The sequence below is a fragment of the Leptosomus discolor genome, chromosome 22, assembly GCF_034619465.1.
Source record: "Leptosomus discolor isolate bLepDis1 chromosome 22, bLepDis1.hap2, whole genome shotgun sequence".
NCBI classification, from domain to species: Eukaryota; Metazoa; Chordata; class Aves; order Leptosomiformes; family Leptosomidae; genus Leptosomus; species Leptosomus discolor.
This window is the reverse complement of record NC_141412.1, coordinates 1,843,702-1,915,790: the sequence shown is the minus strand read 5'-3', so window position 1 is coordinate 1,915,790 and position 72,089 is coordinate 1,843,702.

Here is a 72,089-nt window from a genome sequence, read left to right as displayed (position 1 = left end):
GATGTGCGAAAGTGGACTGGTGAGAATATCTTCCAAACTTAAAGGGGGAAAAAAAGTTCCTTTCCTATGTAAAGGAATTTGGAGAGTTAAGTGTTTGGCAGATGCCTCTCCTGGCAAAGTGAATAAATGAGGATCCAAAGGAGAAGTCCACAGTAAAAACCCAGAGCTAGGCACCTCTTGAAACCTGTGGTGTATTCTGCTCATTGGAACACCTCTGCTTTGATCTCTGACCAGATATATGTTTGTGCTGTATAGTAGCAGTGCTCAGTAATAAATATCAACACATATAAATGCTTTAATCAGATCGGAATAAGAAGTTAAGCTGTTTGGGAGAAATAACAGCAGCCAGGAACTTCCAAACCTGTGGGCCTTCTTCCTTTAAGACTTAAGCTAAAAGCTGTATTTTAAAATTGTGCTCACTATTTGGTACCTGTTTAGAGTTTTTTTTCCCCTTGGCAAGTTTAGCAGCTTATTAGGTCTCTTGCTTTTATTTTGATTTGGGTGATGAACACTGTAAAGAATTGTGAGTCTATATTGATGCTAATAAAAATTATAGTGCAAGTGCCAGAGCAGATAAACCCTAGCCTTTGACTGAGGTGAGAATTATGCTACAAAACATACCCTCAGCTGAGGATTTAGCTCCAAGCTCAATCACGTAGCGCGCAGCTTTGTAATGATGCTTTGTCACTGGTCCAGTGTAACAGGATATGAAGTTGATCACATCATACTTGTTCATTGATATTCAGCATATTTGGTAATCTCTCTCCAGTAGCGTACAGGGGCTGAAGCATTAGGGAAAGCACCCTCCCACTTACTCTCCCTCTCTACCTTGCTTTGCTGCTTGTGAGCAGCAAGTGGGGGTGAATTCTGTCCCCAGACTAAGCAGATGGCATGGGTATTCTCATATTTGAGTCTTTTACCTTGACTCAGTACTTTTTCAGGGTGAATTAGGGATGAGGAAGATAATCCCTCCTCTGGCTGTTCTTTTTGGTCTCTACTCTCTCTGTTAAGCTACTGCAGTACTCTATACCACCTGCACACTTCTCTAGCACACTGCAGCAGCATTTCTCTTGTCTTATCCAAGCAGCGGTGGATTTCACTGTGTTTATATAGCAGAGATTGCAAGCACACATTTAAACTCTCTGATGTCACCTGCTCTCCCTACATGGCACTTGAGCATGTGTGGCTTCTTTTCCTGCAGGCCGTGCACATGAATATTTAATAACCACAATGAAGCAGCAGTAAGAATCCATTTAATGAATCCAACTGCCATCATTCTTTCAGCATGTTAGGTGGATTTGCAGGACTAAATGAGGCTTTGTATGCTGATAGCTGTATTAAGTGGGACCTGTGATCATGTCCAGGCCTCACTTCCTTGTTACACAGCAAGGAGAACCTTCTGGGTTCAGTGGCTACAGTACATACTGTCACTCTGGTGTGGGGTGTCGTTGCCCCAGATCACTCTGCAATGCAAATGCTCTTCCTTCTACCAAGGGACAAAGCAAATTCCTGAAGGTAGTCTTGAAAATACAAAGTCTCACAAGATACTGTTCACAGGAGCTCTGCAGAATAATCTCAGCCAGACACTGAATTTCAAAAGCAGGTAGGATCACTTAACTGCAAATGAAACCACTTTTTTTTCCCCTAAATCTTAGACCCAAGCTGGTTCAAACGAGGTCACAAAGATGCACAGTAACCGAGCTCTGCATTTCCAAACACATTTTACTTCATCAAGAGATGTTTGCAAAAAGGAGAGATGTTGCCTGTGCTCCCTTGCAAAGCCCAAGATACTGTGTTTTGCTGAGTTGCCCATTGCTATTTAAGCATCTGCTAGCTTTGATGCATATTTTAAAGCCCTGTGGGAAACAGTGGCATGTTGTTATAAAGGGCAGAGTGGCTTCTGCAGGGTGGTGCTTTTCTCATCAACTCCATTCTGTTTTCAAAATGTGCTCTTGCCCCTCAGGGAAATGTTAGGCCACCTGCAAATGTGCTAGTTTGCTATACTTTTTTCCTAATGTTTTAAGTCTAGTCTGTCTCCAGCAAGGTCTGGAGTGTACTCTCATCCTTCAGTTATATAAACATAGTTGGATGCAAGCAGGTTCCCCTGCATCTGCTGAACACAGTGATGATGTGCTGGGTTTATTCAAAGGCAAAATGGACAAAACACTTGGAAATGTCTGGAAGAGGTCCTCTAAGGATGCGTTAACATAGCTACATGACATACTGTAATATGCATATGCATTTGTTCTTTAGGCTTCTGCTAGCTTTGGCTCATGTTATTAAAGCTTTCATCTACAACTCCTTTGAAACACCACTTGTCATAACACAGAAGACACTATCTGAATCAGGCTGAGTAACCTTCTGTAGTTCCTATGGTAACTGGATGCATTCTCCATTATCAATGGGACTTGCTTCTGTTTTAACCACACGGCAGAATCAGGTGTCCTGTTAAGGACACAGGCTTGTTTCAGTTAGCAGAAAATAGATAATCAAAGTAGAAATGCTAAAGATGATGCCAAGTGCAGGCATAGTTAAGAGGACTCCGTTTTGTGTGTCTTACCTCTGCCCTAAGCTGATCAATGAGAAGGCAATCCCATTTTCTGCCAGCCTGAGACACTTGCAGGACACAGTAGGACAGCTGGATATCATGCAAGGTGCCAGTGATATGTCACTAGCTTTAGAGCATAAAACTGGGCTGAACAGAAATAATCGTTATTTGTCTGTCCTCTTTCACATTGTTTCTTGTAATAAAGTAGTAAACAAGCACTGTCTGTGTTCAGGCCCAGCCCTGGAAGAAGAATAAAGGCAGATCAGTCCTTGGAGAGACAGACAACTTTGTAATGTAAGATTGTTTTGCTGTTCAGGATTTCTGTGTAATTAGGAGGAAGTACTATAGGTAAATACTGTGTCTGTCACTTTTATGAGTGACTCAGAACCTATGAGACTAGTCCAAATTGTGTCTGGCTTAGTGCATCCTATGAAAGTATGAACAACAGGATCTGGCAAAAGGCAACAGTCTTCCTTCCCTCTGTTGTAGTCACACTTGCAATGGCTAAATCACAGAATAATGGGATTCAGGAACGCCAACAGGACAAATGAGTATTACTGCAATCTGAATCGCATCAAGTAAATGAATTGAAATCTGAGTGGGATGTTACCCTATTGCTGTCATACTGAGATCCGAACCACTCACTCACTGTAGCTGAAATCATGCAAAGTTACAGTTCAACAACATATTCAGAAAGTGAGAACTATTTTCATCATTCAAGTAGGCCTAGCAATGGATTAAACAAGTGTGTTTCTGCTGTGATGGTGTAGCCCAATAATGCTGCCTTTGCAATCAGAGTATCCGTGGGCTGTGTTAATGGCCATCACATATTCTCTAATTATTCAGAAATTCAGAATAAAAGAAGAAACCTGCTGAAGACAAGTAGTAAAAAGGGCACCACCTCTGAAGACATTCGTATCTATTGGTGTATCATGGCATGGCCCATGCTATGACAGTCTGACAGCCTCAAGAAAAAAACCTATCTTGATCCCCGGAGCTCAACCAGATGGCTTTCTGAGGCTAGGAAGGATAATGCTGTGGCTCTAGCATGGCTCCAGTAGAAGAGATCTGAATCAGATTTTTTTTTTTTAAAAAAGTAACCTAGTCTGTGCCAGATATGCAGTCACTGGAATGATTGGCATGTTCTCCCCATGAACACTGTATTTTTTCTTTTCTGTATTTAGGTGAAACTGAGGATGCAAAGTAAAGGATAACTTCAAGGCACAGGGAGTTTTGTTTCCTTTATAGCACATAGCCTGAGTCTCTTGGAACAGAAGATCTGAACAACCTGTTTTCAACTGTCCAGAGGGGTTATCAGAACTTCCTGTATTTCACCTTGTTTTGAGGGGAAAAAATGATTTTTATGAGAAAATAGCTAACCGTATAAACTCAGTTCATTCTCATTGAGATACTCAATGAAATGTCAAAGTACTGTAAATGACTATAATACTACAGCCTTTAGTAGATCTGGGTCACTGTACCTCTTCAGTATCTGGCCCATGAAATTTCATTATAAGTGACACTTTTTAATCACCTCCAGGTGTGCTGTCAAAGTAAACATCTGTATAGAGTTCTGTTCAAATGAGGCTTCACACCATCCAACTTGATATTCATGGAGACCAACTGGCTTTTATCTCCTGTTATATTTATATTCAATCATTTTTAAAGTATTAATACCGTGGGTAAATAACTGGTTATGATTCCTCTAAAAAGCATTAAACCCAACTGTGTAAACGTGCTCAGCTCCCTTGTCCTGGGAAAATGTTTGAGCTGCGGTGTAAATTCAGAGGTCTTCCTGGCTGTTTAACTCTTTACCTCCTGATCAACGTTCTCCATAGTTTGGATTGGTAATACTCTGCTGTTGCCAGGAAAGGCAAGATAAAAGGAGAAAGGTCCAGCAGTCAAAGATCCCCAAGGGAAGTCTGTTGGCTCTTAGTTTAACGGTATCAGAGTATTGTTCTGAGCGCTTACCCTGGCTCCTTGTGTGCCAAGAATATATGTGTTATTTTGGTTATCAGGCATAAGTCTGTGCAGCTCAGTCTGTAATTCCTAGAGTGCTTTTCTCTGATGCAATTGTGAGTCTGCAAAGAACTCTTCCTATTTGTGTTAACCCACTAGTTGCTGGTACTTAGTAAGGAATGCATGGCTTTGAGATTCCAGTAGATGTGCTAAACACAAGGGTAGCTCTAGATAATGCTTTCTTCTGTAGCATATTTACTAGAGAAGACAAATCACAAAGACTTGGGGTAGCTGTCAGCTTTTCAGCTGTTTTCAGTCATTTCATGTGGAAAAAACTGTGTTGAGGGGAAAAAGTGACGAGGTGGAAGAAACAGGGGAGAACTAGGACATGGTGTGTATGTAGGGCACTCAGCTGAAATATGGGATGATTGGATTCAAGACCCTATTCTGGCTGACATAAATGTTGTACCTAACTGTGTAATTGCACAGTCTGTTTAAAAACAAACAAACAAACAAAAAACCCCCACAAAAAAACCCCAAAAAACCACACCAAAACTGGTGTTTCTCTATGGATTAGTTACTGTCACAATAAATAGGTGACCAAGCCAAAATCTCATAGTAGAAGTACGCAAGAGGATAAAAGCTGGGAGAGAGGTAGGATTCTATATCCCAACGTTATATACAGCAGCCTACTTCTCTGTGTTCATGTGTGAAGTCTATGGCTGAAGTATTGTCATGGTTTAATCCCTGTAGGGAGCTAAGCCCCACGCAACTGCTCACTTGCCCCCAGTGGGATGGAGGAGAGAATCGGAAGGATAAAAGTATGAAAACTCATGGTTGTGATCCTATCTGAGTGCCATATGAGGTATCTGGCTGTCTGATGGCAGAAGGGGCAGGACACAAAGATGGTCTGGGTGCCATTGGAGATAGAGGTCCTTTTTTTTGGAGTTGTTTTTCTTACCCTTCAAATGAATGTGGTGGATTGAATAACCAGAAGGCCTAGGTAGTTCAAAAAAATAGAGAAGGTTGTTATTCGCTTGGCTTTGAGCCTTATTTGCCCACCCTCTGTAGTCCTTACAGGCCTATATTTGTCATGTCATTCTTTTCTCCATGTTTGGCACTGACCTCGATACCAGGCATCTGTTCAATCTCCAGTACATGAGACACGTTTGTGTGGCTTTTGCCAAGCTAGAGTTTGAGCTGGATCTCCAAAGTCATCACTATACCTGCTCTGCTTCAAGCTTCTGCTGTTTTTCTGTCATTTGGTCCCCTCACCCATGTGATGTTCTGAACTGCACATATTGCAGTATTCATTGTATTAGTAACTCACTTTCTGCCTTCTGTTGTACCTGTCTCTTTTTTTTTTTTTAGGAGATGATTTCTGAAGGAGATCTCCTAAAGGATTTCTTCTTTAGAATGCAGCTGCACATCTGGACAGGCCCCAATACACTGTGACCCCAGGGGCTGAAGGTCAGCCTATTTGGGGAAGTGATGGGAGAAGGAAGAAGTGGTCCACAAGCATGTGTGGGAAGAGATTTCTGATAGCAGAGGAGTATTTTATGTTCACAAAGGAAAAATGGGGTGAAGGGGCTATAATGTGAGCTAGACAAACTCCAAACTCATGCTGCATGAGGATGACTTGTAACTATGTGAAATCATTATGTGGAAACCTAGTGACTGAAAAATGTGTTTTCCTTCCATCAGGAATTATGGCTGGAAGTGCACGATGGACTTAAGTATCCTGAATTATGCAGCAGATCAGAACATGTGGTCTGAATGATCCTTTGTGACCTTAAACATCTATGAAATTACAGCAGCACAGAAAAATAGAGGCGCTCAGGATCTTTCCTGATTTTTCGGGAGGGCTGCTTTATCATGGGCAGTCTTTTTTTTTTTTTTTTTCCCCCCCGATGCTGTTTTCTGCTTTACTCTGTCTACCCATCTGACTTTCCCTCTTGGAATTACTTAAGGCACAGCAATATTTTCTGTCATTGTTCAAAGCCAGGGCTTCTTCATACCTTCCCAGGAGTTTATATGACATTATCTTTGCAGTGTCAGAGATATTTTTACAATGGCTGCACACGCTTTTCTCCCAATCAGTTGATCTAATCTGTCAAAAGGGTTTTTTTAATCTTTTGTTAGAAAAAATTACTAATTTTCTCTGCATTTTCTGTCATCTTTAAAGACAGAGGATGGACTACTGTCACAGAATTGTAATAACTAATCTCTTCTTGTTCCCTTTATGTTAGGTATTATTATTAATACTTATCAGTCTATTGTGCCTAGGAAATTAAAAGGCCTGAAGTAGCCTGATGGGACTGAATGTCTTATGTACGTTAGAAACCTAGCTTAGGGAAATTTGCATCTTGGTGACAAGCATAAGAAACTGGAAGTGATTATGCATAAGTTTGAGAACTGTATTTCATGGAAATAAGTACTACGGAGATTAAAAAAAAAAAAGAAATGCAACTCTACTTGCACAGAAAGGGCAGGAAGCCTGAGGAGAACCATATCGTAAGCAGTGATCACTTGTATGCCATTTTTCCTGTGCGATTTCCTATGTACAGAAAGAAACTATGGACTCAAAATCAATTTCAGCACGTACCTCTAACAGTAACACAGGGACTCTGCTTGGCCTTCCATAAGGGAGCAATGCATCATGTTTGTGCAATATTGAGCCCTTTCTGTTTCAGTCAGAATCACTTACCACTTTTAACAAGGCAAGTTCTCTGAATGTTTCTGTGTCATTAGAAGTTCTGACTTTTTCCTTTGTTTGCTCTCCACAATAATTTACTCTAAGCATTGTGCCTAGTACTTGATATACAACATCCTAGAATCATAGAACTGTTTGGGTTGGAAGGGACTTCAAAGATCCTCCAGTTCCAACCCCCTGCCATGGGCAGGGACACCTTCCACTAGACCAGGTTGCTTCAAGCCCCATCTAGCCTGGCCTTGGACCCTGCCAGGGAGGGGGCAGCCACAGCTCCTCTGGGCAACCTCTTCCAGTGTCTCACCACCCTCACAGTGAAGAATTTCCTGCTAATATCTAATCTAAATCTTCCCTCTTTCAAGTTTGAAACTGTGACCCCTCATCCTGCCGCTATACTCCTTGGTGAAGAGTCTCTCCCCATCTTTCCTGTAGGTGCCCTTTAAGGCTGCTATAAGGTCTCCCAGAAAGACAGAGCAATTCAATACAGAAGACATTAAATGTGTGTTTAACTGGAGATCAGCTGTACAGAAATAATTTATTTGAAGTTACTGTGATTAAATAATGTATTTCAGTCTTCATCAACAACTAATTTTCCTTCACAGAAAATACCCAGAGCAAATGTTACTCTAAAATTGTTTAATTACTATTTTTTGTGCAGAGTTATTTGTTCTGAACTTCCTGTATTTCCGCATCTTCTTCTGTTAGATTAAGTCTCATTTTCCCACTCAAATGATGTGCTGTGAATGGAATCAGCACTTTCTGTATTTAAAACAAATCTGGGTATTTTCATTATTAAAGTGTGATAAAATAGGAAAAATGTTTCACAGGAACCCTAGAGCATGTCTGATTTTTCTGGGGTTTTTTTGTTTACAAAGGCTATAAATGATTCTCAGTTTAGAACTGTGCAAACACAAGTGGAGTACAATTATTCTCCAGCTGCAAAAGGAAAAGGAACAGTACCATGTCTAAGCAGGTCCTCTGTAACCTTGTTCAACTGGCCCAAGGCTAGAGCTGCTCGTATGAAATATTCAGTCAATGATTTTCTGGGCTTTGACCTAAAAGGTTAATATTAGCAAAACTGACGATTACCTTTAGGTGAAATCTATTGGGACACAAATAGAAATACAGATGAAATATTCATTACTATTTTGTGGATGTATAAATATAAATTAGTAGAAATAGGAGAGTGAAGAAGTAACAAGCCCAGAGCTATGTCCAGAGCTATATTCAGTTAATTCTTTGGCGTTTGGGTTTCAGTAGCTTGCAGCATTTGATATATTTTTGGTGACTGAATTCCTTTTCTGTAGTTCTTAATAACAAACTTCTTAACAGAATCTCTTCAAGGGAGTTGAGGGGGATCTGGTCTCTGGATGGAGGAAGCTATGGCTTACTTCCAAAATTGAGTCTGGATTCTCTGCCTTTCTATCTTGCAAGCTGAGAGTCAGAGATGCTGATTGCAAGTCTAGCACTTATTTCATACTTGTAATGAAAGAGAAATCCCATCTCCAAAAGACTAAGTTTAAAGATGGGAAGGATGGTTGTAATAGCCTGTCATGATGATGACTCAGTTCTCATTCCTGATGCTGTCAGAAACTCACTGGATTATTGTAGGAAACTCATCTAATCTCTGAACAAGACTACTCTCTTAGTTAGGACTTCTGGATATTACTTGTATATAAACAGCCATTGTTGTCTGGAAAACCGGTAGTAAAAAGTAAGTAAATGAATAAAAAGTCTTCTACAAGAATGAGTTAAAAGCTCTTTTTTTTATGAGAAAAGATAGCTTTTAGCTGTCCTGAAATAAGTGAATGGCTTCCAGATATGGCTTCATTCCAGATACCAAACAGAAGTGGAAAATTTCCTACCCTTTCAAATAAGAGCCAAGTCTTGGCAGTTTGACGCAAAGCTGGGACAGGATCTATTAGCTTATATCAGCTGAAGATCTTGTCTCTTAACATGGTACAGAAACCTAGGACTGCAGCTTTTGGTGTTTAGTTAAAGGACCTTAGCTGAAAGGGGTTTATTTTTTCAGTGGTGAAACAAGCTGTCTCCCAGACGTGCTGTCTGACATTGATTAGACAATAGTTGTGCTGAAGCCATACAGTCTATCAAAGGTTTTGTGCCTTCCAGTAGAGCAGGAAATGTAAAGCACTTTATGTGAAAAAAATTAAATTAATATTTAAGCTAAAAGTCACAGTGGAGAAAAAAATCTAACAACCAGAAACAGCTTTAGGTGTGTATTCTTTTTTCCTGAAATTGCAAAAAGTTTAGGGGCTCTGTGTATCTTGCTGTTATTGAAAGAAAAACACTTAAAGCTCTCTAATGTAGCACAGACTCTGTTGTGTTTGAAAACAAGAAATGTTTGATCACTGCTGTGGGAAAGTCTTTGTCTTGGCTGCCTTATGCCAGTCTGGTATCAAAGCTGGACTTGATTGCTTTGCTTGTACACAGTGCTTGGGAGTCTATTAGTGAATCAGTAAGAGATTCATTGAACAGTTTTTCTTTGTAAGAGATTCTCTGAACAGCTACATTTTATGGTCAACTTTGTTCACTGTTAGATGCTACACACAGTAGATTAATGATTTAGGCATTTACATCTTGACTTCAGTGAGATCTCAGTGGGATTTCTCTTTGGATGATTCAAATGTTTGAAAACCCCAGATCTGTCACAATAACAATAGTGTTCATTTCTGGTGTCTTCATCTCGAAAGTATCTCAAACGCTCTAGCAAAATTTCAAAATGCACCTGGGATTAAGAAAAGGTTCTTGGATCTGCTCCTTGTGTAATCGTCAAAGGCTGTCTTGATCCTGTCTATGCCACTACCTTTGGGCAAGAAGTCCAGATTTGTGTCACTGCAAATTTGGCTCCTGATCCTACCATGTTCAGTATTGGATGAAAAAAGCGTTCTTGAGATGTTTCTTGCTATTCCAAATGATCTTGAATTTCCAAAAGGTATTTACACACGTGCATGCGCACACACACAAACTGCTGTGCTTTTTTGCAGCCCTTATTGCAGTCAATAGGCTTAGCAGAGAGGAGAGATCCATGTGAATTTGCGTATTTAAAAACACGGTGAAACTTTTGATTTGCATGTTACTTTACAGTAAGGTAGCAAATGACTTTTAGTGGGGCTTGAATCCTAAAATCAGCACAAGCTTTCCTATTTACCTCATTAATTTTTCAGGTGTATCTAGCAGAGTACAGTGACGAAAAATTCATTTTCCTAAAGGTAGTTGGTACTGTTCTGAGCAATTTGCAAGGGTAAAAGGTTAGACAACATCCATCAAATTTGATCGCTGCATCAGGAGAACCAGCAGAGCGTGAGTATTTTATATTCTTCCTCATTTTATTAAGTGTCTTCCTGAGGAGACAGAAATTCCCTTAGCAAGAATAGAGGTGGGGGGTATATCCAGGAAAAAAACCTTCAATTGCAGAGCAAAGGACTTCATAAAAACATCTTGCTGGTTTCTACACCAGTCCTGGAGGTCTGCTGTTATTGCCATTGTGCTGTACTGTTAAATTATAGCTGTGATACCAACCAGTCATGGGTATACAAGGAGTCTGTGATAAAGCAGAAATCAATATGTGGCCATCAAATTATAGAGACACCATGAAAAAGACAGAAATTTAGCTGAGAAAACAGTTAAACTGATATCTAACTTCAAGCAGGGACTCGGAGACATGGAAGAGAGAAGAGACAAATGCAGAGGAAGTCTAGAGCAAAGCAGAAGAAAAAATCTATCTGGATGAGACCAGTTTGAGCTAACCACTCAAAACTATGTCTTTTGCAAGAAGGCATATGACCAAGCATGGGAGGCTACCTTCATGGCTAGTATTATTTAGATGTACTTGTTTTACCTTCACCGTTTGTACCTTCAGGAGTTACAGAAAAGGGGCTGTATTCACAGAAAAGGCTATTTCAATGTGTTGCCAGAGGGATCGGTTTGTAAGTGGCTTGTGCTGGAGGCAGAGGGAGCTGAGGGGCAGGGAGAAAATTTCCAACCCCTGAAGCTGTGCAAGATTCCAGCATGTGGGAAGGGAGGGCATGAGTGCATCCAGCATTTTGATCTGGAGATCAAGTCTGCAGTGGCCTTGTGGATTGCCAGACAGCCCCCCTGGTAGACCATGGGAAGAGGACTTGCATGCCAACTTGCAGGCTCATTTTTGCATTCTGTGAAGCACAAAGAGCAATGCAAGGAAGATGCCACTGCTTCACCTGCTGAAAATACGTATTTTTTTCCTCTGAAGTTTGGTTATCCTATCTCCTCCCCTTTCTCTGTCACTACTGACATTCTTCACACACTGTTTTCAATATTAGATACTAATTACCTGGTAGCAAATCATCTTTGACCGTGCTGTTAAACATTTCTATTAACATAAATTCAACCTGATAAACAGATTAAAGTAGCGTAAAAAGCTGTATCAAGTAGATAGTAAAAAGAGAAGATAAGGGGATGAGTCAGCTAGTCCCTGAAAACAGGTGTTTGATCATTGCTTATTTGTTGTCAGAACAAACAAACCTTTAAAAATAAGTAAATGGACAATCTGTCCCTTTTCATCAGCTTTATCTTGCAGCGCTGTCTGCTCTATGCTTGAGGATTCATAACTCACCATCATTGTGTCTCGCAAATTGTTCCTATTATTCATGATTAAGGTCCAGAGCAGAAGGCTCTTGCATATATAAGGAGTCAATTGTTAAGAGACATACTGATGTTAAGACATAGATTCAGTCAAAGGTCATTATGATAACATCCGAATGCAGATCACATGGGAGATAAAGGAAGGCTGAAGAGAAAGGTAAGAGTGTGGAAGTCTAACTAGAAAGCACAGTTAGGACAAAGGGCGGGGAGGGGGCATGAGCCATGAGTGCAGGGAGGCACTGTGCTGTCATTAGTGGTGCAGTGCTCGCTGATATCTGTGGCCTGGCTCTGTGGTGGGTGCTGCAGAGCTGGCTGGGGCAGGAGATAGCATAGTGCTATTGCCTCATAGATGGAGTTTAAGAACGCTTAATAACCTGTGCAATTTGTTTCAAGCATCTTTAATATGGGCTCTAACTGGGCAAATTTTAAGTGCAAGGCCAAACTAGAGCTTATCTATGATATTTAATATAAACCCCTCCATGCCTAATAGACATATACAAGTGTTTTGAATTCTTACAGAGGCTGTGTATCTAATGCCAAACCTCAGAATCCAGCTGGAGACTTTGACAATGTGGGAATGTGCTGCTGACGGCCCAGATGAGCCCTCCAGGCAGGGTACGCAGAGATAAAATCTCATCCCTCTGAAAGGAAACCCCTTTTCAAATAGTCACACCCAGGTGGGGGGGAGTGTGTGTGTGTGTGGGGGGGGGGATGGTAGGAAAGGGCAAAGGAAAGGATGCTGCTGCTGAGGAAGGTTTAGTATTTTTCATTTTTAATATACCCATGTAATGTACTATTCTTTTGGCAATCAAGCCATTACAGCTCATATTCTTCTATTACCAGCTGTTTTTATTCTCAGCTGCACTTTCAATCTGCAGAGCTCAGAGCACTTTGTGTTGTGTTGGCCTGCGCTGTGCAGCCAGATAGGGCAGCTGAAGCACAGAGGGAGCAAGCCAGCATCAGGTGTGACTTGGAACTCTTGCCTTGCAGTGCTGTGCTCCACCCACAGCATCCCTGGATAGAGTATAGCTGACCTATACATGACAGATGATTTTTCTGGAGTGGTGGCAATGAGTGCAAGATAGGATTACGTTCCTAATCACTTTTAAGGAAGCAGAGGTTTTATTCTGATTGATCTTACTTGCTGTAAAACCTTAGGATATTTTCAGTGCACATAGCACCAGTCTTTTCTATTTCAAAAGACCTTCTTTCCCCTTCCCTTTACTGCAGAAGGTGATCATTCTGCTCTTTGCCCTGTCTGGAAAAACACTTTGTCCTCTATTACTTTTCCTTGATTTCTCTGGCTATGGATGTTCAGAGGGCAGGGCTGTGCAGCCTCAGAGGGCATTACAGCCACTCTGCAATGATGAAGCAAAGCCACCAAAATGCCACACACCCCCCGGAGAATAAAGTCCCCTTAGTCCTGCAGGCAGGGATGGGAAGTTTAGGAGGTACTCTTAGTGCATGAGAGAGACTCCACAGGACAAACTGTATCATAAAGTGTGACTCTCCCAGCCTCCTCTGGTTAAAAGCAATATGCTGTCTCTCCCCTAGTTGGCTCCACGCACCAATCACACTCAGAAGACTGCTTCCTAGCCAAGCTTGAGGAGTTGAGAAACGAAGTTATTGATTCGTTGATGCTTATTTAGTTGGAACATATCCACGGAACAAGAATAACTGCAGATAATAGAAGTCCCAGTGAATAGCCAGGCAGATGCATTTGTCATGGTGAGGAACACGCTTAGTTAATGTGGAAATCTATAGGAGAAATTTGAAGGGGAAATCAGGGTTATTTGGAGGTGAGCAATAATTTGTGCACACATGCCAATAGATTTCCTTCCCAATAAGCCCCTCGTTCTGTGTCTGTTACGTGACATTTGTTGGACAACAGCTTTCAGGGTTTGAGTATCAAGTATTGCATCTAAACATGCAGTGGCATATAATGGGTGATTGGCAAAGAATGGTCTGTGTTTCAAGAATAGAAATGTACTCCACGTGCCATGGATTAGGGATTTCCCAAGATCTGAAGCCAAAATAGATTCCGCTAAAATAAAATGTAATTAATGGTAGAGGCAGTATGGGGTGGGGTGGGGTGGTCCTGTGCCAGCCCCATGCTAAGCTGTGGGAACAGTGTATTTCTTGTTCCAGCTTTCTGTAGATAACTTACCAGACCCAAAAAATGTCCATCCCCAACCCCCCACCCTTCACTTTTGTTTCTGGATATTGATACCTGACAGCAAAGGAAAACACGTTGCACATGGTGAACTGCTGCCTTTATAAAGGTTAAGCAGTCATTTTCCCCACCTCTCTTGTGTAATGTAAGAGGGAGAGTTCACACACAGAAAGCCCGCCTTATTCTACCATGTCTTAGAGCAACAACAGGTTGAAGAAATGTACTTTCCAATGCCAGTCATGTCATTCAACTGATTGCCCTGATGTTAGCTCTGTTTTGAACATATGCTAATGACAGGTCAGGATTTTTAGTAAAACTAATTACCTTGTCCAGAAGCCCAGGAAGCCAAAAGCAGATCAGTTAGACTTTGAAAAAAATAAGAGTGGGAAACTACAGGAAAAGTTTTATTTTGCCCAGTGCTTTCTAACAGAGCAACCGCTGTATCTGTCCAGATGCATAAGTGCAGGACTATTTTGTGTTCATGCAGTAGTAAAAACTAAGTCATATTCTCAGTGAACAGACTTGGATTTTTTCCATGTATCCTTGCCTTTTCCTAGTTCCCATTCACTGAATGGAGTAGACTTCAGCATTCACTGGTGTAAGTTACCAAAACCTCAAAGTACAAGAGGGAGCTAATCAACGTGTCAGAACTAAAATCACTTGTCTTGGTCAAAGGCATCATATCCTGTTCCATGCTTCAGCATGCTTATAGTAGAGAAGGTGGCTTTGCTGAGTCTCAGAACTTCCTGTTTGATTCAAGAAGTTTCAAAGTATATAGTCATAGTGTGTGCACATAATTCCTTTTAGGTCATAGTCCAGGTTCTTTAAACTGCTATCTTTAAACTCTGAAGAGTAGTAAAGAGCACCACAAAATTGCATCTCGTTAGTTTTTCTGAGGCTTTGGGAATTCTGGAGCATCTGGTAACTCAAGTTTAAAGGCATTAGATCTGTCTAGACCAAATATATTGGCTGTTCAGAAAGTGAGATTAAAGCAAGATGAAATACAATCCAGGGAGAATCCTGAGAGATTTCCTCTAACTTGCATTTCAGTTTTTGTCTGGCATTGGTAGCCATGTGTTTTAGGGCGGAAAGGTGGCAGAGTGGCATGCTGCTGGAAAGCAACCCTTTCCTGCCTGCACAGCACAGTAGGTAGTGGTCTACCTCGGTCTGGGAAGGGGCTGAGATGATTCTAAGCAGAGACACCCAGCCTAGCGTTTGCCTTCAGTCAGCAGGAGGGTCCCAGTTCTTGCAATGTTTCATTGTCACCCAAGTGCAATGGGGCTGACATAGGCTAATGATTTGGGATCTTGAACAGCATTTTATAATTAAAAAAAAAAAAAAAGGCAAAGCATTCCCTATTAAAGAGGCAACATCAGCCTCCTTTATGAATGGATGCTTTCAAAGTGCTAGTGTTGTTGGCATAGGTATTGTGTTGAGACACCCCCATTGACAACAAGCCATTGTCTATGGCATCTTTATAATGAGCTTTAATGAAACTGCCAGCAAGTCAAAATTAATGCAAATGAGTGCAAATTCACATATTCCAAAAGGATTAGGATATCGTTAATGTGGGCATTAAATATTTAAACAATATCTCTATGAAAGAATTATGAGCCTTCAAAGCTTGTCTGTGTTTTATGACCACATTAAAGCAGTTGTAATGACATCATCTATGCTGAGACTAGGGATTATCTTTTTTTAAATATCAGAGGATGATCATGCCCAAAGCCCCATTCTAACCACAAGTTATGGTCTCCTTGTCTGTTTTTAGCCAGGCTTCAATGCAAGTGGATATATCAGGTTAGATGGGGCAAGGATGAACTATGCATTACTGTGAACATGCCCACACCTATTGAAACGGCAGCCAGAATAACCAGCCTGAGCTGTTGAAAGTCAATCTACTGCTGGCTTTGAGTCAGAGATCATCCATGCATGTCCTTTATGCATGCTGTAGGATTCAGTCTGCTGGAGAGTAGAAAAATTTTTCCTTGCTAAAATAGACCCTGTCCCTACAAACAGTTTGAAGACTTATCATGCCCAGTGTAAGCCTCAAACATTAGTTTCATTTGGCTTCCTCTGCTTTGCAAACAACTGCTCATCTTGTGCTTGATCTCCAAAGGATATCTTCAGCCAGAGCTTTGTACAGGCAGAGATGAATTTAGTGCCAGCTGCTGGTGCAGCCAGGCAGCGAGAACACTTGTTCAGTCTGGGGGTTCCTCACATAATTAGTCTCATCCATGCTCTATTTACATATCCTATACTCTGAGTTGTGTCTGATACTGTGCCTTCATGTCTAAGCCAAATATAAGCTAAGCATAATAAAAGACAGCGATAAATTCTATAACCAGTTAAGTGAAAAGTTTTGATTTTTTTAAATGCTTCAGAATAACTTGGAAACAGTGCCTTCCCCTCTTAGTCCCTCTGAATGTCTTCCCATATTCAGTTACAACTGTTAGGATCGTGAACATGAACAGAAGGATTTTGAGAATGTCTCAGCTAATAGAAGAGTTTGCAGAGAAAAGGTGACCCCATGATCAGTCCCCAAGGCAGATGGAGACCAAGCTAGCTATTTGAATGTTGTATGTAAAATTGATATGAACTTATGACAATGTTTCTAGGTTGAGAAGTTAACTTTCACTGCTTTGCTTAAGCACCATAGTTCAGGAAAATATATCTCCTGGTTATACATATTTGACTTTATTAAGTCTCAGTTATTTTGTTTGGTTGGAATGTTTTTATTTCAAATACTTCTGGCAAAGCCTTTTCAATTGGTTTAAATCTGCTCCTGAGTATTCTGACAGCATGAGGAAGGACTGAGCCACACTAGGGACTGTTCACGTAAAACACCGTTGTTGCAGTGAGTGATGAAGTCACAAAATGGATTTGAGTCTTGCTGAAGAATCAGCCTAATCGTGAGCAGCATGTCAGACCTTTCTCTGGCTCTTCACTAGAACATGTAAGAGCTCATCACGGTCTCAATTCTTTTTTAGGCATTGTGTGATCTAAAAGGATGGCTGCAGATAATTTTAAATATCTGGGATTGTCCTGTCACCTGCTATGGCATTTCTAAACCTAAGAGGGCTGTGACAAGGAAGTCTACAATGAGATCTCATCACAGCTTTCCACCCCTAGTGCAAAGCACACTTCTTTAAATGCATCACTGTCATTTCAAGCAGTGTGCCATGTGTTTAATACAGGAAATAAAATAATAATAAAAAAAATGGAAGTGAATCAAGACAGCAGTGAAAATAATGAACTGCATTATTCCTCTCAGGGAAAGAAGAGAGAAGTAAAGAACCTGCTTGTTAGCTTAATGCATTTTTTTTAGGAGGTCTGATACTACAGTGGGGAGGATTGTATGAGAGAGAGTCACTAGAAGACACAGATCTAAAGCCTGTTAAAGTCAGTGGTAAGATCTTTATTGATGCGAGTGAATTGTTATTGAGGCCCTTGAATCTTGGCTGGCAAGCCACTTAACTCTGTAAAATGCTGAGAGCTCTGCAAGTAGGAAGTGCAGAAAAACATGGTGGGCTGAAATGATTTCAAAAACAACTGAATACATTGTGCCTTCTGTGCTTCAAACCTTTGCGTTTTCCGACAACTTGTTTCAAATGTTTAAAATAAACTGATCCTGTAGCTGTGGTTCGGTTAAGTCAATTGCTACTGCAACAACGCAGGTGAGTCAGTAGTTCAAGTTGCCTTGAAATCTGCTCAATTCTGAGGACTTTGTCAACTGTTTGAATTTTCTCAGTTGTGTATGTTAACTGAAAAATCCAGTTCTGAACCTTGTTGGTTTGCCCTCGCATGGAAGGCACTGGGTGACACCCAGAGAAAAACAGTGTGAAAATCTACAGCCCTGATTTCTGTGGCAATAGCAATTTTAGGTGCCACAGAGCCAGGAGGCATATTTGGACAGGTGTGTTTTTGAGTTTTTTTGCTTTGCAAGGTCTGAGAATTGGATTGGGTTAGATTTTTTTTTATTGCTGTTGGTTGATCCTACTGCATAAAATCTTGCTGCAAAATCCTTGATGCTGATTCTTTGCATTCTGACACTTAGATTCCAGAATGTGAGGTTAGCTGCATTTTGTTGGTTCCGATGTGCTAGATAATGCAGCTGGGAAGCAAATACAAATGCAAGTCAGCAAAATGTCACTCCTTCATTTGAGAGAGGGGAAATTGTTCAGATGACTCCTCTCAATGAATCTATCTCAAGTTGTTCTGCGTGTCCCAGAGGGGAATTGCTGGTAGCTCTCTTTTCAGGTTTTCCCAGCTGAGATGAGAATGAACACAGATAATTAATTAGATCGATTTCCTCTGCCCGGATAGGCAGCCAAATTTCCATCGCAAAGGTTTTTTGGTGAGTGTGCAGGGGACTTGCTTAGACTAATCTTATGAACCTGATTTCCTGTGCTGCTAAATCTCAGGGAGCTCAGCCCCTGCCTCAGCATAGCTCACTGCACTGTCTCATCGTGCTCAGCTTCACCTACACAAGGAGGGGGGAAGGCACCCTGCACATTGCGAATCATCCCTACTGAAGAGTGGCTAAGCAAAAGTGTGCCTTGAATGCTCATGCGGTTTCTGCATAAGTGCAGCAGCACAGAGACCAGAGCAAAGTAGAAAGTCCAGGCCAAGAAGGAGTATGAACCCCTTGGGTGGTCACTCTGCATTAAGTGTGTGTAGCTGAAGAGTGTGTGGATACCTCTTACAAAAGTTGCACTCAGAAAAATGACTCGGGAGTGCTGGATGCTCAGTAGTCAGGTTTCTCATTTGCAGTCCTCTACAGTGCCCCGTCTGCCCAGCGGAGGATACGTCAGGTCTCTACTGGAATTGAGTAGCTTTGCTGACAAGTCAGAGAAGCAGCAACATGATTCTGGAGTTTCTTGGCTTACCCAAGCTATTTCTTGGCAGCACTTACCTGACCCTCACTTCCAGCCTCATGATCAGCACTTGCTTTTACCTTGCACGTCACCTTTTATGGAGACCTATTTACTGGAGGCTTTTCACTTGTGCGTTCGGTGATCTGCACTATTCCTTTGCAGGCTGCGCAACTGCATAACAAAACCAGGGTCTAAGGAGAGAATCTTTTCTGTTTCTTCCATTGCCTTTGCAAAAGTGGTACCACTCTGATGTCTCTTGCTCCCTTTGGGTTTTTTGTGCTACTATTTCTTAGCTGATCTTTACCACTAATGCCTCTCCCGACGAGCCTTCTTGTGCAACTGAGACCTTCAGTTGGATGTGATTAGGGAGGAATTCTGCAGCAGTTTCTTGATAAACAGCCCATATTACTGTTTCCCACTCATAACTAAGGTAATCAGGTGCTTGCACTCTGCCGTGGCGGGAGGCCTTTTCATTGCTGTTCTAAGGAACTCTTCTAATTGTTACTGATGTCCTATGGAAAAGCTGCCATGAGAGCTGCCTAGCAAATTTTTGCTTTCTTTATCTCTTTTGTAAAGACAGTTACTGTTGCTGAATCTAAGGATCTGAAACCTAAGTTCACTGTGAAACCATAATCAGGTCCTGACCCCAGACTTCTGCCTGAGAAAGGAATTGAATCTTAGTCCTACAACCATGCAAAGTCAGTTTACTTCTCTGTCCTCAGTAGATCTGAGAAAAATGTTCAAACCTTTGCGGTGAGTGAAGCTGGATCCCAGCTGAGTGAGGAATGGGCTGTGGTGCCAGAGGTGAGCAAAACTCAATGCTGTCTGCAGATGCCTCCTGGAAAGGAGATGCTTTCCCAGCAGCTGAGTTCTGGTTACCTCTTTCCTGTACAAAACAGGACTGTATACAGAGACAGTGTGGACTTGAGCACATTGTCAGCATTGAGTACTGTGCTGCTATTCTTATTTGTTTCTTTGCTTTCCTGTTGTTGATGCAAAGTTGTTTTGCTTTGCGCATATATACGCATAAAAACCCAAAATAAATTAGGACAGTACACTCTGCCTTTCTTCTGCTTTGATCGGGTTGTAGTTTCTCTAGAGCTGTCCTGATTAAATCAGAATGACAATAAATTGAAAGGGCTCGTGTCTGATTTGTAAGACTTCTTCAGGTGTTAAAGGGGAGAGAAAAACATCCAAAGAACCAGGAAAAGGTGGTTTATTGCTTCGTCAAATAATATTGTCTCTTGCTAACACAGAGAGGATATTGTCTTTAGGGATAGGTGCTATAGGATTTTGTAAATCTAGGTTGGGAATTGACAGTTCTTCATCCTTACTAATATCTTTCCTTACTCCAGTGTTTCACAATGAAACACCACTGTAGTGGAGAGCTCTGTAGGGAAATGCAGGGCCTGGGACTCCTCACATCAGCATCTGGTGCCCCTTGATCTTCCTAGGGGAAGGGCGTTTTGTTCCCAGCATCCAGTTAGCACTCTTGGTAAATGTAAGATGACTGCAGTGAGGATAGCTGAGGCACAGGCATCTGGAAGGACTGGGCTCTGCCATGTTTGGGATATTTTCTCTGCATAAATGTTACTGTCTTTCAGACTGTTCTCTGCCAAGGTCCCCCATGCGCTCGGCTTCCAGTGAGGACACAAGGCTGATGTGCCATTGTGTCAGCTCAGAGGCAAATGAGTGGGAAGAACTTGTCAGGAGAGAATCTGAGGGCTTAAGCAAGTACTAAAAATCAGCTGAAGTCAGAGGCGTAATCTCTGCAAGAGCTGCTTCCAGAGTACCCTGACTGTTCCTATTAATAACCACTACATCTGCAGAGAAGGAAAATAAATCTGATCCCACTGAGGTTTTTCATACTGTAAACATCAGATTTTTGTTCTCTGTTATGTCTGTGTTTCAAGCAGTAATCCTTGGAGGCAAAGCTGCAGGGCTTTCTGCTTTCATCCTGCAACGTAGCTCCCCCCAGTTACATGACCGTGTCTGCCGGTGTCTGGTGCACCCACACCCAAGGGGCACAGTGCTGACATGCCCCGCAGTAACACTTCCGACACTCATTTCCGATGGGAAATTCAAGAAGCCATTTGTATGCAAGCCTTTTCTAATTAGATGACCACAGTTCAGTACAGTGTGTGTGTGTATGTAGATATGTCACAAATATGTATCAAACCCAGTGTGATAGACAAAGATATCCAAAACATAGCTCATTACCTGTGAAATTTCACATGTTTCAGGTGAACATTGTTACTTCAAGTGCCCGGCAGCTTTGAGAAGTGCTCTCTGTTCCCTCCAGAGCAAGCCTCTGAGGGCTGCTCTTTTTACACCTCAGCCAGTGTCAGTCCTGTATGCACTATCTTATGTGCATTAGCACTGTTCTGATGAATAACTTTGAGCTAGCGTCTTAGTCTTCTTATGAAAGCCAGAGGCTGATTAATGTCTCATCTGTAAATATTTGCTGTCTCAAATCTTTTCTAGTATAAACCTGTAAAGACCAGTAAATACTCCAACTCTGTGCTTCACAGCTGCATCACTAGGAAAAAGCTGAAGCAACTAATCTGGACTTTAATAACTGAGACCTCTGCAACACACAGGTTTTGCACAAAATCCTCTCTGGCTAGGACTAGACCTGCTGTAATGGGAAAAAACCTGTGATGTTAACTTAAAAATCTGTCATACAACTAATATCCCCCCAAACCTGGCAGACTGTGACAACCTTTCCATCTGGATGTTTGCAGCAACAAATCTGTCCCTAGAACAAAACTCAACACTTCGCTAACATTCACCATTACTGTGGAATGGAAGATTAGTCTTAAATTCATCATTTGTCATTCATAGATTTTGCATGAAGAGCCGAAGGAACGTGTATATTCAGCCCAACTGAAATTCACTTTGCAGCTAATAAGCTTTACTAAGTTCATCCTCACAAACTAGCAAACACTCTAGAAAATTCAAGCACAATGTACACTTCTTGGTGTATTACCTGCTATGCAGTGTCAAGGTCCTGAGGATCACTTGTGCAGGTTTTTTGAAAAAAGCATATTGTCCACGTGTAACTGGACATAATGGGATAATCCATCCAGAACTCATTTCTCAGTCTATGTAACTGCTTCTCTGTAACTAGGTACACCTACAATGTAAAGAAATGACACTGTACGCAGCATCCACGTTTGCAGTGTTGCCTCACAGAATAACCTACAGAAGGAAATGGCATAGCCACACTGGAGCATCACTGAAAACTGCATTAAATTCTGCACAGTACTCGGGCATTCACACACACCCTAGGCAGCCTCCTGACTTGCAGTCTTGTAAAAAGAGCTCTCCGAGACAGGCAGAAAAGAAATTGTCTTGTAGCCTTTTTAGGTAGCCAAATTTTAGCTGTTAATGATAAGTGGTGTTCAGAAAACCTCTTGGTATGAATACAAATATTGACCTTGGAAGCTCTCCCAGAAAAAAAAAAAGGAAAAGCTGAAGATGAGACTGCCACTTGTGTGTTTAACATTCCTGTATCTATGGCCAGTACTACTTCAGTGTTCCAGTCTCATTCTTCCTCCTAGCAACTAGTTTTTTGACTAAGTCACACTGCTTAGGAAATACCTCTGCATATAGAACCATTAAAAGGAAAAACTATTGAGGAAATTGAACAGCCTTTCCAACTATGAGACTTGGCTTCTGTAGAAAAAACCTAACAGGACTTTGGTCTGCTCCGCATGCAGACACATGAGGACATGAGCTAAGTCTGTCCTAAATCAATGCTCCTCTACCACTTCTCATGTCCATGGCACCATTCATAAAATCTCATACAGAACAACTCAAGACAAGTGTAGGTCTCTGAAGGGCTTTCTCTCTTCTTCCAGTGACATTTTGTTGACAGGCAATTTTTTTATGGGGAGAGCTTGTCCTTTCCTGGGTGGATAGGAGAGAAGATCAGTAGCTCAGGGGTCTGGGTTGGTGCAGAAGCAGCTTTCCTTTCATTCCCACAGGTACATGGCTTTAATTTTTGGGGAAAAGACTTGTCACCTGTGGCTTTAATAGTACTACCTTTACTTGAGCAAGATGTGAAGACACCAAATTATAAATGTTTTTATCAAAGGCTAGCATCGATTGTCCTGCTGGCTGCAGGACAGGACAGGTAAGATGTTGCCACTGCTGCTCCCTGTCTTTATGGAAAATGGAGGGAGCAGTACTGACAACTTAGGTGCCCCTAAAACAGTTCTGTCCCCACAGGTTGTGAACCGATTCCTCTGCTGCCGTCTCCAAGTTTGTGGGTGTTTGTGCTTTAGCTGCTTAGCAAAACGTTCCCAAGTCAGAGCTAGAGCTGGCAAGGATTTTTTTTCCTGCAAAGCTCCTGAGTAGTCTTTTGTGGCTCTCCTCAAAGCAACCTGCCTCGTTTGTACCTGTCTATTAGCCAATCAGAGAGATAGTAACTAGAATTGCTTGTTGAATAGAAATACTCATCCCTCTGACACTGTTGCCTAATAGCCTGCCTGCAGGCACCACTCCAGCCTGGAGATAGAGGCAGAGATGTTACAAATCCTAGTTACAACTCTTAGTCACTAATCTGAACTCCAATATTAGTCATGGCTCTGGGCAGGTAATTACAGTACTTACCTGGGCCTGAAAGTGTTGCAGGTAGGGAGGGACTGTGTTCTCAGAGAAAAGGAAGCATTGGGCTAAATTTGTTCACTGTGTTAGTGCTGTTTGTACAAAAAGGAGGAGGAGAACAAGACGTGTGGCTGAAGGACCTCAGCTGCCCACCCAGGGCTTAACTTCAGAATGTTTTTCTGTTGGTCAGAGCCTGCCTTTTGGCCTGGATTCTGGCTAGCAGGAAAACATTGCTGTTTCCCTGTTACTACCGTGAAAAATAAAATTAACTGAAAAAATCTTAAAAGGGATAACTCCATCTAAAGAGATGAATGAAATTAAAAATTTTTTGCTGAAAAAGTTTGAGTTGGTCTGGAACAGACAGTGATGAATGGTGCAGGAGAGAGCCTGAACTGAAAGCCACATTGGTTCTGTTTACATAAAGTTGTTTGTTTTGTAGTGGAAGAACAAATGCAACAAATGTATCAGCTTGAGTCAAAACAAAGGATGTTTATTAGTAAGTTTCAAAATACTGATTGAAACCTCAGATTTTTATGTCAACCTCACTGCAGAGAAACAGTTTCTTCATCAGAGTTCATTCTATACCTAGCTCCTTCATGTTAGTGCTCAGTGCACTTACTTGCTGTAATGAACTGTCATATTTATCTGTTAATTGATTGCCTTACCATCTTGCCAAATTATCATGCTCTGGATGTAATGCTTTTTTTTAACCTTGTAAAGAGATTGTCCATTTTAATGCAGCACAGATGAGTCAAGGGGTAGTGTTAAACTATTGACAAAGCAGTGAAGATTTTGAGTGGTTTTCTATAGGTGATTGTTGGAAGATTATTCTTTTAAAGAAAACTACAGTTACTTTGTTCCAGGACATCTGCTGATTGCTGGAGTCTTCTCTGTACTCGGTAATTCGACCTACTTCCCACTCAACTATCTCTGCTCCTTTCTCGCTTTCTCTAGTTTTGCTTTGATGCATCTCTTCATTAGACCCAGATCCTTCCCCGTTTCCCGCATATAGCCCTCAGCTCCTCCTTTCTGCACTGGTCAGGTATGCTGTGCTAACTTGCAGTTTGTGTCACGAGTCAAGCTCTTGCTTGATTTCTGTGTGTGCAAGTAGTCAGGTCTATAAAGCTGCTTTAGCAACTTTTTTCCCCCTCCTTTATCTCCTCTGAGCAACATGGATTCAGCTGAATCAGTTTCTTGCAGGAGTGACATTCCTCACTGATCATGATGCCCTCATTATTTCTCTGACAGGGTGTCTACATTACACCTATTCCCACCTTTCGCCTTCCCCAGTGCGCACCCCACCCCCCCCCCCCGCCACCCCTCAACTTGCTCTTGAACGTGCTGCTAAATATTTCAGCAAGGTATTACAGACAGTTAGTGGCAACCCTTATAACTGCAACGTGCCATGCTCTGGCTCAGTTGCTCCCCAGCTTTCCTGCACAACTACTCGGAGCAAAGGAGAGTGGATGAGGGTGTGTGCTGAACAAACACTTGTTTCGCTTTCAGTTCTCCACAGCAACCAGGATTACAAAGGCAGAATACCTCTGGGACAAAGTGAAGGGAGTTTGTCTCTCCTGCCCAAAATTGAATGCAGTCAGTGCTGCTCCTTTCCCAAGGCTCCAGCTAGCCTTGTGGAACTCCAAAAGGCATATTAAACTATGTATTTCTCCTCCACAAATGGGAAGAAATCTGCTGTTGGCATGCCTCAGAGCTAAGTGAGGGTAATTACCTAGTGACATTGGATCCCATACAAGGAGTTGATTTTACTGAGCTATTCTTTGTTGGAATATGTTTGCACAAAGTTGGGGGCTCATGAGCTAAAAGACCTGCCAGTGATTTTAAGCAGCCAAGACAGATGGGAATAAAAGACAAGGCTGTATAACCTGCAGATTGGACATCTAGCTGAACTAAAAACAATACCGGCCCCTATGCTCTTTATGTGCAAATCTGCTCTGCCCAAGTCGAGTCAACCGGTCAGCCCAGTTGGAATCAATCTTCCGCATGAACCACATGCAGAACCAAGTCTGCTTGAGTGAGGAGTTGTCTTGCAATTCACTTTGAATTCAGATGCTGTCAGCTCTGCTTAGAGGTGTGACCAAATGGGCCATGATCCAGGCAGTGTAGAGGGGGTCAGGTGGCCTCAGTGCACCTTGCTTGTTAACTTCGTAAAGTGGCTCTTAGAAACATGTTTAGGAAGGCTGGGTTACGCAGTTTGCTCAGCCAAGACCTCCAGGAGCTGAAGTAGTGTGCAGGGCAAGCTGCCTCGGCAAGCAGCTGGGAGGGTGGAGGAGGGCATCCTGCTGGCAGGTAGGTTGTCAGAATGCACCAGGGGATGAGATTTCTAAGACTCTATTTTTTCTGTCTAAACACCCTCTGCTATTAATAGTAAAAGTGTAAATTTCTCCACAATTCTGTTTATTCATGTCCTTTAAATTGTAGGACTTTCACAAATTATAAACAAATCCCAAACTTTGGCTGGTAGCCTTTTTAAAGTTCCAACTTTTTGTATCAAGCTCTGGGCAGAGTTAAGTGTTTTGCCAGCTCTTTGAACAAAACCTGCTTTTTTAGTCCTTATTTGCACAGTGCTTAACAGAGGTGTTTCTAGACCCATTGAGGGCTTCCAGGTGCTGCCACTGGCCCAATGAATGAATTAATTCCAGTGTTCAAGTAGCAAAGAGTTCATCTGCTCAGGAAAACATTACAGAATCATCAACAGGGAGCTAGAGGAAAGGTAAAAACACTAGCAGGTGACTGGGGAGGAAGGATGTGGATTAGAAAAGATGGGAGGGGAGCTCCATTCAATTTCTGGTGCCTGGAGGGTTTGCAGCCTTGGCAGCAAAATCACTAAAAACTAGAGAAATGCTCAGCTTTGCCCATGATAGACAGAGATCTGGATAGGAATAGATGGGGTGGGTATGTCGGGAGGGCCTGTTGCTCCCAGACAAGAATACATGAGAAAAATCCTACCTGAGCTTACATGTTACTTCCAGAAGTCATGATCACTCATGTACTTTTGGCTCTCAGTACCTTAGAAAGGTGGCCCTCATGGGGGGTTTTTAAGCATTAGGAGAGGAGGTACGAATCTGTGCCTACACCACCCCACCAGAGCTTTGCAGGGAACTGCTTCATAGCTAGCCCCAGACCCCATAACTTGGTGACACTTATCAATGCTTTGCTCCACGGGGACTTGCCTGGTTTGTGAATTGTGCTCTGCCTGCCACTGGAGCTGTGTTCCCCTGCAGCTTGCGCTCTTCGAGGCCCTCTAGCCTGACCTGCAGGGCGGTATGCAGTACACCAGGAGAGATTATGCAGTCGTGAGTGCTGTCCTTGGAGCACTAAAAGCTTGAACTTTGAGGCATGGCTAAGAGATACTTGCTCTTTGGACTAGGCCTCAAGAGGAGGTGAAGCCAGAGGGGCCAGGTCTCAAACAGGCAGACAGCGTGATGCTTCCAGAATCTAGACTGCAAAAATGCAGCAGTATTCAAAAGCATTGCTGTGGGCACTGGCACAACAGAGTGATATTTTCTGTGAGGAATGGAAGGAACGAAAAAAGAGCAAAGCAATTTTACCCTTCCCACATGATTGAGCCTAACCAGCATAGACTTCAAGGACCATAGGTGAAGCTAGTTAGCAATGTTATAGTGTGATGCTGTAGGTCTTTCTGTCGGCATTAGCACATCTACCCACAACAGGACTATTGAAATCACCGGGGCTACTCAGAGTCATTAATCTCACTTCCCCATTGTGGACAAAAGATGTTGTATCCCAGCCACAAAAAGGCTCGGCAGGGATGATTGAGTTACTAGAGTTGCTTAAAAGCTGCCTGCATCGGTGAAAGCTGACTGACAGGCAGGGAGGGGAGGTCAGAGGTGGAGTTCATCACCTCTCTAACAAAATTAATCAAGGGGAGAAAATCAGAACATGTTTGCTATTGAATGCCGAGTCAATGCTCACTGTGTAAAGCATCTTGGTGTGGTCCCAATTTAGAATCAGATGGGGATAAGAAAGACTTGGGGAAAGTCTGAGGAAGGCAAAACCCCCCTTTGTTTGTAGGGAGAGAGGAGTATGAAAGAAGGAGAAAGAGGGATCGGTTCCGAAAAGGCACAAAAGCCAAATATTATTGTCAGATCTCTCTGCTACTTTAACCTGTTATGAGGTTACTAATGGGTTTTAAATCTAACGAGAGAATTGGAAAATGAGAGAAACAAATACCAAAAAAAAAAAAGGTAAATCATACAGAAGCATACTCACGCTTTTATTGATGACAGCTCAGCCAGGGTTCTTTGCTTGCACTTTTGGCAGCTGTGTTCCTGTGAAGTCATACAGGGCAGAAAGTTTCTTCTCTTCCTCCATTGTTTAGTGACAAGGAAGCCTGAGGGGGTAGATATGAGGCTTTTCCTTCAACTCCCTGCTTTTCACGTGGCCAGCCGTTCCTCGGACTTAGACACTTTTTCCAGTGAGGGGAGAGTGGGTTTTGCAGGAACAGCCTCACTTCTGTGCCTTGGCTGCCTGCCACGGCCCTTTCTCATGCGTATCACCAAGCCTGGTCCACTCCAAATTGCTAAATGCTGATTAGCTGCTAATCTGTGCCATTCAATTTTGCAGAAGTGGTGCTCTCCCTTCCTTGATAATTGCCCAGCAAACTTTGCAATATCAGACTCTGATATATAAACCACTTCCTTTGCACCCTCTGCTGAATCCCTCCCCCCCACATTGACAGTAAGAGACCCTGACTTGTATTGTGCCAGACAGCTGCAGCTTGCCAGGTGGCCAGTCTGAGCCCAGTCTGGCAGGTACTGAAGTCCACGGTAGTCTCTTTGCTGGCTGCTTTGAAACACAGGCAGAGCCTCAGCTCTGAGATAGGCAGGCACTTCATTGGAAGGGGCAAGAAACATTCGGAGGATCTTGCCTCTGGGGAAATTTCTTCAGCAAGAGATTTGATTTTTAATGTGAAATGGAAGAACAAAACATCAAATTGAATCTCTTAGTAAACCTTGCTGCTGTAGTGCTTCACAATGCCCACATCCTTGCTTTCTATGTGGCTATCCTGAGCACTTTTACATACTACTGTTATTCATGCCCCAGATTTACTTTTTCTCAATGGGCTTCCCAAGATAAAAAGTGTGCATTCTTAGAGAAAAAAAAAAAAAGACACAAAGGTATGTTTCTGTTTTGTAACTGATTAGGCTCCCTTGAAAGTCTGTTTTTTGAAATGAGAAGCGTATTCCAAACCTACATGCTGATTGTCTGATCCTCAGGTTAGATTGTCTGATTCCCAAAAGCTACTTGTCAAAATTATCAAAACAAGGGTAGCAGGCCAAGTTACAGTTAACTTGATTATTAGATAAGCATGCAAAAGCCTTAGTGTTTTCTTCACCTTTTAAAAATGTCGAGCCTGTGTGTTTTACTGCTGCATTCAAGAAACTGAATTCAATGAACTTTTGCTAAGCTTCAAGGTTCTGCTTTTAAAACAGAGCATAGTTCCAAGAGCAGTGCAGCAGAAGGCAGAGCTTTTTGGGTTTCCTTAGGTAGCTAGCCAGCTATAAAACAGGCTTGTTGCAGAAAAGCAAAGGCAAAGTGAAGGCAGAGCAATGTGCCTTTCCCCACTCTTCCAGGAAAAGCTGTCTTTGAAATGAGGTTACATCTGCTAATTGCAGCCAGTGGCTGAAGGGAAATAAACATGGACAAAGACTCCATTTGGGAGCTGTTCAATCTGGAATTTCAAGCAGAACTGCAGGTTGCTTGGATTTCTTCATTTCCCTCTTTGACCCCACTATGAAATTTGACGGATCTGCTTAGAGAGTAGTATGGAATGGAGCCTCTAGCTTGAAAAATCCCCTGAAGTTGAATAAAACAAAGCTTATTAGAGCAGAAAGGAAATGACCGGGCCATCAATTCTTGAGAGGGTTTACATTCAAGTAACTTACCTAACTACCACACTGATAATATTTAGTAGAACTACTGGAGTACTAAGAATCCAGGCTTCATCTCTGTTGGTCTATAAGCAGATGATGCCAATGTTCGATAGTGGTCACAGAGCGGGGGTTGTCATAGGGGCAAGGAGAACAGGGACCCAGACTGAGCTAATGCCCAGTTGACTGGAGTTACTGAGCTGAGGGCTCCCATTGCTCCAGCTCAGCTCAGCATTGCTTCTGAGGTGGCCACCTACAGCCCTGTGAAAGGCAGGGCTAGAGGAAGGAAGGGTATGGCTCCTTCTGGCTTTGCATCAGGGACTGAGTCACTGAACCTGGGTTGGTTACTCTTGTTGGTAAAGGGCGGGGGGGACACTGACATTCATTGTATGAGATCCATCAGACAAACTCAGACACTGCTGTCTGGTGAGACTGTCCACTCACATAAAGTTTAGTAGGATGGAAGCAGTGCTGACTTACAGGTTCCTTAGGAAAACACAGCAGTGGGGCCATATTGGAAGAGATTTCCTTTCATCTACTCAAGTACTTTCAGGACTAAACAAGAGTTTTTTGGGAATCAACCTCCTGCCCCTGAACTGTCCATTTCTACATTCACTCTACACAAGGCATCAGATTTACCACTTTTCTGGTTACATCTTTGGCAGTGCAACTGGGGTTGAGGAAAGGTGGAGAGCAGTAAAATATTAAAATATATATTTCAGCATTTATAAGAAAATATGTAAAGCACTATGTTAGGTCAGCTGGAGCTAATACTTCATAGAAGTGTGAACTCCCTTGTTTTTTTTGCTAATGGTTTGCAGCACGTCTAGGGTGTGGCGGGGGCTTCTGTCCATGTGCAGATGAATAGCACGGATCAAAATGGTCTTCCATCTCAGAAGTCAGGCACTGGCTCTTACTAGTCCTTGGGAGAAAAGCTCAAACAAAACCCACCACAACTATGTGGACAAGGACTGAAACTAAATCTTGCCTGTGAAAGGGCCCTTGGCTTTACTTGCTGGAGCTAGAGGAGCAGCAAAGGCAGCTGCTGGCAATGTAGGCTCTTACCCCTGTTGTCAGGACACTAGAGCCAAAACAGACGTTACTAACAAAACTCCCAGGGAGACAGGAATAGTTGTGCAAGCTGCTATGTTTGTTTTCCCACAAGGAGCCTTCGGACTACTGGCTATTATTTCTGCATTTAGGACCAATAACTCTGCTGAACGTTCAACCAGTAGATTTGGCCCTCAGTGATAACAACGTAATAATATATTGTGCTAGGACTCAGCACAAACATGCTATTTAATACCATAATAAACGGAAGTTTAGAGAATATGTTTACCAGACATGCAATCTCTGACATGTTTCTGCTCCTGTTGCCATGGTAACTATAGTTGTCTGACAATATCATGAGGAAAATGTTCACATCATTTCCCCCCCCCTCCTTGTTTTCTTTCTGAAATAAAATATGATACCTGAGAACTAAATTAATCCCAGGTATAGCCGCAGTTTGGTTTTCAGTATAGTACCCAGGATGCATACATACAGTGATGTGTATTTCCTCTTTGGACTTACCCAGACCAAAGTTACTGCAAATTCCCTACTTACCACTGCTCCTCTCTTCTTAACCATTTGGCTGCTGTGCATTCCACAAGAAGGATCATGCCAGATGTAGGGGAAGAAAGGTTATCTTAGTGATTGATTTTATTTTTTTGTGTACTAGAAGGTCAGCATGATTTATTTTAAGGCAAAATTTTAAAACAGTGTTGCTTCACTGATGCTCAAATGAGTGTGGGTGCTCTCATTTCATTTTTTTTATTACCTCCAATTCAACCAAGTCATCTGGGAATCAATTTAAGAAAAGTGATAAGCTGAGTTGCCCTGTTGTGAAGACAAGCATAACCATAGTAAATGGAGCTTACCCTTTCTGACCTTGATAATGTAACACTTACTCATGCCTCTTATGGACCAAATAAAGAGTATCCCATTTTTTCAGTCACTCTTCCATCCTGTGAGTCTGTGTGGCCTCTGTCACTGATGCAACTTGAATCAGCATGAAAACTGGTTTAAGTTAAACTGGTACAAACTTTCTCGGGTATGTGAGACATTGGCCTACTATTGCTGTCTTTGGAGCATGGTAGACTGATTGCACTAAGCAGCTGAGGCGGGTGGTGGATGCAGGCTACAGACACAGGATGGGCCTGGGTATCTTAAAGAGAAATTTGATATACTGTTATTTGTGTGTAGCAAGTGACACCTTGTGTGTGCTCTTCACTTTCAGATCCCTCTTATCTTCTTTCCTACTGTGTTATGCATTTCTCTTGTGTGTCCTGGCTCGCCTCTCCTATGCTGTCTTGCCTCCTCGCTTCTGTCTTTGTGGACATAAAATTTCTAAAAGCCAGAGCCTCACCTCCTGTGATAAGCTCCCCATTAGCTCTGTTTCTGGTGTAAAGCTCAAAGGCCCCATCTGACTCCAAGTTAGTCTGAGATTCAGTCTCCTCATCAGACCTCACAAGTGATGTGGGAAGAAGTACAGGAGAAGAGAAGTGTAGGGATGGAGGCCCACTCGGACTGCAGGAGGGAAAGCTGATGCTGCCTCTGCTCAGAGATTCGGCAGAAAGAGCAGGCTTAGTTTCTCCACTTAAGTAAAATCAATCTTTCCTTTTCTTATTGGAATCTGATAATCCCAAAAGCTTCAAGCATTGAACACTGCTGACTGCAAAAGACTATTACTTCCTATCCATCCCACCAGCTGCCACTCGTAACCCCCCTTTAAAAGCAGACAACAGACTATGAAAGTAACATTTATGCTTCCTTGATCCTCTTCCCTAAATCAGGAGTTTCATTTTTGCAGCTTACTCCTGAAATGGGGCTAAGTGATATTAACAAACCACAAAACTGAGGCTGGGGTTGCTTAGCAATACAGCACAAAGATGTCTTTGAATCACTGCTAAGCTCCAACACTTCAGCTAGATGAACCTAACGTTCCTGTCACAAATTGGCACATAACTGCTTCAAGCATCACTTTATTGGTAAATTTAAATGTTAAACATTTAGATACAAACATACTTAAAATTCCCAGGCATTTATTTTGCTTAATCTTTGCCCTTTAATACTTTAAGAGTCTGTTCCACAATTTATTCCACAAAATCACTGAGGCAGCAACACAAGATTACAAATGTATTGATATAATTTTTACCTTTGCTGACTGCTGCAGCGAAGTAAAATCACCGGCTAGTAATAATCCCTCTAACCTGAGGCCTAATGATGCCATGAACTTTGCAACTGGAGTTTTTGTTGTTTGATCCAGTTATCCCCTGCTAAAGTTGATTCAGGAAAGAAACGAAAAGTTACGTCATGCGATACAGGTCCAGGACGGAGCAAGTCATAGTCAGATACGTAACTTGCACACAGGACATTAACACAAGTTGAAAAGCAACTACCTCAGAAACAAGTTGTTGCTGCTGTACAATAGCATGAAGCTATATCAAGCATGAGGTACATGGCATGCATGGAAGGGTATTTTTCAAATGGAGCCATTACAGAGAGTTTTAGAAGAGCAGAACAGAGTTTTGTGACTCATAGTCTCTCTGAAGTGCTGGGCAAAACAAATTTATTGGTAAGGAAAAGCATATTGGCTCTTGAATTAATACATACATGCAGAGAGCTGCATGCACACAGAGTGTACCTTGCTTAATGTGACACCCAATATCCAGAGTTGTATATTATTATATGATCCCACACATAAGATGAGACTTGGAATGTGATGTACTGTGTACTTTTACTGCAAAATATGATCTAGATAAACAAGACTAAAGGTTGGAAAAAGAATTTCTCATTCCCTCAGTTTACCATCAGCAGGGTGCGCTGATGCAAAAAGTCCTTTAAAAGCCAGTGCAGTGACATCTCAGCGAGAGGATTTTGGGATAGCTGATTTCAATCCTGCCTGCAGAGAGATGATTTCTACTGTATCAGTGGTTTCTGCTCTTTTTGTGTTTAATTTACGTTGTGCAATTTAACCATTATTATAGGCCCTTTAGGCTATTTATTCTTTGAGGACAAAAGATGAGTGGAAGCAAAGTGTGCTGGAGCTGTAACATCTTGCAAAGACTCCATACTGTTCTCACTGCTGTATGACAAAGTTAAAGACTGCTCTAGCTTTTGAGACCGTACCGAGAGAGGATGGAGGGTAGTCCAGCAACTGGATGTGAGAATGGACGTTCAGATACCAGTCCATTCTGCTGCTGCCCTTTTATCCTACCTGTTCTTTATCCATCATGTCAGCTTAGCAAACTCATCTAATGCTGTAGTTGGCTCTGCTTTGAGCAGGTGCTTGGACTAAAGAGCTCCAGAGATCCCACCCGGTCTAAATTGTGCTTTCATCCTAGGGAATCTCCAGGCCAGAGAAAGCCTTCTCTCTTACGTTTGTACAGGCCCATACCATCAGTTGTTGTCTCTAAGGAGTCTCAGATACAAGTCCATTCCCTTCATTCCTTCACAAACAGGAGGCCTTTCAGGTCCCTGCAGATTTCTCTTTGCTATCAGCTCAAGAGATCCAACCTCCAGGGACTTAGTCAAACTTCTTGCTTTGCTTGGCTGGTGCCCTCAAACTTTTACTTCAAACTGTTCTTTAAATACTAATCCAATGTCAAGACCACTTGCTGCCACAGGTCTGGTTTCCTTGCGTTGATGCCAAGCCCCGCTTAGGATACAGGCTCTAAGAGGGAAAAGCTACTTTGACATAGGAAAGCTGTTTACAGTTTCCCCTTCAAATGTATCTGGGAAGAATTAATATGAAAATCTGTTGTGTTTTCCTCCCTGCTAATATTTAAGATAATAATATTTTTTTAAAGCAAAGAGAAAGGTGTTTTAATGGAACATGGTCAGCAGATGGGATTTCAGTGGCTCTAGCTGATCTAATTACTCTCCATCTCTACCATACATCTATGACATACTTCATAGCCTTACATAGTTCTTGTAAATTTTCTGATTTTACAGCCTTAAGAAATGAAACAATAACATTAATTGATTTGGAAAGTTGCCCACTGACTGCACTAATAAAGGTAGCAAGAGGCTAGTGGTGTCAGTAAATGGATGCTAAGAGGAATAGAGAAAATTAAAGTCCGTATTTCTAATGACAGACACTAACTCCTACAACATCAGCACCAGCCACCCTGCATCTGGCCAAAACCCATGTCACCAGAAATCAGAGATTCTGGTCTTCTAGATGGTTAATTTCAGGACGGATTTCTAAACCATGACATTTTTTATACAAGCATTTTTGCCTCTGAAAACAACAGATGCAAGTAAGAATACAAAGGCAAAAAAAATGTTGTTTTGATGAGTAGGCCTCAGAGAATTAAGAGCAAGTTTCTGAGTGGGATCACTTGGCCCATGTGCTCAGAACAGAGCACCACTCAGTGCCTGAGTTGATTATATACCACACAAGACCATTTTCCTTATGTTTGCTTTCAGCTTTTTCTTTTATTCTTTAATTAAACAGGAACATAGGCTCTATATCTGTACTGCAATGGCTAGAAACCAGGTGCTTGGTCTGGGTAGAAGCTATCGACTTTGACAGTGGACAATGCCTAAGCTGCAGGCTTTGTTCAGCAATTCAGCTCAAATAACATCCATCGGCAGCCAGCCTCAGCAGGGAGAGGGGCAGCCAGGGGACCGAGTGCCATTTGTAGTGGAATGACACCACCACATTGCTTAGCCATGCATCACTGGAGCTTTTTATTCCAAGGGAGGCTGTCAACACTGAGACAGAAGTGTTAGTAAGGCCTTGTAATCACCAACATCACTGTGCAAGACCTTTCCCTTGCCCTTTGCAGCTCTCCCAGCCCTGAGCTGCAGCTCAGTGTATGGATAAGAGCCCATCATCCGTTTTGGGCAGCTGCTGTGAAGCAGACCACAGATGCTGGGCTCCGTAATTGATTTATTTTTCCTCAGCATGTCTCATGGAGGCTCACAGTGAAGTCTTAGGTTGTGAGGGGAATCTGCTGGCCCCTTTGACAACTGACATGATGGAGAAAATTGCCATGTCACCACTCATTAGGGACAGCATATTTCCTCACAACTAGAGAGGACTGAGACTGAGCCTGAGAAGGTCCCATCTGATGACCAAAGAAGCTGGGATTCACCTGGAGCTGGTGGCCCTGGGCTGGGTGGTGAATGTTTGGACAGATATGCTCTGCACCCAGGGGAGTCTGCTGGGGCATGTGGAGTATTACAGCATGTTTCCATGCTTGACCTGTTCCTCACCTCTCTCTTTGCCAAGAGACACAAGGAACAATGTGCTCCTTTCTAAGTGAGGATGCCTTGATATTTTGGGCTGCTTCACAAGGGATGAGATCACAGAGGGAACTCATAGAAAACAACTCTTTTTCTTCCTAATTAGAAAGTATCACCACCTCTCACCCCAACTAGACATTTCTCTAGGTCTATTCAAAAACACTTGCTGCCTCTTGCAAAACCCCTTACGAAAGTCCTGGTTTTAGAGATTCAAGACTAGGGTAAGCTGGCTTCGGTTGCAGGCTCTGCCAATCTCTTTGAGTGACTGTGAGGGCATCATCTCTCTGTTTATCTCTCGGGTTTATCAGGTCCAGTGCAGCACACTACCTCCATTAACCTGGTCTTCTAATGCCTCCGTGTGCTATCTCTTGTCTCTATTAGGCAGCAAGCGCTTTGGACATGGGGAAGCATGGGGGCAAATAGCTCATTGAAGTCTGAATCTCAATTTGACCTAGGAAGCATTCCCAAAACAAAATATTAACATTCCACCTGACTAGTGCCGTAGGCAGTTGCAATGCTGATTACTCACAGAACAGAAACCTGTTTTGACAGGTTTTGGTTACCTTATTTGCTTACATTAATTGTTTCCCTGGGAGCCTGTAGCAAGGTTAATATCTGTCCTAAGAAAAAGAAAGCATCTGTCGTCAAAACTGTCTGTCAACAGTCTTACCTTGGCTATGTGCTTGAACATCCAGATAACTCCTCCGCAGCTCCCGTTGCTCAGAGAGGTAGAGTGAATACGCCTGCTGCTGAATTTCATTGGAAATGCCCGTTGTTCTTCAAAATCAGTTTAACTCCCTTACACAGGCTCTTAGAAATGATGTTTATCAGAGCTGATGAAGAATCTCACTGGGGTTGAAAGAGAGGGAAGAGGGCGTTTTCCAAATTTTCTACTTACCCCAGTTTTCATGGTTCGCAGGGCCTGCCCACTTCATTTGCAAATATATTTGTCAGAAATCAGAACTCGGCTTCTGTGACAGATGAAAACATAATAATCTAATTGAGATCTCATCCTAATCCCCGCCCTCATAATTAGATTCCTTGCTAAGGCGAAGATCCCTCCTGCGTTGCAAGATGTATGTGGGTGGCCTGGCTGTGGCCACGCTTTAGACCGAGAGCCTCTCTCACCCTGTGTGCAAGGCACCTGAAAGCATGGGGGAACCCCATGTGCTGAAGCGTGCTGAACATGCTGGTCACCCCTAGCTGGGCTTGAAGGAAGGGCTGTGTGCATGGCTTGCGGTGGGAAGAGAGGGAGGCTGGACAGGGAGCACATGCTGCCTCTAGCTGCCTAGGGAAGATCTTTCTCAATACTAGAGACACAGTGCAGATTTTTGGCAGCCTTGTGACAGGATTTTCTTTGCTGTCCTTATCCCATCAACTTTATCAGGGATTTTCAACTGCGATTTTAACTTAAAAAGAACCAGAAGTTCTGTTAAGAGCAGTAGGGCAATAGTGCACAGACAAGGGAGAAAAGTGGAGAGTTGGGATGATAGCCAGTAAGGGATGAATGTGCAGCAGTCCTTGCAAGCATCTGCTCCCCTCTGTTCTTAGCTGCTCACAGACTACAGAGACAATAATCATCATCAGGATCAATGAAGGCAGCAGAGAACCTTAGGAAAGGAGCAGCTGGAAAATGTTTACACTATCAAAAGACAGCTGTCATGGAGAGAGACCTGGTTTTGCTTTCCCTTCTCTTTATATCTTCTCTGTTTTAGCTTGTGCCACAGAACCTCCCAGGACAATAGAGCCAATTTTCTTGTTCCTACGGGCCCAGCCAATGGAAAGAAATAATCACCATCAACAGACCAAACAGATTTAAAAGAATCTTTAGTACCTGGGAGCGACAAGCAGTCTTTACCATTAGCAAAGGATGACTCCTCTAGGAACACCAGCGGCAGACTAAGTGCTGACAGTCAGACATTATATCTGTGGTGGAGAGAGAGCTTTAAAAATACAGATTGCCCTGGGAAGAAATATTTGCATAAATAGTTTACTTCTAGCTGATATCCCATGTCCCCAATTCCAGCCCTGCCTGGGAAATGAAATGAGCTTTTTTTGCAGGCTACGCACAGCCAAGGTAATGGGAGATTTTCTGCTCTAAATGGAGATAGTAGAATCATATTCGGCAGGAATAATTGCCTCTCACTTTCCTATAGCCAGTTTCACTATCATGATTCTTAAATGGGGAAGATGCGTTTGTATGGAGAAATAGTTTCTCTCATCAGAACATGGTGACGGTCCTTTAAATATCAGGCCTAGAAGGACAGGTAACTCCTGCATAAGAGGACTGCAATACAACATGGTAAATTCAGATTAGTATTAAGGAGGAGCAACTAATGCAGCAAACTCATACTGTATTTTTCCCCAGAATGTTCTTTTCTTCACTTTTTTTTTTCTTTAACTCAGTTTTAATGCTTTGAAAACAACCTAAATTGCAGGTTATTCTTTACAGACAAAAGACATTATAGACTTTTTTGGTACTTACGTTTTTACATATACAACTGACAGAGCAGATGGCCCTGTTGATACAGGTATAGTTCTAAGATCCTTCCAGATAATTGTGTTTTTTGAAGGGGTTTCAGTTCTTCTTTCCTTTCCCTTTTAATGGGTTTTTAGCCATTTCAAACTTTTTTGTTTCAATTTCAATATGGTTTTAATTAAAGTAAAAATGTTAATGGCATACAAGCGTTCATACAAATAACAGCAATAATTCCCCCGGTCACTCACCTAAAGAAAGTAAGTTGCAGACTGTGCCTTTACACTAAAACATGCTGTATGTGGTGTTCTCCCATTTTATTTCTTCAGTTATGCCTGGAATTCACACCTTTGGAACAGACTGGGACTGAATGTTATCCTCACAGAGAAACTTCGGTTGTCAAAGCTTCTTATGTGGGAGGAAAACAGGCCAGTAAATGCAAGTTTTCCATGACCATGTTAAATTGCTTAGTGCTATATGACAAGGGAAATGCAAGGACATTATGAGCAATATGCCAACACACCTACTATCATTTGAGGCTGCTCAGGCTGGGCTTATATGTTTTCCTACAGTCACTCTGAATTCTTCTCTCATTGCAAGAGTATAATTGCTTGGCATCAATAACGTATTAATATATTCCTGTGTACAAAGCAGCTCTTAATAATTATTGCAAACCTTAATTTGCTGAGACTCAATTACACTAGCATCTCGTTGACATTGTTAAAGTTAATAACTCAGTGATTCGTAAGACAGGACACATTACAAATCAACTTGATTGTAGTAATTGTTGCATCGAACCACATGAACAACAGGCAACGTGTTATTTAACAACACTGAAGCAACAACTTTCCCCGACACTCAAGTGTCTCGGGAGATCTGCAATGGTCTTTAGCGTACTGCTGTAAGTAGACAATACTACAGTGAAATTCAAGCAGCTTTGAATGTGGGAGTCTTTCCTACCTTATGGGGAATTTCTCAGCCTACTCCTGTCTCTGTGCAGGAAGATTGAGATTCTGAATGTCAGCTGTATTCTCTCAGGGGAGTAAAATCTAGACCCCTAAGACTATGTATCCAAGACTCATCTCCTACACTGTAATTACAAATCTTAAAAGAACACAGGGAGACAGTGCTGGTAGGCTGGTAAGAAATGGCAACTTGTCTTGCCCCGACCCTTGTTGTCTGTAGTACGGCCCTTGTGTAACAAATTCCTTGGTGGGAAAAATCACACAGATTATCAGTTACCCTAGCAATGGCTCGACCCTTTGCTCTGAACATGCACTTGAAATTTGATTTCCTTTGCAGAGTTGGAGGGAGATAGGACTGTTTTTCATTCTCATCATCATCACTGAGTAAAGGAGTGATGGTTTTATGTATGTGTTGAAGTGACTTCTCAAATGAATCTTAATCACATGGGCTAATTAGAGTCTGTGTTTGTTAATCAGATGTGAATAGCAATCTGATTTCTCTATTTGGATAAATGTCGGCTGGAAAACCTCTTGGCAGATGGGCAAATGTTTGCTCCCCACCAGTCTAAGTGGGCATTTTAGTAGGTTGCAAACATAATTTCATAGCTAATTAGGGAGAAATGAAAACAGCAATTCTAGTGTCCACCATAGGATCCCAGACACTTTCCCAAGCATGATGGGAGGCAGTGAAGTATTGTATATTAGGGTCTGCATTTGGTATTCCTGGTTCCTCCTTCAACTAGTTGTCATGAATTGTGCTAAGTTGACGCACATGACTGCCCAGGTCTCTCCCCCACCCCGCAAAATAAATCAGAGTGAGATTTCCTTGTTTTAGTGCAACCAAGCCTAGTCCTCTCTCAGGCTGATAAGAACCACGTTAAATGAACCTAAAGCCTTGAGAGATCAGCTGCAAATGGGAGGCTGCAGCTGATCTTGTGTCTAACCAAACTTTTATCCAACTTTGTAATGCCCTCAAGTTCTTAAACCAAGATGACAGGTGCATTTAGCCTTAAAAGGTTCTCAAGGCTCTGTTCCTAGGGGAGCAGAAGATGGTGCCTTCTCTTCTGCTAAGCTCTGCCTTCCTCGTCACCTTATGGGTCTTATCTGGTGTGGTGGGTTGAACTTGGCTGAATGCCTTGCAGGGACATCACCATCCTACTGGGTCCCACAGTCAACAGCACTGGCAGCTGAAACTAGAATGAGATTTTGAGTATGTTTGGGTTCCCATGCCACTATCAAGAATTACCCTGAAGAGTACTTAAATATCTGTCTTAATAGTTGCACTAAGTTGCCTGCTACCAATATTCTTAGCGGTTCCTCTGCCAACAGAAGTGCTAAGGGTCCTGATTTTATTGTACATACCTATGGATTACAAATACATCTTATTAACTGCTCAGAACTGACACATCTATTTGAATAAAGGGGCTCATTTCTTTGCAGGCAGTAGAACAATCTTCCGGTTATGCTAATATAGGCATTTGTGTAAATGTAATCAGATGTTGGGTCTTACTGCATACATAGTCTGACATTATATGCTTCGCTCTTGCATGCATCAAAGACCTGCTCCTGCGATGAGGCTGCAAGGGAATTCTAGAAAATAGTTACCAAATGTTTGAACTGGACAGGGACTGGGAAAGAAAGGAGAGACTGTCCTTCCAGAAAGCAATCTCAGCCTTTACAGGGGAATGTGTTGTAGAGACACCATATCATACATTTTGCGTTCTATTGTATTATACATTGTACGCATCATATATAGTGTTACAGATAAGAAAAGGCAATTTTCTCAGTTTTGTCTGGAAGAGCTCTGGTTGTTCTGGACTATCTCTTTTGATGAATAATGAACAATGTAATATTACAGCTTTGTAAATTTGTAAAATATGCAAGTGCAACACCCTGGAAACCATGTGGCATCTGACACTGGCATGTGCTGTTGCTGTATGTGGAGGAGAAAATAGGAGGGGAAAGTTCTAAGCTTTATATAACCATTTTTGCTGGTGTGCTGAATAACCACTTCCCTTCAACTTCAGCTAGATAAAGAAACCAACAAAACATCCTGCAAATCTGGGGGGAGAAGCTGCTTAAGTGCTGGAAGGACTTGTGATGACCATGATCTACTGTATAATACAAAAAGATTTTTTGTCTTGGAGAGCTCTGCTTCACGTTGAACTGAAGCAGATTTTTTTACAGGGCAGAAAGGGACAGAGTTTCTGCAGCCTTCCTTCTTAAGTTGGTTTACTGCTGTGAGTGCTAGAAAGATGTGGCTTCTTTCCTAGCTGCAACAGTATTAATGGCAAGCATGTATATCCCTGCTTATCACTGCCTAGTGTTGCTGCTTCCCTCCTATTTCACTGTGCACTTTACCCTTCAACAGTACTCAATTTGCTTTTGGAGGGCAGAAAATTGCTGTCTACCCTTTTTAACACATGTGCAAATGCTCAGCAGATGTCTACTTCCCTGTGTGAAGCCTTTCTTGGACTGGAAACTAGGATACAGTGCACTTTAATAAGAGGAAGCTCATTTAGTTTGAGATGCATATAGTTGGCAGGTGAAGTCAAGGTGTACTTTCAAGACAAAAACGAATGCATCCTTCATGCAGACTGAACCTTAAGCCATGTCTCCCACATTGCTTAGCTTCAGATCCCATCTGGACTTCTGGCTCGAAGCATTGCTGATGTGTCCTTTCCCTCCTGTTCTTCCCTCCCTTGCTTGCAGAGGAGTGGCTTGGAACACACGGCTGTGACTGCAAGGGCTTATGCAAAGTGTATGCAGTTCTTCAGGCAAAGCAGTCTGAGAGCTATTATTTATTCATTCGGATAACACTTTTCATACATTTCTAAATGCTTTAGAGGCAAAACACGACTACAGGAAATGGGGCACTAACTAGGGACTCTTCATGCTTTTTCAAGCTATTTATTCCTAACTACAGTTTACAAAACTCTCGTGGAAGTTAAAAAACGAAATCCAGTTCCTCCTTGCTTCCTCTTACCCTTCACCATGGAAGCGCTCAACCTGGTGTCGCTAGTTTGTAACTGTAGGGTTGCACACTAAGTCTGAGGTATTTGGATTGATTACATCTCTGTGGGAGAAGGAATATTGGTATACTACTATCTTACTCTTATTACAAGGTAAGGAAGCTCCTAGGACAGAGTCTGATAACTTTGTGCGTCACATAAGTGTCAGAAATCCCAACTGAGATCAGGCAGACCCCAGGCCACATGAGTACTGATGCAGGGCTGCAACCATGGGGAGGGGAGACAGCTCCTTTACCAGCCTCATTGCGTGGTGCAGCTTCCCTTTACAGCCGAGCTCATCATGTTACAGCTACAGCTCTTTCTGGTACTTCAGACAGAGACACCTTCTTCGTACGAATGTGTACTGCACTGACCTACCTTGAGCAACCACCACGGACTTAAGTCTCTTGGAGGAGAAATAGTGCTTACAAGAACTGAGCACCAAGAAATATCATTAGTAGTACAAAGGGAGTGTGAATAATGAGAACAAATTATACCTCTCTCTGGAGCTGGAAAGCTACTTTTCTATCATGTTCTCTTTCTAGGCTCAGTGCTACTCTGGGCTAGTATTTCTACTTGCCTACCCAAAAGTAACATGGCTACAGAACTCTTGCTTCCCTTCAACTCACTGGGAAGTTTTCTAATTAACGCATTTCTTTCCACAATGGTACCTTTCCCTGATATTGTTTATTTTCCACTTATATTAAATTCCCACCTTTATCCCCTTGGGGAGAGTTTGACCAACATGCTCTGATAACAGCATGCTGGCCTGCTTACCTAGAGGGGTTTTTGTCTCTGCAGCTCTGTCTTTTAGATGCCAGGAACTTCCCTTCCTCTTTGTCTGGTTCCTAAAAATAGCTAAATATGGCTTACAGAGCAGAAACAGACTCTGCCTGTTGCTACTAGAGACTCTCTGGCATCCAAGCAAGCAGCCAGTGGCTTCATCGAGGTTATTGGCTCACAACCATGCCTGTGAGTCTCTGAAGGTGCCCCTGCCTGCCCGATGGATTACCTTCAATTGTGTTTAAGTGCTAGGGTCCTCTGCTTCTACTCCCAAAGCAGAGCTAAGAGGGTGAACAGGCCGACAGCATGCCTCCGTATGTTCAAAAATAGTGTAAGAAAACTCAGTTCAAGATCTTATGGAAGAGGAAGGTGATTTAATTTTTATACAAAACCTCTAAGCACATTGATCCACTCACTTTCAAAAGCCCATGCTTGTAAAGCAAAATATATGTCCAAGTGTTCTGGACAGGATCACTTGTGTGCAGCGTAGAGGTTGGGATGCAGGCTACGAAGTCCATGCTGTGTCTCCTGTGTATGTCTTGACCGGTGACGACAGGCTAATTTTTAGATGTTTTTTACGCTGTTTTGCTGTAGTCTATCTTCACATTGGGCTAGCGTAAAAAAGCAACAGTATCTGTGATGTATATCCCAGCTTGTCCAGTATGCCAAAGGCTCCTCCCAACAACATATACTCCTACTTAATACGGATACCATTAAGGTCTGCTGCTGCTTTCATTACTTGCCATTACAGTTCCAACACATGTTAGCGAAGTTCGATGTTAGCAGTGCTCCCATTCACCCTACCATACTTGCACCTATGTTCTGCTAGTTAGTCTTATTATTAGGTATTTCCCTATTGAAGATTTTCTCCCAGCATGCCCTTCTGTAGCCAACCCCTTATAACGACCACAGAGAAGGTCCTAGGGGCTCTATTTCAGTAGCTTGCTGTGATGCTCTCTTTCTGCTATTTTGTTTCCTTTCCCCTGTGAAACTTTCTTTCTGTTCTGCCCTAATACAGTAGTCAGGACAATAGAACAGTGACCTGTGATGCAGGTGTTATCACAGTCCAGATGTGAAACAGCAGCTAGCTCTCATTTCTTCTTTCCTAGAGATAGCCGGTTTTTTACAAAGATAAGCAAAAGCCTTGTGTTTCTGTATTGTGCTTAGTGTCGGTTTTCAGCAGTCTACAAACACCTTTGAGCTGCTTTTGATAGCTGTGGGGAGATACCCATTTCAAGGTGGAAGTTTAAGCTTTCTAGGCTTAATTTCACCTCTCAGAATTTTTGCGTTAATCTCTTGCTCCTGTTTAAATTCTGCACCTGGTAGAAAGGGCTGATCAGCTAATGGGGAGGATGAAGCAGAGACAGCAAGATGAGTGTTAGCTATAGAAATGAAAATTCTACCAGATATGCAAGCCCTTGAAGCACTTGCTGATCTTTTTGCCGACAACTTTCCCTCTCACTACTCACAGTCCTCCCTTTGCTGGAGGACCAGAATGGATGGGCTCTCCTTATTCCTCCAGGTGGAGCAGGTGAACTCCTGTTTGATATAGCACTGTAGTGGTAAGGAGGGTGCTTGTTTTCATGATGTGATCTAGGCCCCTGACATTTAGGGATCCCACCTTATGGTAGTGGCTAAGGTACTCTGTAAAAGGATTATAACAAGCCTTTTGCATTCCAAGTCAATTGGGGAGAATGTGCAATTAATGATATTCTAGGAAGAAACTTCTGTGACGAGCTTGTCTCGCTCAGAGCAACTAGTATGAGACCTCATATTCTTGAAATTAGTAAAAGTGACTTGTGGGTGGCTGAGAGAAAAATCTGTCTTCTATGGGAAATTTTCTTTATTTTGAAGGGACTGTAAATCACCAGTGATGCTTAGACACGGCCGCAGTTTGACCCTGGGACACAAGAAGCGTCAGGTGAGGAGAAAATCTGTCTTCTGTTTGAAATGTTGTTTATTTTGAAAGGACTGTAAATCACCAGCAATGCTCAGATGTGGCAGTGGTTTGGCCTCAGGAGAGAACCATTTGCTTTTAGGTGCTTGAGATCACTAGCCTTGGGAATGTGCATCACTACTTGTTTTTGACTTTTCCTCTTGGTAGGAGGGACATGGAAGTATAGCTTGTAGCATAGCACATTTTGCCCTCAAATTTGAAACTCCAATAGCTTTAGGACTTCCTTTTGCTGGTGAGGATTTAATCCATTTGATCTTTTGTGATTGCTGATATCTTAAGATTGCCATCTCCCTGCTCTGTAAATGCTTGCTCTGGTTACCTGAGAATGTGTCTGCAGCCTTCTCTGCAAGCTGCTGCTGGGAAGGGCAGACTGTGCTACTGTGTCTCTGTGCTCTCCCAAGGACAACACCTGTTTTCTCTTGCTCTGATGAGGACTGTGGAGTGCAACCATACCTTGTCTCAGAGATGTCAAGGAGATTTATTTGTCAGCTCTGCTCCATGTTGGTTTTTTATGTTGTAGGGAACTCATGAGAATTTTTCACAAAAGAATTTGAGAGGTTCCTTTCTCAGCCATTCTCAGAATGTATTTTCGTACTGTACAACACCTCAATTTAACTCCCCCCCAGATGCAACTTTTCTCTTTTTTTTTTTTTTCCAAACTCCAGTGAAGGATGATTTTGTCACAGACCACGTTCCTGATGTATGTCACAGATTTCAAAGCACTTTATGAAAGAGACGAGTAGCTCTTTTCTAATGGTGCAATTAGGCACAAGTAGCAACTCCTCATTTCTTTTCCCTCCACCTCTTGTAATGAATACAGGTCTTTAGTGTTTCTATTCAAGTTCCATCTAGGATGGTTGGAGCAAACTAGGAATGAAGCAGTGTTGGAGACCTTTCACCTCCCAAATATACATTGTCCTTTCCTTACCATCAAAAAAACCCCAAACCAGCAGCAACAACAACAACAAAATAGCAGACTCAGAAATATTCTTGCACCTGAAACCTATACCTTGTTTGAAAGTCTCCGTGAATTTTTATTTAAAAGTGGTGACAGCCTGGAGGCTTTATTTGTCGGGAACTTTTCCTTTTCTGCTAAGTAGTAGCTGTGTGTGTGTACTATGAAGAAGGGAGGAGGACTGTATTTCCTGTTTGGCATATGATTATTATTGGGAGATGGGATGAGACTCACAGAAAACAAAAAAGGAGTTGCTAAAAAGAAAGGAATCCTGTTGTATGACTGGAAGGCTTTTTACCCTCAAGCAGACTTGGTATCTTCCAGCTACTGGCCTGCAGAGGCAGCTCTCCCAGCAGGAGCTGAAAAGTATTGCTGGAGAGGTGCCAAAGAGGTGGTGCTTTGGCCAGTGGGTAAATAGAGGCTGTCAGCTCCCACATCCCCTATCGGTCTCCACTGCTAAGTGGATTGCCAGAGAAATAAATCAGAGGAAGGGAAATTCTTTGAGAAAGAAAAAGGAGGCTTTAATGTACTTGAACTATAGCACAAGAACAGTGCAAAAGCAGTGCTATGAGGAAGGGTTGCTGGAGGAAAGTCTAGTCACAGTCTGTTCTTTAAATATTGTCAAATGCTGCGGTACCTTATAGGTGATATGCAGGTTGCTCTGCCAGGCTGGTGGGTGAGAAATCTTTCTTCAGCAAACAAGAATGTGGTATCAACCCAAGCTGAGACTTTCACAGTGTGTATATTTGTTATAGGAGAGAGAGGGAGGGAGGAGAGGAAGCCTGCTCCAAAGACCTCCCACAGGGAAGTCTATTTACTCTGTCTCAAATCTAGACTCTGTAGGCCCATGCTAGGGCCACTAAGAGGCTTACAGGATGATGCCCTGAGCACCCTTAGGATTCAGTCCAGGGCAGATTTTGGCCTCACTTCCACAAGAGCTGACTTCCCAGCTGCTGCACTGAAGCCACTGCAGCTACCAGTAATTTCAGTAGCATTTCAGGAGAGAGCCCAAGCACAAAGGAGTTCTGCTTCCAGGGTCTTGCTAAGCTGCAGTCCCTACGGCAAACAAGCTTATCTTGGGATTCAGTAGCTTGAAAACAGTGGTGGACTTAACAGTGTTAGATTTATGGTTGGGCTTGACTATCTTAAGGGTCTTTTCCAGTCTAAATGATTCTAGGATTCAATGACAATCAGTTCATGTAAGTGTATTCTGTGTAAACGTGCTGCTGAAAATATTGTCAGCCAGTGACATCGTCTGTTGTGGCTTGTTGGCTGAAGTTTGTGTCTTAAAAGCATTTAGTTCCCCATCATTCCTCAACCACAGCAACTCTTCCTGTAGCAGTTATAGGTCAAACAATAAGTGCAGCACTAATGTGTGTGAAATAAAAGCAATCCTGGTCCCCGTGTCCCTACGGAATTCATTTCATACCCAGCCTGATGGAGAGGTGATTTATCCCGGAAATGATGACTTAAAGTTTGGCCATTTGGTATAGTTCCAAGAGGCACACAGTACATTTGGCTTGGAATTAATGCAGGAAAGGACTTTCAGACATTTTAACAGGGCAGAACACTTGAAGGAACTGGAAGGTATTCTTGAGAACATTCAATGTCGCCCTAAATTAGACCATAAAAAGTAAGTGCTTTTAAAAAGCAATCTTGCACAGTAGGGTCTGCATTGTCAGAGCTTTCTAGTGATTTAGAGGTTCTCCTTCCTTGCGACTCCTGCAAAAATTCAAGAAATGGGAGTCTGGCTGCTGTGAAAAATACCCTTGTCTTCTAAATTTAGAGGAAAAGCTATATATATAAATGTGATAAACATCTATAAACCAGAGCCTATAAAACTGGGAGTGTGACAGCAGAGGTGTGAAGCACTGTCATGTGAAGAGCAGACCTGGATTTTAACCCTTTTGGTTTCGTATGATACTGAGTATAAAGGTTGCTAGTGCACAGGGAGCAGCACTTCTAGGATGCTCATTACAAGCAGAAACAAACCAGGGCAACTAAGCAGATCTGATGAAACTGCATAAAACCCAATGAAGTGACAGGCATCCAATTGCAATTGTTTTTGCTCCATAAACTCTATATAAGCTGTGAATGCTTATGAATGGGATGAACGATCTCCTATGTGTCTGGTCTAAAAGACAAGAAGAGCACAACAGACTTGTCTCCCAGTGAGCATGTTTTGTGCCAGAATATGTCATGTGTGATGCTGTTCATCTGCAAAGAACTGCAGGCTTACCACCACTTCGCTTGCTGCTCAGGAAATGGAAGGGAATGGCCAGAAGTCATGTTTTTCTTGAATGTATATAAATTGTCTACATGACTGTTTTCTGTATGGTCTTCATGGCGTATTATGCTCCATGTAAGAGTTGAGAGATGTGCAGAAGACATCTCAGTGCATACCTTTTCTATTGTTAGCTCTCCCCTCCTCACACAAGTTGCAAGAAAGAAGTCTAATCCCTTTAGAATCCCTCTTACTAGGAAGCAGGGCAAAAGAAAAGCAAGCTTGTTTCACTATTTTGGATGATTTAGGAGCTGAAAAAGTGTATGTGCACAGCCTACAGTAAGATCTTGCAAGTATCCTTTTCATCAGAAATCAGGCTAAAACCACAACTAGACTTTTATGACTGTTCTGTTACTGTTTATCTGTTCAGACTAATCAGACTAAATTCTCTGGAGCAGATTTTCGTGTTTTCAGTAGCACTGAAGATACTTTTCCTTGATAAATGAATAAATGATGTGTAGATGTATCTGGAAAGCGTACATCCTCATTTTACCATTTCCAGTATTTCCACGACTCTGTTCTTACCTCTAGGCATGTCCAGCAGATCTCCAGCTTCTTTCTCTCCCTGACTTTCTCGGGTATTTTAGCTATTCCAACGCTCAACTCCTTTAGTCATGGCTTTTTGATCAGACCTGCAGATTGCAGAAAGCAATCAAAACATTTTCTCAACAGCCTGAGAAATTATATCCCTGACAACTTTATCCGTCAATACTATATTCAAAATAGTCATGAGGGCACTTTGCAAATAAAACATCATGAAGAATCTCTATAAGAAAGAAATATCAGGCTTTTCTAAATCAGTCTTCTGGGAGAAGATCCTGTTAGATGGGACTTTGTAGCTGGTCCTGAATGTCTCTCTTGCTCCTTGCTGGGAAGTGGTGGTGCCTTTGCTGCTGATCCACATCCCCACATGTACCTCCTTGCTGCTGCTTGCCTTCATCTCCTCTCTCAAGGGTTCCCGAAGGAAGGGGTAGGAGTCCTCTGGCCCATTGGGTGCCCTGCCAGAGCCTCATTCATAGTAAACTGCTATGAACTGCCCCGCCCCCCACCCCCCACCCCCCACCCCGGCAGGGGCCTTGCCGTCTTAATTTATGTAGCTGCAGATACAGCCTATGCCTGCTGACTGGCAGCTGGACTCTGGCAACATCCAAGAGTCTGTGCTCTCTGCTGCATTCCAAATATTCAAGCCAGGAGCTCTGGGCCTCCTTTACTTCCCCTCTGTTACTACCTTAGCCCTCTCTAGAATCAAAGCAAAACATTGGTAACAACTTGTTTTTATGTGGTGCAACAGCTTTTGTTGAAGTGTTTTGTTTCTCTGCAGAAACAAATGGATACAATCACAGCCCCGTATCCCTACGCTTTGTTGTAAACAGAAGAGTTTGTCCCCTTTGGTGATAGGACTTTATTCAAATAATCATAAGGATATAACTTGTCCCATTGGATCTAGTCACAGCTGCTTAAAGCACCCTCTATGGCCAGCATCTCTTTCCAACTGCCTTTTTACACAGTTTTCTTATCCCCTTAACTTCTCTGTTGTTTAGTCCACTCCTGGCCATCAACTTTAATCTGCCTTTCTTATCTTTGGGTCAGCTCTTATTAGCTACAGTGCCACCTCCTTTGCTGTTCCTGGGATACTGATATGAATGGGAACTGGCTCATATATAAGACAACGCTAAGGCTAAGCTCAGCAAGGCTTCACTGGGTTAAGAAAACAATGTGGAGAGGAATTAGTGCGGGGCAGCAAGATGCTGGCCTTTCCCAGAGTCTCAATGAAAAGCCCTTTCAGAGCCATTTAATTTCCTCTGTCAGTGGACGGACTGGATGACCCAGGGGACAAGAGACCTCTTAGTTGGAGTGTATACCTTGTTGCTCTAGGTCAGCTTAGAGGGTTTAAACGTTTCTGAAAATGTGCACACAGACAAAAAAAGGGAAAAAAATCAGCCTGGTAAATAACATTCCCTTCCCCATCAAGTGCTTAACAGGGAAGGACAAGACACAAGCACAGCTCAGAAAGCCTTATTTTCATCTCTAATGACATATCAAGCTAGCAACAGGCAGAGGAGGAGCTCTTAAGCACAATAGCCAAGAGCAAAAGAGAACAGAGTAATTTTTTATATCTCTAGTACTTTTGTCATGTCTGTTAGGGTAGCTCTTAATTGTTGCAGTAGTAGCTGTGCCTTACAGCTCTGCTGCTGAATCAGGATCTTTCCTGACTCAGTCTCTAAGTCCCAGCTATGGTCTACGCTTGGGCTTTGTGGCAACATAGCCAAATTAGTGCAAACTGGAAGTGTACATTAATGCTTTACATGACTGTAGTTCAGGACATGGGTAACCAGACAATCTGCAAACAACTATGGCAATTAAATGTTTTCCAAAGCACTGGCTTGTTTCTTATCTCCTGTCCGTCTGCCGGGGACAAGTGCTCCCCAAGCCGTGCTAGTCAAAATGGGCCGAGTTGGCAAAACCCTGGTAGTAAACGCTTTCAGTACATCCAGAGAGGGAGAGTGCCCTGCGTACAGCCTTGCTGTTACTACTCTTCAGGCTATTCTAGGATGCAAGGTGCTCTTGATTCTTGCTTAAACTCCTGCACTTGGAAAAAAACCAATGTGACAACACAAATCTTTGCAAGAGAAAGGCAGCAGAAGTCAGGGAAGGTACTGCACACCTCTGGATTAGAAAGAGTCCCTGCTGAGGAGTAGCTTCGTAGCTTCATTTAACCCCATGCTGCTGAACTCCATCTGGAAAAATCACTGGGTAAAATTTTCTGGCCTGAGCTACTGCAGGTCAGGAGATCAGAATAAAATTATTGCAGTTGCCCTGTCTAGCTGAAGTCTCTTAGGGAAAACTGTGAATCAAGACAGCATCCAATCTCTGCTTTGTGAGCGAGCCAAAGGGAGTTGTAAACAGATGTGGGGAACCGGCTGCTGTTAACATCCTGCTCTGCTCCCACCAGGTGTACAGGAAAACCATACAATTGACAAGTTATTTTAACAAGGTGGTGAAGGGTAGGCAGAAACTCAGCAATTTGCATAAAAAGTATTGAGATAGCAAAAAAGTCAAATTAAAAGCATAAATCAGGTACCTCATGGTTTAATCATCAGGGGTGACTGAACTACAAGGTCCTTTACAACAGCAGATGTCTCTGCAATGGCAGTGCCTTGAAGGATCTTTGCACTGCAGTAATTGAGATAAGTTCTGACACCTCAGACAAATCTACGCAGAGTTTTTCCTTTTCCTTCTCCTGTTGGCTTTATGAACATCTTAGATTAGAATCAGCATTTGTTTCCACATCAGGAACGAGTCCAAGGATGGTGTCAGTGGTTTGTGTTTTATGCCAGCTTTGCAATGTCTTGATTGCCAAAGCTGCTCTTTTCCCGGCTTCCTAGATCTTTGGTTTTGGAGCTTTTAACTAGAGGTGAGCAAAGTATAATCCCCTGTCAGCCTTGCAACCCTTTCTCTATTAATCTTGCCAAAAAAAAAAAAAAAAAGGAAGGTATGAAGCATATACAGGAGAAATTAATGAGATCAAACCCGAGAGCATCATCTTACCTTGCCTATCCTGGCAAGAATTCAGCATATGTTTCATTTCTATCCCCAAGATTTTCATAGAACGCCAGCTTACAAAACCCACACTGGTTTGCCCTGCTCATGAGAGGCCTCTTATGAAAGGAAATGGACTCTGCAACAGACCAGATGCTTTATGTGTGTGCCTCTTATGGTGTGGCAGGGTGTCCTGCAGTCAGGTGCTGAAGGCTAAATATTTCCAGCAAGGGAGAGGAAGGTCAGGTTTTTCGAAGCTGTCATCAGAAACTACTCCAGAGAACTCTGTGAATAAATCCCTCTGCTGAAAGGTGGTGATTAGAACTAAGCACAGTGTTTGTGCATGACAGAAATGTCTTCAGAGCATGTCTGAAAGGAGGAAAAAAAACGAGTGCCGTTTGAGGCTGGATTAGAACATGAGCTCAGGTCCCATTGAGGGACCTGTAAAGAGTGACTAGGTCTTCAAAAACAGAATTAATGCATATACTGATAAGAGCTTTAAAATGAAGAGAGTCTTACAAAATGGGATCTCTGTTCAGAAGGTACGGAATACGAATTTGATCAAATACTAACCGCTTGGAAGTGGTGCAGTACCGATTTATGTCTTTTTTTTTTTTTCTTGCACTGTATTTTTTGTTGTAATGAATTAAACAGCACAACTGTCAAGAAGCCTTGGTGGGCTGAGGCTTTATACACACACCTACTAATTCTGCTCCCCAAAGAAAGATGCAGGTTCAAATCTTACATCTGCCACAGTCTAAACATTACAGAGAAGGTAATGTTCTTTGGCTGTGCTCTGCATCATACTGTTTCTTCTGGCAGCACAATCTATTAAACAACTGCGCCTGTCACATAAGGACTCCTGAAGTTTCTCCATTGAGATCTCTTGGCTAAGTGAAGGATTTAAACCTAAGGACTGAAAGGCTGTTTCAGTACACACACATGTCCATGATGGGGGAAGGATCTTGTAATTTTGTAACCTACAATTTTAAAACATGATGGTCTCTAGGTGTTATAAAACTTTTTTGTCACTGAAAGGAAGTCACAATCTCTAACGTTAAAGGGATCACCTTCTCTAAATTAAATTAATTAATTGTTTTTCAAAACACTGAGCTATTACCTGTTGCAGACTTGGGCATATGGAAGTTTCACAGTGTCAGTTTTTAATTTTGATCTGACCTTGATATTCTCAAGATGTCATGTCTCAGCTACAGTTCAAACCAGTGCTGTGAGCAACACCTAGAGGAACACCTTCCTTCTTAACACAGGAATATTTCTAGTCACCTACAGCTCAGTTTACATTCCTCTTCTCTTTATTTTTTTTAATGCCGATCAGGACCTAAGCTGGTCCATAATTATTATAATATTCCACTGCAATCATCTGTTGGGTCTGCAGAACTTGTGGGTAGAAAATAGCTTGAGGAGCTGTAATCCAAAGGTCACATCCCTGTCGTTTGCACATTGACACCCTGTTGCCATCAGTTTTGAGCAGTCTGGTTGCTGAGCTAACAGGAGGCCCAGGCAACTGTTGTTTTGGGGACAGTGTCAGAATCTCTCAAATAAGCCCTTGTCAGATATGGCTCCTAAAATACAACGTGAGCCACCAAACCTGCCACCCCCAGCAGACTTAGTATCTAGATATGTTTAAGTTGCATTATCATGATTAAGCACCCAGTGAGAAGCATATTGGATAAGGTCCCTCCTTCCTCATCAGAGCCTCATAAAACAAATCAGAACAATACTCATTTAATGCATCACATCCTGCAGTGCAAGGTACATTTAAGAGCTGTTTATGAAGAATTCCCATGCTTCATATCTGTTACCGTCTGGCTGCAGAGGGACCAGCCAGCCCTGTGGCACGGATGTTGGTGAACTGTAGATCACCACACAGCGTAGGAGGGGCTTCAATAGCTGGCAAACTCTGAACTACAGATTCAGACATAGCTGACATCAGAGCAAGGAATAAAGGTAAATGCTGAAGTGTCAGGCTACGCTGCCTGTAGGGTGGCCCTCCTGACCTCCGCCATCTGCGGGAAGCCTCTCCCTCCTCATACCAGATGTCTGTTTGCAGTGAAGGTGCAGCAGAGCGCTCTGCTCTGGGGAGAAAGAACAATGTTTTAAGCCAGGGAGGACCTTTCTCTTACAGCTGCCCTTTTATCTATATTATTTATTATCATATTATTTAATGTGAAAGGCCACTTCAGCCTTAGGCTGTAGCAATTAGTACTAATAGATGATTACACAGCAGAGGCAGTACATAAAGGCAGTGCTCATTATGCACGGACACATGCAGCACAGATTTATCTGCTGTCTGCCAACCTGCCACTGTCAATGAAGAGCCACCGCCATGTTACAGGGCCATTAGACACCTCAGACACTCCTGCTCAGTGCTTTGTATGCAGTCATCTGAACAGTCAGCTCTTTTAAATTATGGCTGTATATTTTGACTGTTACACATGCATAAGTGCACACACACAGAGTAATAGGAAGCCCTCACCCAGGCATAGTTGGATTCAGGTAGCATTTATTTGTTTTATATAATCAATAATGTTACTGAGACATGGCAAGTCTTGCTTCTCACACTGCTGTGCCTGTCAGCTGACACTGATCATGTTGAGCACTACCTGGGGGCTCAGAAAAATATTTTAAGTGCTAATACCGTTGTTCTAGCCAGAACAGGCTGTGAAACATACAAAAAAGGGAAAGAGCGCTTACAACTGGAAATACTTGGAGCACCTACTGATGTATGACAGTCTTCCCTTCTCCAGAATTTAATTTCAGCTCTGGTTTTGCATGGGGAAAAAGAAACTGGTGTTTCATTTCCTAAGACCTCTGTTCTAGCCTTTATGTCTCCTTGATGCTTTCTGCTGTGCATAGGTTTGTCTACCGTACTAGCGGCCAGATACCTTCAGTAAGCACTCAGTCAAGGTCTGAAGCAGCGATCAGTGCTGCGGGCAGAGGGGCAGCAAGGGATGTTCCTGCAGCCTGCTGTTGTGCTCAGCTTGTAGCGAGGCTGGAGGGAGGGAATAGGAGCACCCACACTATGAGTCAGCTGTTAAGGCCAATTCCAAGTACCTGTTTCTCTGCAGTGGTGATATTAAGCTTCCTAAATGAGGCTTAGAAAATTAGGTAGCATCTTTTCTATCGGATTGCCTGGCTGTGTGCAGGAAGCAGTGCTCTTGATAGAGATTTACCAGGACTAAAGAGGCAGCCTGCTGCAGCAGCGATGCTGTTGCCACTGAGGACCTCTTGCTCTGCCTCTGGGAATGTGTCCCTGGAGACCCAATGCTGTGAGATGCACCTGGGGCAGCACAGTGTGGTGCAGTGCCAGCAGTCGCTCTTCCAGCAGAGGCACGTGGAAACAGCTTCTGGAGACCAGGCTGTTTCCTTCACTTTGTATTGGGGAAATACGGTTTGCTGAATTTCCAAAAGCTTTGGTATTTCAGAAAATCGCTGTAAAATGTGCCAATGCCACCTTCTCCTCAGCAGCTGAATTCTGTTAGGGAAATGTCTCCAGAGCTTCAGAATGCCCAGGGTGGAAAATAAATAGCAGCTGACTTGAAGTGTTTACTACACTGGCTGGCACAAAAAGGCTTTTTGTCAGCTCCACTTTGACCTGCTTGTTGGTCTCTGTTGAGTGAGAAATCCATGCATGGGAACACTAAACAGACTGTAAAAAAAAAAAAAAAAAAAAAGGCAATACTATAGATCCTTTCTGCCCCAGAGAAATATGGCACCAAGTAGGGAAGCAGCTTGCAATGTGCTCTCAGGATAAAATACATCTTTCTTCTGGCAATATTCATCAGTCAGGCATTCCTTGGCAAGCCAGAATTAAGTCATAAACAAATGAGACGAAACAGAATGTTGTTCGCTACATTGGGTAACTCAGAAAGTACTGAGGGAGGACTTTCCTCTGACAAATTCACTGTGGAACTGAATTCCTTTCATTCCTACTTTTCAGGCAAACCTCTTCATTTTGGATCCAGCAGGATCCAAAATGATTCTTGTCATATGTTGCTGGAGATCACAGGCTCATGCAGTGTGGTTTTGAACATGAGAGAAAGAACACCTTTCTGCTTTGGACATCAATAAGTTAGTGGCTATTGTAGCGATTGGAGAGGTGTCCTGGATCTATTATGAAGTTCTAAGTCCAAGGGTAGAGTCTGGAGTAGAAAATTCACAGTCATTCTTTTCCCCGTTCGTTTCTTATAGTGAAGCAAGCTGCTTGATCTGTTGTTGGTCTTGTGATGCTCACAAAAGGCTCACGCGTTGAATTTGTAGATCATCCTCCAAAATATCTTGTTTGTACAAAGATAAGCAGAAGAAGCATTGTTGGTTGTTTTTTTTTAATTCCAGTTTGGCCATAATCTATCTCTGCTCCCATTGCTTCCCACAGAGAAATGTGGCAAAGCTGTTGTTCACAGGGCAGCACAGCACTGCTATGGTTACAAACACAAGCAAAGGTGGCAGCCTAAATCATAGAATGTATTGTGTTGGAAGGGTTGGAAGGGACCTCTAAAGGCTTTTTAGTCCAACCCCCCCTACAATAAGCAGGGACATCTCTAACTAGTTCAGGTTGCTCAGAGCCCCATCAAGCCTGACCTTGAATGTCTCCAGGGATGGGTCTTCCACCACCTCTCTGGTCAACCTGTTCCAATGATCCACCACCCTCATATTAAAGAACTTTTTCCTAATGTCCAACCTAAATCTACCCTTTTCTAGCTTAAAACCATTACTCCTTGTCCAATCGCTACAAACCCTTGTGAACAGTTCTTCCTCAGCCTTCTTATAGGACCCTTTCAGGTATTGGAAGGTCGCTATAAGGTCCCCCTGGAGCCTTCTCTTCTCCAGGCTGAACAACCACAACTCTCAGCTTGCCTTCGTAGGACAGGTGCTCCATCCCTCTGATCATTTTCATGGGCCTCCTCTGGACACACTCCAACAGATCCCTGTCCGACATTGTAACAGCCTTTGAAACAGGGAAACATTTCATGCAGAGGACCCTGTCCTTAGACTGTGAGAAGAGGCAGAAATCTACTTATTCCAGCTAAGCCAGTGCCATGGGTTTGGCCTCGACTGGATTATATCTGTCTTTGGAACTTAAAACATCTGGAATAAGAGTCCCACTCTGCCTGCTTTCATGCCCAAATGAAGTCTCTTTACTTTCGGACTCTATCCTTCTCTCACATGATTCAGAGAATGTCAACAGGAGCAGATAGTGCATTTCATCCTGTTTAGCCACGTTCAAATCCTGATACGAATATTTCTTGTTTTAACCCAATTTCTATTCAGTATTACTTTCCTCTTATCAGCTGGTTTTGTAACTGTCAGGATAACCCTAGTTCCTATGTCTGCCATATCAAAATCCCATGCTTCAACATATGACTGCTTGAGAATGATGATGTCCTGTTCCTAAAGTCCAGAGATAAGCGACTGTATCTCATCTATACAGCCATTCAAATAGGGCTCTGTGAGGACATAGAGGCAATACCTATCCTGGTTTTCTGGAGATAACATGGTTTCTTTCTTATAGGAATTACATAGATCATTTAGTTTTCTTTTACTTGATGTTTTGTCCAGGGTCTGCTCTCGTCTACACTCTTGCACATATACCCCTCTACAGAGAAAACATAATAGAAAGAAACCTAGGAAAAAAAGCAGAATATTAAGTGATTCAGAAATCCTCAGGGGTTACCTCTGCATTAACTGCAGAGTCATTGCCAGAAAAAAAATTGTAAATCATTTATTCTCTGCCTTCCTCTCAATGTCTTTCTGTTTAAAAATATAATTAGATCTGCATGTTCCTTGTTTTTAATTTTAGTTATGTGTATGGAACTACATTGTTAAGGTTGTTCAGCGTAGGTTCCTAAATGAAAATAACTCTGTTCTATGCTGAATATCACTGCACTTTATTCCATTTTAGATCAGGGAAATGTAATTTTTTTTTTTTGTGAGGAGCTGAATAAACACAGAAGGAAAATACATGCGGTTCCTGCCTCCGTATAGACTCAAATGTAACAAACTACAGATGTTATAGACGTATCCAAAGATAATTCACTAAAAACTGCCTTGCAGACTTCTTATTTTTTTATTTAGGTCCACAGTGACTTGGACTGAACTAGGGTGCTAAGCTGGGATCCATTGCTCTGGGTATAGAGGCAAGCAGAGGAGATAGGTGATATAGCTGATGGCCAAGAAAGATCTACCACCTTCTCATCACGCTTTTCTCCAGTTCTTGAATCCCTTGTCTGTCTTCAGTCCTGGCCTTATCGCTCTCCCCACCAGCGTTTTCCGAAACAAATAACATCAAGCTCCAGGCTTGTCTGTCTGCTAAGTCGCTTCATGATTTAGTGGCCCTAGGTCTCCAAGTTCTGCACGATACTTCATTTGTTTTATGCTCCCTAATGGAGTTCAAGCTAGGTCAGCATCTACACCCAGAATTAAACGTGACACACTTCATGTCACCACGGGGAGTTCTAATTCTTTGTGAAATACCACTCTGTACAGGGTCTCTTTGGAAGTGGCATACACTCAGCTTCCTGGCCATCTGGCCACTGCTGTCTATGGATGTTGAATAATAAATATAATCTGCACATTTATTTTAAAAACTACTGGCACACATGACCATGTGTGTAACTGCAGTTCCCTGAGGGCCAGAGACTTAGCTGGTGGGTCTGTAGCCTCCAGACACCGTTGTCACATAGCCAGCAAGACGCAAAACTTACAGGGTTGCTGCGCTGGGTATATGTAAACCATCAGCCTTTGTACCCTTATGGATAAAACACATTACAGAAATGCTAGATGTCTCTAACTTCTAAGAACAAGTTCTTCTCAATTTGCATGCACAAGAAAACACAGAGCTGTTCTGTTCCCCAAAAAGCATGGTTGTGGTACAGCTACAACAGTGGGAAAATTGCCAGGGCCTTTTTTGATGCATGAAGTAGAAGCACATAGTAAAACACTGTGCTTCTTGCCACAGAGAACTTTGGCTGGAGCATCTGACTATCTTTAAGGAGTTACAAACTCCGTTAGTACTACAAGCTTATGTCCTGGGCTCTTTGGAAAAACACAGTTTCAGTATATTAATCTCAGAATGAACTATCAGTTGAATCACATTTAACTGCAAGTGCAGTGAGAGGGGTAAAAGGTAATCGCTTTTAAAATAATTAGTCTAATTAATAAAACCTCCAGACCTGCCAGATAAATACTGTATGCATGTACCAGAGTCCTGCCCCCTCCAGTTCCATGCCAAGCAGTCACTTCACAAGTCCCCATGCTCATCTAACCCTTTCTGTTATGCAGCTGGCACATCTAGCCTAATAAGTGGAGAAGTGCTTTATTCCTTTGAATGAGAGTTGCTCCACCTGCTCATCCAGAGGAGTTTCCCCTCTGAAGCACATCCATGATTTGCAGGGAGAGAGATGGCACTATGTAACTATTAATTTAGCGAACTTATTCCAGCGTCACCCAAGCAAAGTAGAACTTACATCACTTATCTTGTGAGAACCCAAGGAACCTGAGGTGATTAGTGCCTCAGTTCAGCAAAGGTATTTTAACATGGGTCTGACTTCAAGAGATTTGAAGAGATTGCTTTAAACAAGGGATGTAATAAAGGAGCTATAAATGAACTGCACTGCATACTCAAGGATCTTTTATTCTTTGCTGCTGGCAATGGTGTATGTTGTTTGTTTATTAAAAAAACCCACACCACCACCCCCCCCCCGCCCCCCCCCCCACCCCCAAAACCAACAAACCACCAAACCCAAACCTACAAACAGTGAGATAGGCAGAAGATTTTGACAGAAATAGATATGTATGATTAACTGGAAACATTGTCCCAGTCTTTGTTTGAATGATACAACCGTCTGGTCCCAAAGGGGCCTATTCTACTCCCTTTGTTCTCTAGTGCAAGGAGTAGAAATGACAATCATGCATTTGTAGATTTTAGGACCAAAACAAACCCATTGATAACCGATTTTTCAGCCCTGTAGGAAAAAGGACACAGAGTCCTAGTGTCATTTTTCTGCCCAGTTTAAAATTTAGGACCATTTTCATGTTAAGCAACCACAACAACTTCTAAGTTACAGGGCCAAGCTGTGCTTTGGAGAGGCCAAAGAAAAGCTCATTTCTCACCTACATAGTATCAGCCTCTTTCCTTTGCGTTACTATTTTGATCAAAACCCTTCTATTCATTGCAATCAGTGCTCTGATGCAGCTGTCTAGTCTCTCTCATTGTCCAGCCAGTTTTGCCAGTGAGCTATCTTAAGCATATACATCTTAATGTTTTCCTCTGCATGACCCCAGTGTTGTTTCAAATATTTTTCTTGCCTTGTGGTGCTGGTTATATGCAAAGCCCTTTCTTAATCCTTGCAGCTTTTACAGTTTGGTGAGTTTTCTGAATTTATCTGTAGGCTATCAAATGAAGTTACATTCTCTGAATCCCTTCCCCTCTCTTCAATCCTCTCTCTTTGCAGAGAAACCAATATAAAGACTTCTTCCTCCTCAAAGAACATGACCTAGGAGATGTAATAGCAGTTGTAGGAGGTATTACAGGAACAAAAATTTAAGGTACTCAGTATGAGTCCAATGATCACTTGTCTCTGGGGTACTTCTAGTTTAGGTATTCATGCTTTATAAAGATAAGAGAATCAATTGCTACCTGTTAGCAATTCCTCTCATACCCTCCGAGGTGGACAGGGTGGTGAGATGCCTGAGATCCTACAGCCTGCTGCACTATGTTTTGTGCCCAGCAATATAACCCTCAGAGCTCTCTGCTGTCTACCAATATTACATTTCTCATTATCTGCCGACAAAGTCTTTCAGAGCCAGGGTTACTTGATTCAGATTTTGTTCAACAGCTAATGAAATAAGTCTTTGCTCTACTTTGGATTATCTGGGTAATAAACATTTGCATGGACTTGAAAAGAAACATTAGTGGAAAGGACTAAGATCACTTGATTAGAGGAAGCTTTGGGAAAGCGATCCATGAACATGCAGGTGGAAACTTAGTGGTAGTTTCCAGAAAATATTTTGCACCTTGTTGGAGAAAGAAGGAAACAGGAGAAACCACTTTTGGGGTGGTGGTTATATTCTCTTTTGCACTGAGGGTTGCTCCTTGGAGCTTGCTCTAAACCTTTTCCAGGAGCTGGACCTAAAAGCATAATCTAAACAGAGATTTGTGTTGAGTTGGTAGCATTTAGCACTTGCAACAAGTGTTGTATGTGCTGTGTGGCTGTCAGTGTGTAAGGTCATGGATCAGTGCTACCCCAAGTAACTAATACCAAAACAGAGGTATTCTGTGCAGTACATGAGGAACTTAAATTGCTCTTAGCTCCTTTGGAAACAGCACTGTTAAATGTGGCCTGTCAGGTAGTGTTGATTCTTTTCTTCCTCCCCGGCATTTTTTGATTCCTCCCCTCCCACCTTAACATCTGTCTGCCAGAATCTCTTTAATAGCTATTGAGTCTGTGAACATTTATAAATAAGAAAGTAAGAGGGAGAGGAGAAAGAGAAAAATTTCGCTTAACCTCTTCTCATCACACTTATGGACTAGGGCTCTGTTTCGGGCCGGGTTCAGGTGCCAGAAATTCTTAGTAAATGTGAAATTATACTAAGTCAACATAAGTAAGCATGATGCCTTTACAGGGCTACTTTCCTTTTAGAAAGCATGAATTTTTCCTAATTGACAGTTAATGTAAATTATCTGATAGTTTTCTCTGCAGAATGATGTACATGAAGATGAAGTTTTCAATCACAGCCATGCAAGGAACCTTCCACTTTCTCCTCTGATCACATCACAGCAGCTGAATAATTTGGTGTGTCTTTTGTAACAATTCTTTCCCTTGTTTGTTTTTCCTCCTCTCTTACTGTCCAAGTACGGAAGTCAAGTTTTGTTCTTTTTTGTGATGAAAATACACACTGCCTAGTACTGACTTATTTACGTATTTACATTGTGGCTTTATTTTAGTTTACCAAATACTGCTTGGTGGCTTTAATTTATCAGACCAATCTTAGCTGCAAAGGAAACTGGCCAAGGCCTTATAATTTAATTTTGCTAACATCCCTCATTTCTAATTTATATACCCAGCTCTATGACAAATTGAATTTGTATAACACAGTAAACAAAAGGGCTTCTAACTCTAGTTTCCTGTAATGGAATAACATTATTGGAAAGACATATTAGTGGAACAGACAGACCTGGGGAAAAGGCTCAGCTTCCCAGCTCTAGTTCACGTAGGGTCCAACCTGGTTATTTTTCAATAAAGCTAATAGGAATTTACACCTGGTGTAATTATTCCTAATGGTATTAGCTATTTCTCAAGCTTTATGCAGCCTTCTGGAAGGAAATGGGGAAAAAACCTATATATATAGTGGCAAACTAAAGCTGATTCAGTATTATTCTGACCACTACTGAGCAGAAAGTTGGTGATAGGGAGTAGTTGGTCTTTACTGAAAACCATCTATTATGACTATCCCTGTCACCTGGGCTGTTTGTCATGATGGCTGGATATTTAACACAGCAGCGGTCTACTGAAGATGTGGCGTTAGCCATCAGCACAAGAACATTGAGCAAATATACAGTTATCTTGGCAGTTTTTGCTGTAGATGCAGCCCAGCTTGTATTGCTGCAAGAGGAGGTAATCACAGGCCTGCGATTGCTTCCCCAGGGAAAGGCCATTAAAGGAAATCCCCAGTGGGTCTGTCTTCTCCCTAAATGAAAAATTGCTATGAAACTAAAATAGGCACCTCTGACTCCACAAAGAATCAGCTCCTTATTAGCACAGCTGAAGCGTAGGGAGAGCCAGTGGCAAAGATCAAAGCATGTCATGAAACTTGTCTTCAGGGTCTCAAGAGCCGTCAGTCTCCAAAATGTGCCCATATACTTCCTGACACCAATCTTGCTCTGCCTGGCCTCGGTCCTAGGCTCCCAAACTCATGCACTTAATAAAAGTACCACTGTGAGGAGCATACTTGCTTCAGGCTCTGACAGGTTCCTCAACAGCATGATTTGGGCCCAGATGATTTGAGGAAAGTTAAGACATGTTTATAGTTGATGGAGGTGAAACGTAACTGGCCCCTCAGTGTCTTTGCAAAAACGCACAATGCCGCCTGAACGCACCCGTATGGCTTTACAGCCACCAAGCACTCTCTTCTCTCTCCACCTGTGTTCCCCCCACACTCCTGTCAACAGCAATTCATGCTGATGTGTTCCATTTATCTTTCCTCACCAGCACGTTTTCACCCTCCTCCTGTGCTCAGCCTTTTTATAATCCCTCTGTTTATTATTATTCTTTCCCTTGGGAACAGCCTGATGGTGGCTCAGTTTCCTGAGAGTGAATGGGAATAGCTCTACTTGCTTCCTAATTTAGCACCTGGAAACAGGGTCTGGCTGAAAGCCCACGTCAGCGACAGCCCAGCCCAGAGCAGCCCCTGCTGTGATGCTGTTGATTAAGCTGGCAACAGTGACCTTAGGACACGTTTTTTTCCCGTCTTCCATTTCTGTCAAAAACCTGAGCTTCTCCCACCCTGTAAATATAGATTATACAGAAAAGAGAGAGAAATGCTTGTCACTTCTTTGCATCCAAATACAGAATCCAGGGAGACAAAGTCTAAAATTAGAGTGCATCACAGACAGCAGCATCTGAGTAAACTCATTTAATGTCGCTCCAGCAATGGCCCCTAGGGAGGCTGCAAATATACCTGGAAGGAACTGATAATAAATAACATATGAAGGTAGAAACAAAAATAAGATTCTTTTCTCTTCATGCTCAGTAGCAGTTTTCTCCCAAGGCAGTCACATTTGCAGGTTTTTTGGTGGTTGAGGACAGCCCACAGCTAATGCTTTTGAAGTGATACTTTAAAAAGTAAAAAAGTATGTGTTGCCTGCAAATAGAAAGGGCATAACTTTGACGGCACATTTCTGTATCAGCTCAAGAGAGCATCACTAATTATGCTACCCCTGAATTTCATCTCTTCTGTGTTTTCTTCTCCATTTGAGGCATTGATTTCAAAGTAAAAGAAAAAAAAAAAAATCCCAGCATTGGATAAGAGCTATTTCCAGCCTTCCCAAATATCTGAAAAAGAAGATTTTCTTTCTGGAGTTTATACATGAAAATTTTATATATGAGTTTGCTTTCCAGACAGTTGAGACAACAGGAAATTTTGTTTTGACCCAGCATGGCAGCCCCATCTTTGGTTTGTCTCTTTCTCTAAGTTAGGCAGCAATGTCACTGTGGAGGATGATACTACGAGTAAACTCCTTAGAATAACATTAATCTGTCTGAAAATCCAGAAGCATTCCAGGTGGAGCAAAGTACAAAATTACCAACACCACAGTCAGTGACTTTGGAAGAGTGAATAATGTATAATTCTTCATCTGTAAATGCACTAGGAATTTGTAGTGCCCATGTGCTTCTAAGGAAATTCTCAGGATGTTGGACATCCTAAGTCTGGAGTTTTACAATCTGAACAAAACAAGGAGGAAATGGGTATTTGAGAAGACAGCAATTTGCTACATTAAAATATCTAGGCAGATAAGGAAGAAAGAAAGAAAGATAAAAACCATAAGATTTGAATGCACTTCACTAGTTTCCTGTAGCTTTAAAAAAATGCAAAGATGTTTTCAGCAGCCAGTGCAAGAGGGATAGACTGAGTTTGCCAGCCAGCCTGTTAGGCAGCTGTAGGCATCTCTCATCTGACTCAGAATTTTCTTGGTTCAAGAGATCTGATTAGTTATACCCACAATGCCTGTTTCTTCCTTCAGCTACAGGTGGAGAGTAGGGATTCATTAAGCCCTGGAGTGTTATAAACTGATGGCTAATTTTCCCAAGAATTTATCCAGGCCTACATCTAATCTTGGACAGAAACTTGTCTGTCTTTATTCAAGTCTGATGCCTCAACCTGGCTTTTGTGCAGTGTACAAAGCAAGAGGAATGCAATATTTTAGAACAAGAAACGATGCCAGTAACTACGCTCCTTGTCTCAAACCAGTCAGGAAGTTTACAGGAATTGTGAGGAAAGCCGAAAGCCTAGCAGCCTGGAAATAGCTTTTGTCTCAGAACACAAATACTCTCTATGGCATTATATCCTGCTTCTCACCATTTCATAATTATCTGTTTGCACTAATGGAAACATCAAAGGTATCCAAATGACATAGCTAGGCATTTCTCCTGATCTATGTAGGGCCAGGGAGCTGTTAGCAGCAAGTGAGATCTGCAGAGAGAGAGAGAAACTGTGGGTAAATAGGAGGAAAACAGGGTCTTTACACAGAATCCCTATTCTAACTCCTAGAGATTAAAAGCAGACCTTCCACAACTTTGAAGTTGAGAACTGTTCTTTCTGCAACTGTTTTAGAGCCAAAGTGGGCTTTGAGTCGATACAAATATACCTTTAAGACTGAAGATATTTACCACAAATTCTATTTTATGCTTCTCATATGCCATTAAGTTTCCATTACATGGGTAGATGAATTATACACAAAATTTCACAGTTTCCGTAGGAAAACGGTCTATAGATCTGAGTTCTTGTTAATACGTTGTCAGCACTCAACAGGGGATACTTAATGCCAGTGTTCGCAGATCAACGAATTGCCTTGTCTAATACTACGTGGGATATCACAAAACCATGAGGGAAATACTAAAACTGTTATCTTTAACAGAAGCTGAAAATGAGCTGGCCTTTGGATTATAGGTCAATGTAATCCAAGAAATGTAGGGCAACCGTGGGGGTTTGTTTTGTTTGTTCTTTAATGTCTGTATGGATGGCAGCAGCTCAGGCTATGCCAGTCAGGTTTCCACTTGGTTCCACTTCCACAAGGTTTCTTTACCTCTGTGGGAACACTGCTGTCTGCAGCTGTTACCTCCAGTTTTCTTTGGAGCATTCAAGAGGCAACTCAGGTCTTGCTTTCCTTCAGCATGATTTATATCAGTAAAGGTCTATTATTTTCTCTTAATAGCCACTCATATATGGATCTGTTCCCTTGTTTTCTAGGTGCATGCGTGCTGGGAAAATATATATACCCCTGCTTGTGCCAGTTCTGCTTACCTCCTGCTTCTGAAAGATTTGATGAGGTCCTGCCTTTGTTTAACAAGTTTTGGATCTTTCTTACAAATATATGCTTTTATGCTATAGGAAGCCAATCTCTGTCCAGGCTCTGTCTGTCAGCAAACAGAGGCTGGATAGGTGCCCTTGGACATGTTCTGGAGAACCCTTGTGTACCAGCTTTCGCCTTGGTTGCAGTAACTGAAGTGAATGGGGGGTGCGTCCTGTCTTGTGAGTGGCCAAACACAGAAATTATAGATGCCCAAAGAATTTGCTATAGGATGAGAGGATTTGGCTGGGTTCAGAAAACTGCATTTTCTGTTGAGCCTGAGTCAGCTTAAGCAACTTCTTGTTTTGTGTTATTTTCAGGACCTTTTTCAACAACTTAAAAAACAAAATAAATTTCGGCTTCCCCCATTTCCTTTAATTACCTTTATTTTAAGGGTAGCTGCACACAGAGATTGTGTTACAGCATCTTCTGCAATTTATATTTCTTCTAATGGATCATTTTCCCACCGTGTTACGTTTCTATTAAACAGTAATCCCTAAGAAATTTATCTCTAGGAGCAATGGTTTGTTAGTTAATTGCTGGAGAGCAAATGTAGAAAGAGTTCTGGTTTTATCATCTATTGACAGGACTGGATTATTAGGCTGATTTTTCAGGAAGAGTGTTTCTGAAAGACTGGAAGGGGTGGTGGTGGGTTATTTATTATTTTTTTTTAGTTGATGAAAAGAAGAGCAGCTGTGGGGCAGCTGAGCAGCTGCTTTGGAATATTGTTGATTGCTTTTGGCAATTGCTTCAGTTAATCTACCTACCTAGTGCAAAACACACAGATTTATATTTTAACAAGGCAACACTGTAATGCCTAAACTGTAAGTTCAGTGCAACCCTGGCGATAAACGTAAATATCCAGGGCATATCATCCTGCAAAGATCAAAGCATTCTTTTGCTAATGTGTATTTTCTGTATCTGCACGCCTTTAGTGATGTGAGGGTAATCCTGCTCTCTCCTGAGGTTCTATTCACACATGTAACAGATGACTTGCAAGCTTAATACAGAAAGAAAAGCTGGAAACTCAGAAAGATGGAAGGATTCGCTCAAGGTGTCTACAGTATGGCCAAGTCCATAAAATGCCTTTATGACTCCTTCAAAAGTAAGGGCCAGGTGACATCCTTAATATGTTTTCTGCGGTTCATGTCAAAGTTATCTGCTTTGCAGCTTAGGTTGAGGTGAAACCTTCAGAGATGATACTGGGCTGTCACTCAAGGACAAAATACCAAAATACCACATCTATGAGAACATTAATATACTTGTCTTGGTTTGAAAAGACAGGTGTCTGTGGAGGAAGGCAGGAGCCTCCCTTGAAATGGAGAGTGCAACCCCCTTCCCTCCAAACTATTATAATTTTGAAATTAACGGGCCTTCAGGCAAAGATATGGGGAATAGGAATAACAGTTCTTTACTAATATATATATATGTATATAACACAAGGCAGGGAAAAACAAACAACCCACTGGTTTACACTGACAAGAGTCAGGAATACAACCTGACACCCTGTTAGGGTGGCAGTAGCAGTCCGATAAGATGCTGGCTGCAGTCCTCCTGAAGCGATGGGTGTAGTTCTGTGGAAGCAGCAATCAGGTAAAAGGGTCTGGTCTTCCTCCGAAGGTCCAGTGGTCGGCAGGTAGCTCTTGTCCTCTGGAACTCCAGTGGGGGGAAAAGCTCCTCTGGGAATCCAGTGGAAGAAAGGCTGCTAGGGTGTTCAAAATCTCCGTTTTTATTTGGCATGGACTGCTTGGCTCCTTCCCCCCCCTCCCCGGGCGGAGCATCTCACAATGGGATGGGGAGTCGTGAGGCAGTTCCTTGATGGGCCATTAACAGGAGATAGCCCAGGAGCGAGTTATCGATGGGTCAGGCGATAAGGCATTGTTGTGCCCAGTAACAGGAGATAGTCCAGAGGGGGGGAGGCAGGGAGCACCGCCCCACCTGGTCTCAACAGCTCCTGAAGATGGTAATAGAATATATTTTTTTTCTTTTGGCACATTTTACACTGTAACCCAGGACAATACTGCTCCCTGGGGTCCCCATACAACCAGGGTCTACATGGCAGGTTTACTGAAAGACCTTTATTTTACTTTAAATAGACTTAAAAGAATTCTAAAAATATCTCCGGGGGATAATCCACCATTTGTGAATATCTTTCTGCAGGCTGGATTCCTGCTTTTCTTTCTTTTCATGCTGTCTGTTTGTGTAAAGGGGAAACTGGACAATAAAACAGATAAACAAGAGAATCAGTTTGGATTAAAACTTTAGTATTAATCCACCCACTCCTAGTTTTTAAAAATGTTTAGATGTTATTACTCTGCTGCCTCAGCCTGCTAACTTTGCTACGTGCAACAAGAACAATAACGACTGATAGGGACAGCACCTAAATTTTCCTGCCCTGCACCCCTTGGCTGACATCCTGTTTCACTACTGAATTATTTAACATCAAGCACAAGGTTAAAGCTCTCCTTCATCCATGCTTGAGCCTCCATCTGCTAGTGGAGGATGCTGAAGCATCCCATCATCTAGCCTAGCCATGAACGTTAAAAACTGCAGCAGCAGAAACTGTCAGATGTTAAACGCTCAACTTCAAAGGTATCACCCACAGAAGAAGGGGGAGGCAAATCAAGGAGGGTGGAAGTACAGTGCAATTTACTGAAAACTCACAGACACAGACGCAATCACGCTTTGGCAAATCTAATTTTCTTACAGCCGAGCACAGGTGGCTTAAAAGCTCTTGTCTGCACCCCCAATCCATGTTGTTCCTAGTAAATGGACTGACATCACCCCTTAATCAAATCTCTCCACAATGCAGTCTGTTACTGTAGTCGTTATAGAGAAGATAAGGGTCTAACCACGTTATGCATGAAAGCTATATGATGTAATTACTGATGTAACATTGCTTCTTGAAGAAAGAGAGAGAGACAGACAATTTTTCCTCCCCTTTTTCCTCTGGGGTTTGCAAAAAGCAATCACCTTGCATCAGACACACAGGCCTTCAAACTCCAAAGCAAAATAGATTTGGGTTGCAGTTAGCACACGTTCACTGCTCACAAGCTCCTTCTCTCTAAGCTGGGTCCTGGTCCATGATTCCTCCTCTGTCACATGTACTTAGGCTTGTTTTAGCAGATCTGATAGCTGCAGATTATAGCAGTCCAATTAACACGTGATAGAAATTAGAAAGCAGCTGAACCATTCTTACAGCCTTTCTGTCATTCTTGTTCAAAAATTTCCACCCCCCGAAGTTACAGTCAGTTCTCAGCCAGAGGAAATCCACTACAGAGACAGCAGCAAAATTGCACAACAAGACTGAGACTGCTGAGGCATAATTTATGTGCAGAAACCGACATAAGAGTTTGTTATCGCCCGAGTGAATGTGAAGCAGCCAATAGCTGTTTGCCAGGCAGAGAGTCTGAACTGCAGTTCTGCTCAGTCCTCGATAATGTAGTTCATTCTGGGCAAGAGCATAATCTACGGCCAGCCTGCCAGCTCCACACCCCTTTCCTCCTATCGATCACTGTTGACTAAATGTGAAATACTGTTGTCATCAGAACCAATACATAGTGAATTGCAATGAGTCAATGACACAGTGCTTGTACCTACAGCAAAAGACAGTTATAGCCAAATCCAAATGTTAAGTCAAATGCTTGTTTCAGAAAAAAAACAATCTACCAGGAGCATTAGGCGTGATGGCTAATTTAGAACAGAATTGGATTATTATCTGGATTATTATCTCTCTGGGTGACGCTTGGAAGAAGCTGATATTTCTCCTTTCCTTAGAATGAGGTTTTGCTCTTAAGATAGGTAGAAGCAGTTTCCATTTTTGGACACATAAATAAATCTGTTGCTTTAAACGATGTTAGCAGAGCTGCCTTAGCAGGCCTACTGCGTTTGCTACCCCTTTTGCTGCTACGTAAGCAGTTGGGACTTTTAATACGCTCTCTGGAATGAATTTTATTATTGTCAGTTGCTCTTGGAAAATCCTCGGTGTTACTAAACTCTGTTGTTACCACCAAGCTGGAAAACTTGGAAGATTTGGTTCACAGAAGGTGTTCCAGAGTCCACATAGAGAAGCAATACTTTCACAGGTTGTATGTGTGCATGCATACACCCACAGAGACAAACACATGGACACACGCCTCCTTGACACACAAACAGTGCTTTCAGAGGGGCTGCTCTCTGTCAACAGCCAGCTTTCCAGTCTTTGTCAAACTGCCAACTTCCAAGAAATCAGACATTTGCAAAGTTAATTTTCCCCTTATTTCATTTCCAGAGTGCTCTGTGATTCTTCAGGATTTCATGTGTCTCTGTAAGCATGGTTCTGTGACATGGGCTAAGGTAACTGAGATTTATGACAGGCCATGAACACTGGGAAACAAGGCCAGTTTGGAGTATTGTTTTAAGCGCGTGTGGGGATTTAGGCAGAGGCCTGTTTAAAGATGCCACTCAATTGCTGTCAGCCGGGGGCTGCGTACTGACTACATGACAGCTGAAAGCTGTAACAGTATAGGTGACGTCTACTGCAGAAATAATCGTGAGATTAAAGAACTTATTGCAGTTATTTGATATTATTTCTGCCAGAGGGTGCTCTTTTGCAGTTACAGTACTGGATTATCCCCTTCCTGATCTCTGTTATTTTAAGCAAGACATGCACATCTCAGTTTAAGGATTGCGTGAGTTTGTGAACACCTGTGTTTGTCGTTCCAGCCAAAAACATGGACAGAGATCTTTTAAGAACATCGGGGAGAATCCCACTACTCTGGCCAGTTTTTTCTCTCCAAAACCTGGAGATGACCGTTGCTTTGTATGAAGTGGAATGAATCCACCTTGAATAGCTTGTGTGTTTTCCTAAATGTTTTGGGGGAGCAGGATAGATGCAGATGGGATGTTCCCCATCAATCTGGGATCCAGAGAGCTCCTTTGACCTGTATAGACACTTTGCTGCTTGAGGATGCTGATTTTCCACCAAAGTCCTCACACCTCACTGAGCTACGAGTAACAAAGTTGAGCAACATTTTTAACATTTTTCCTAGAAACTGTTGTCAGCCAGGCTCTGGGAGATGTTTTGCATACTGCTTTTTTTGCTTATTGGGAAATACCGTTTTTTAATGATACTGTCTTTTAGTTCAGACGCGCACAGGCTGAGGGCCAGATGTTATTTCACACAGCACTCCTATGTGTGTGTGTGTGCACCGCTTGTTTCAGGGCATTGCTTGTTAACAGTCTTTCCATTATCACCAGCTAGTTGCTTCTCTCCTTTCTTCTCCTCCCTTGTATCATCCATGGCAAAACCACTGAGCATGTCTGCAGTTGCCTGTGGTCTAACACGATGTTAGGAGGAGGGCTCATTCCTCTATTCTTCCGTCACTGCCCACTTAGTAATGTCACAGACATTGTTTAAGTAGGCAGCTTGTGTCCAGCATCTGCCCATGTTTCTTACTGGTTAAGCATCACTATTGATTTAGAAACAGAAGTTTAAAAGCTAGCTGGGGCCCACCACGTACTATAAGGTTTCCATTCCCCTTATTTACATATTTGTTGGCAGCCATTAATAAATCCCAGTGTTGCGATAACTCTATTCTGAAGAGTGTTGAGCTTCAAGCGGTGCTTCGGCTGCCACACAGCTGTTAAGAGGCTTTGTCTTCATGCTTTCAGGTAGCTGCTGTTACATGACCTAGCACCGCTGCCCAGTGAACGCTGCTAATCAAAACCAGAATGAAACAAAACCTTTGCTCTTTCTTCAAGCAAACCGATTGACAAGGATTTGTGCAGTATTATGCTAAAGTCTGTGCTGAAAGGTGAGCTTTCTTGCTCTTGCCCAGCAGAGTGGCCTGTTCTTATCACCAGCACATAAAGCATTAAGATGATCTGCACATACAAATGCTGTATTCCCTAGCAAAAAGCAAACAGCAACTCTCTAGAGTTTTAGATCGTATGGGCTCTATCACGAGTTTTTAAGGCAAGGCAAAAATCTTGAGGAGAAACACATGGTTATTATACAAGCAAAGGAGCTACAGTTCTTTGCCCGGCCTTTCCCAAGGCAGTTGGTGAATAAAGAGGGCGAATACAAAAGTAATAATGTAAGCAGTTTCTGTTCTGCTGTCTCTTCTCTGTTTTACTGCTGGAAAAGAGGAGGTATCATTTCAGGGAGTGCCAGGGGACTGTAGTCTTATTTCTTGCATTAGAAGTGAGCATGTGGCACAGGTGCTCCCCCCAAGTGTCACCCACTTCATGAAGGCCTTTTCTTTCTCTGCACTGAGGAAATTACTGGCTTGTCTTAGTACATCAGCTTAGACACGGCCAGATA